The sequence below is a fragment of the Nannobrachium achirus genome, assembly GCF_963921795.1.
Source record: "Nannobrachium achirus genome assembly, chromosome: 9".
Classification (NCBI taxonomy): Eukaryota; Metazoa; Chordata; class Actinopteri; order Myctophiformes; family Myctophidae; genus Nannobrachium; species Nannobrachium achirus.
The window spans coordinates 64375367-64434829 of record NC_137818.1 but is presented as its reverse complement, the minus strand read 5'-3'; the positions used below and the strand labels follow the sequence as shown (position 1 = coordinate 64434829).

The 59463-nt window shown below is 42.4% G+C and overlaps 1 protein-coding gene across 1 annotated transcript; it reads right to left on the bottom strand.

Moving 5' to 3' along the window:
- Positions 1 to 5965: 5965 nt before the first annotated feature.
- On the bottom strand, positions 5966 to 10151 carry LOC308291065 (ras-related protein Rab-7L1-like; the record flags this gene model as incomplete). Its single annotated transcript, XM_080732978.1, has 5 exons — positions 5966 to 6098; positions 7455 to 7576; positions 8307 to 8488; positions 9271 to 9342; positions 10034 to 10151. The coding sequence occupies 5 exons, from the start codon at positions 10149 to 10151 to the stop codon at positions 5966 to 5968; spliced, it is 627 nt and encodes a 208-aa protein (XP_080589104.1).
- Between the last annotated feature and the right edge of the window lie 49312 nt (positions 10152 to 59463).

Here is a 59463-nt window from a genome sequence, read left to right as displayed (position 1 = left end):
TAATTATTTATTTATTTATTGAAGGAAGGAAGGAAGGAAGGAAGGAAGGAAGGAAGGAAGGAAGGAAAGAAAGAAAGAAAGAAAGAAAGAAAGAAAGAATTTGCCTAAATTTACGCGGTTCTTAACAAGGAGGCAATTAATTAATTAATTAATTAATTAATTAATGAATTAATTAATTAATTGAGGCACACACGCACGCACGCACGCACGCACGCACGCACGCACCACGCCCACACGCCCACACGCCCACACGCATTTCCAAACCATGCCCTGCCCCCCCCATTTGCATAAGTCGGCTTAATTTACATAATTAATGCGTGCGACGCCCACAAAACTCATTACATTAGGCCCACTCGTTAAGTCAGACTCCTCCCTCTTGTTGAAACCACGCCCACTCGTTAATAGCAGATCTACAAGCTCACAACGCGTCTTGATGCGACGCGTTGTGAGCTTGTAGTTGAAACCACGCCCACTCGTTAAGTTCGACTCCACCCCTTGTATTTGCGTGTAATTAGCACGTCAGCGCGGTGACGAGAACGCTTGTCATGCGGCCTCATTTACAGGAAGGAAGGAAGGAAGGAAGGAAGGAAGGAAGGAAGGAAGGAAGGAAAGAAAGAAAGAAAGAAAGAAAGAAAGAAAGAAAGAAAGAAAGAAAGAAAGAATTTGCCTAAATGTGTGGGGTTCTTAACGAGGAGGCAGTAATTACGCACGCACGCACGCATGCATGCATGCATGCATGCATGCATGCACACACACTTTCTTTTTTTATTTCTTTTTTTATTTATTCATGTGTTCGTTCATTCATTATTTATTTATTTATTTATTTATTTATTTATTTAAATAAATACTCTGTTGCTAGTATCCACAACTTTCAAACATCCCATAATGCATTGCGCAGAAGTTGGATGGAGCTTCCGTGAGCTTGTATGTGTTATTTAATACCAGTAACACGAGAAGCCAGACAGCGAGTTTGGAGACGGTAGCACGCTGCAAAGCGGAGTTATGGCTCTTTAAAGCCCAGCCGATCGATAGGCAGACGCCTGGGGGGGGGGGGGGCGGAGTCCAGGGGCGGAAATAAATAAATAATTAATTACATAAATAATCAGTCTCGGAAACAGTCGGGAAATAAATAAATAAATAATCAGTCTCGGAAACATAGTCGGGAAGTAAATAAATAAATAGATAAATAAATAATTAAACCAGTAAGACTCCCTAATATATACTGACTGCGTAGCGATTTGCGTGATTTTAGGGCAAAATCTGTAGGAGTAGTGTCCAAAAATGGGTTTTAAAAAATCGGCCTGAAGGTGGCGCTAAATGGGACAGATCCATGTTGATGACATGAGTGTAGAGCAAGTGTGTACCGATTTGTGTGATTTTAGGCCAAGATTTGTAGGAGCAGTGTCCAGAAAGAGTTTCGGCCTCATGGTGGCGCTAGAAGAGGAGGGCCATGTGAGAATCGATGGGTGGAGGGCAAGGACTGTCTGTGCAAAATTTGGCACGGATCGGGTCAGCGCTTGCGGAGATATGAGCAGGGCAAAAGTGTGACGGACAGACAGACCTGGTCGAGGTTTCGATAGTAACTGCGACCTGACGGTCGCAATTTATCAGTCAGTGGCGGCGCAGTTGGGCCTGGTGTGGAGACAGGGAAATAATTCATTCAATAAATGAATAAAGCTCCTTTTAGTTGAGCTTGTACCAGTGAACTGTACTGTCATGAAACTTGTCATAAAGTCTTCAATCAATCACTCGATAAAGGGATCAATACTGCATTAGATAAATAACCCACATTTACCCAAAACGGCTGATCCACAAGCCCACATGCAGCCTTGTAGATCGGCTGTTTTTATTGTTTTAGTTTTTAAATTGTTTCCCCCTTTTTTCCCCCTGACTTAGTCTTTTCTAGGATCACCTTTTAGTTGAGCTTGTACCAGTGAACTGTACTGTCAATGACACTGTATACCTATGACAGTCCTATATCAATAATTAGTTCATTCGTGAATGACTTCCCTGTGGAAATAAGCCAAAAACATTACTAGGATCTCCTTTTAGTTGAGCTTGTACCAAATCATGTTTATTACGTATCTATCTATCTATCTTCCTAAGTCACATGCATTCACATTGCACTGAACGAACGCACGCACGCTGCGCAGGTCAGCTCAGCAGCTGGCTTTTTTTTTTGTTTGTTTTTTTTGTAAAGCTCCAGCCAGAGTCAGGCGCCGAGGTGGGGGGACGGCACCAAGCCGGACTTGCGAGCCCCCCCCCCCAACCCCCTGGAAGTGCGGTAGACTGCATGCCTCTAGAACCGTACAGTAGGTCCCCATCCATAGACGGCGCTGTAGCCAAGGAATTCTCCCCCAGTCACTCACCTGACACACCAGGAAGTGCAGTGCACCAGTCTGTGTTGGAGATTGAGAAGCAACATGCATGTTGCACTGCTGCTGCTGCCTCGAGGTAGGAATGGAATCACTCATCTATATACAGTATGTGTGTTCACTATCAGGGTTAAACTGCTCCACGTTGTCACAGTAATCATTGCTATAGAGTGTTTGTTCAGTAACAGTGTTAAACGGCTCTATATTGTGACAGGAATCGTTCCCACGAGTCTTTGTTCACTAACAGTGTTACAGTGTGATATGAAAGAATCCACATGAGGGCAGTGTTTCCATTCTCAACTCACTGAGTTGAACAGAGGGCGGAACCCAATGCAATAACAAGTCCTATTATTTAGAAAGGAGTCACGTCAATGTCAGCATTTTTTTTCCCTCTCTTTTTGCCAACATTTTTTAAATCATTTTTTTAAATCATTTCACAATGTAAAAACAAAAATCCTTTTGAGAAAAATGTAATGACCTATACACAGTATCTATAGGCTGTGTCTGTGTATATTCTGAGTGTATTATGTATTTTCAAAGCAAACGTTTGTAACTCAAATTTTGCTTCTGGGGGGTCCCTGGAACTAAATATTTTGAGATGGGGGTCCGTGGCCAAATAAATATCATTTTGGGGGTCCTTCACATGAAAAGGTTTGAGAGCCACTGACATAGTAGTCTCTCAAGAACAGACTAACTGAGCTCCAGTTAAGTGAAAAGGACCTTTTCTTTGACGATGGCTGGCCAGATTGCTCACATAGAAACATAGGTTTTTCAAAAAACCTTAGAAGGATTCAAGACACTTATAGAATCGGGTCAAAATTCTAATTTTCACGATTTTTCAAAAATAGCAGATCTACAAGCTCGCAGCGCGGCACTCGGTGCCGCGCTGTGAGCTTGTATATCTGCTATTTTTCAAAAGTTAAAGCATAAAATCATGGTTGAAGTGGTTAAAATCTAACGCGACTCGGGCGCGTTCCAGGTATTTGAGAGTTAAGGAGCAGTAAAGCTGTGTACACACTACAGATATATAGTTGAACGTTTAGCTTGGTAATTCAATGTAATCTCAATGGAAACTAAAGCTTTAAAGCTTTCAAAGCTTCGTTCTTTGTGTGTCCTGCATCTTTAAAGCTGGTTTCCATTGAGATTACATTGAATTACCAAGCAAAACGTTCAACTATATATCTGTAGTGTGAATGAGGCATAAGTACTGTATTATGTAAATTACATTGTAAGTAGCTTCTCCTCACAAACTCTTACCTGGGGTAAGACGAGAGGCCATCAGTGCCACAAACAAAGGCTTGTTCCATTGTCCATTTCATTGGTTGTCATTCAACTTACAGAAACATGAATGAATGTTGAGGTGTTTTTACTTTAATAAATCACATTTTCAGTACTTTAATTCATACTTCTCCTCCACTAGGCTACATCTCAGAAGTAAATATTGTAGACTAAGTTTTTACTACATTTTGTTTTATCCTTCCTTGGGTTTAACCTTGCTTTCGAATCAACCTCCTGGAACACTGTAGCCTCTATTCAGTTCACCAACTCTGGCCCAGCTAAAATGCAATCATTTAACCACTCACCATTTATATGTTGGTCATCTACAAGCTCACCAGCGCATCACTTTGTGCTGCGCCTCAAGCTTGTGCAAAATTTGAGCTTGTAGATCGTCTATTTTTGCTTCTTTTGAATTGGAATCCTAAAATGTAACATTTTGATTTAATTTCAAACACATTTAGTTATATACTCATGTTAACTTTATGAATCTAAATAAATTGGACATTAAATTGGCTACTAATATAGACTGAAGGAATTTAAAGCAGGTCATGTTTGGAATTGTAACAGCTGAAATCAGTAATATATCAGTATTCTGGTATTAACCTGCGGGCCGCATTGCGTGAAGGTGGGGGCCGCATGTGGCCCCCGGGCCGCCAGTTGCCCATGTATGCTGTACATACATACAAAGCCAGATGTAGGAGCGGTTAGCACTGCTCAAAAACACTTCAGACCAATACACTTTGGCCATTTTAAAATAGATCTACAAGCTCACGACTACAAGCTCACAATAATGATTTTCTAGGGAAAATCTGAGAAAATCTTGAATCCATAGAATGAGCCTAGGATTAAACCTATTCAATTTCAATTCAAAGGAGCTTTATTGGCATGAGAAAACATGTTAGCCAAAGCAAGTGTCAAAATATAATAAAAACTGAAAATGGGGAACACAATATAGTTGGAGGTCACCAGTGCCCAAAGTGCCATCAGTTTTCCAACCAGCAGATGGTGTTACACACACACCAGTTGAAACAGAGAATATGCACCCTACCCTCCCCTGCCCCTTCTTTGTATATACTTACTGTTTGTTTAGAGTTAGACTTACTGTTTTCTTTTCTTTTTTGTTCTTTCATTTTCTTTTCTTTACATATCTACTGCATGGTACTGTGTTCTATTCGTCTGTCATTCAATGTTATATGAGATACTTAAATGGTTTCCTGTGGAAATAAGCTTAGTCTTTTCTAGGAGCTCCTTTTAGTAGACCTTGTACCAGTGAACTGTACCGTCATGAAACTGTACCTTTTCCTATGCAAACTTCTAATAAAGTCTTCAATCAAAACACAAAAGCTCCATGAGGTTCCAGGGTATTTAAAAGGTGACTCTGCCAGAGAGTATAGTGGTAACATTTTATTGGATTTATAGTTTACAAACGCCATTCCCCAAAGGAATGGCGTTTAAGAATAAGGATATTCCATGGCATGTTATGTTGTAAGTAAGTGTGGGATTGAATTAAATTAAGTGTCTAGGACAGGTGGTGCATCTAAGACTAAGACACACTTTGCAGCTTTCATAAATCATTCCAAAATGTGCATTATGTAATGTTCATGTCTGGAATGTTCTGGTTAGGGTGGTTAGTCATACACAGGACAGGTCACAGACATGTTATTATGGATTCCACCTACGTTATAGGATAGACCAGCCATACCTGTGTCTTATTGGCTCCCTGGCAGGCATAGTTTTACTGAAGTTAGGGTTAGGTTTAGGCATACGGCATAGTTTTACTGAGGTTAGGGTTAGGATTAAGGGGGGAAATCTCGCTATTTCGACGTCTCAATTGTTCGACGGCCTGAATCTTGGACGCGCCAATATTTCGACTATGGGATCGCAAAATTTCAGCTCCGGGTTTAGGCATAGTTTGGTTAGGGATTAGCTTAGATCTTTAGACATAGTTGCAAAAAGTAAACACTTGGAAGGAAGAACTGTCAATAACGGCGACTACTGGCTCCATAAACATCCATAAACCATCCATAAACACACGTCACAGACAATCATTGAGACAATCATTGTCTCACACCTGTGTTTCACACAGAAGGGGTGATATGTATATGTATAAGATTATGATGGGATTATTTCTGTAAAACACTCTTGGTGAAGGTCCAGGGGGACCGAATGTTAGTGTTTAAATAAAACTGATGCTGTGCTGAGCAAGAGCAGTGTGTATTTCCTCATGACATTCGTCATTCTTTAAACACACACTAAAATCAACAAACACAATCTCCGTGAGATTGTGAAGTCGTTCAAGGTGTTCAAAGGCTCTAGCCTGTGCAGCAACCTGCAGTGTCCACTGAACCGTTGAGCTCAACCGAGTCCAACTGAAAACCCATGCTGTCTGGTGGTGGCGCCGGGCTCACAATGGACTGAGCAGACAGAATCTCCTCCACCAAGCGTCTGAAACACCAAGGTGTACAGGTTAGTGCAAGAGACAATACATCAGTGTTGATTTCGTCGACTAAAAGTACGTTTGTCATAAAGATGTTTGTCATAAAAAATAAAAACTAGACTAAAACGTTAGGGAGGGACTAGTGGAGAAGAGAGTCATTTTATGTATGGTTGCTCTCATGTGTTGCGTGCTGAAAATAGCAGATCTACAAGCTCACAACGTGTCGCGCTGCGACACGTTGTGAGCTTGTTTTCAGCTATTTTTTCAGCACGCAACCAAGTGTAAAATCAGTCATTACGATGCCATCAAGGCCTGCCAAAATACATTTTAGTTGACTAAATCAACTGTATATTTAGTCGCCTGAAATCTTATGATATTTAGTCGACTAAAATTAGACTAAAACTAATACTTTTCAGGTGACTAAATTATGACTAAAACTAAATGACATTTTATTCAAAAGACTACGACTAAAACTAAATCAAAATTTGCTGTCAAAACCAACACTGCATTAAAGGGATTCTTCACCCCCATGAAAATGTACCCATTACTTACTGTGAAGCCGTGAAGTCATGGATAATTTGTGCTTTTGTCACATTTTCACAGTGAATGTAGAATGTTTTTTTTTATATGCACTTGATGAATTGAAGAAAACGGGGGGCTATAGGATAAATAACAAACAGCAAAACTATATTTTAAAGATGTGTTTATAAACTCCAACACAAACAGGGATAAACTGCCTTGTGCGAACGTCATTCACCATGAAGGAATCAGGCAAAAACAAAAATCATCCAAGAATTCAAGGCTTCAGGGGGGGAGTTATTAATAGATACTAGGGCATTAACGACTTGTGATTGTTGCAAGTCGACTCGACTCAGTAAAAAGTTGACTTTATCGTTTGATGACGTCATCACATCACACACAACCCCCCAATCATTGTGGGGGGGGGGGGGGGGGGGGTCCCCAGATGATTAACTTAATGTGAAACATTGTTTTCTCACTCAACTGTAAACAAACCAACATTTAAAGTTTAAGTGTGTAGACTGTAGAGGGTATCTTCACATTTCTAAAGTGCCAATTTAAGGACTTTTTAATACCTCTAAAATGGCAAATTAAACATTGTCCAAATTGTCAAATGTATAGAGGCAGAAATTGTGAAAATTGCCGATCTACATGCTCACAACGCCTCGCATCGCGAGGCGTTGTGAGCATGTAGATCTGCTGTAGATCTGGGAGTCGACTTGTGTAATGAAGTCGACTTTTTTGTTAATGCCCACATACAAAGACATTTTGGAGGTGAAGTATTCCTTTTAGTATCATGCATTATCAGGAAGTATATACTGCACTGTGTTTCCTCTACCGTATACCTCATGGCCTCGTTGACGTTCCTGTTATCTTTAACTGAAGTGTCCATCCAGCATGTGAAGCCACAGTCCTGACTGAACCTCTGTATGCTCTCCACCGACACCACTCGCTCCGTCAGGTCACACTGGAGAGACAGAGAAACAGGAGGAGGGAATGAGAGACCGGTATTTTACCAACTACTTTAAATGTTCTGTTCTCAGGGGCGTCACAAGGGGTGGGGGGAAGTGGGACTGAGTTACTAGGGCCCAAGGTGGAGGGGCCTTCATTATTCTATACTTTAGCTATTGAAAAATAGCAGATATACAAGCTCACAGCTTGGCACCGAGGGCCGCGCTGCGAGCTTGTAGATCTGCTATTTTTGAAAAGTCGTGAAAATGTGTGCAAATCTTTGAATATATGTATTTGTTTGAATATTGAACTTTTGTAACTCAAATTTTGCTTCTGGGGGGTCCCTGGAACAAAAAAAAAAATTGAGATGGGGTTCCGTGGCCAAATACACATCATTTTGGGGGTCCTTCACATGAAAAAGTTTGAGCACGACATAGAAACATAGATTTTTCAGGGTTAGGGTTAAATGTTCATGATTTTTCAAGCTTGTGAGCTTGTAATATCTGCTATTTTTCAATAGTTAAAGCACAAAAGAATGCGTAATAATGCGTTCCCAGTCTAAATGGGTTAAACCCTCTCCCCCTATGAAGAACATTCATGGGGAGCCCGCAGTGAATCCTTGTACCCAGGGCCCATAATTTGGGGGTCCGCTCTCCATTCAGACATGTTGACATTCAGACATTGACTTCCAATTGTCTGAGTGGCAACACTTCCATAGAGGTTAAGGTTAGCGTAGCTTCATTCACCTTATTGGCCAGCAGGATGCAGGGGAGAGGCTGCCCATTGGACAACATGCTCTTGTCATCCAGGTCTTGTTTCCAGTGGCGGCAGCTTTGGAAGCTGGCCGAGTTGCTGACGTCGAACATCACCACACAACCTGAAGCTCCTTTATAATAGATCCTGTTCATAGAGATGAAACGCTCCTGACCTGAGGAGAGGCAACACAGTTATACTGTATACACACTAGGGCATTAACGACTTGTGATTTTTGCAAGTCGACTCGACTCAGTAAAAAGTTGAGTTGAAGTTGACTTTATCGTTTGATGACATCACATCACACACGACCCCCCAATTATTTTGGGGGGTCCCCAGATCAGATGATTAACTTAATGTGAAACATTGTTTTCTCACTCAACTGTAAACAAACCAACATAAAGTTTTAAGTGTATAGATAAATGTATACACATTTCTAAAGTGCCAAATTAAGGACCTCTAAAATGACAAATTAAACATTGGCCAAATTGTCAAATATATAGAGGCAGAAATTGTGAAAATAGCAGATCACAACGACTCGCAACACGAGGCGTTGTGAGCATGTAGATCTGCTATTTTCACAATAGAACTTTTTTTTTTTTTTTTTTTACTTCTACTTTCGACTTTCTCTGGTGGGAGTCGACTTGTGTAATGAAGTCGACTGAGTCGAATTGTCGACTTTTTCGTTAATGCCCTAATAAACACATGCATGCAGAGAACCCTGGCGTAGAACCTAGTAGTCATGAATTAAATACAGAGGGCTTCCAACATAAAAAAGGCAGTAAAAAGTCTTATTTGGGATGATCCTTTTAGGCAGGACGATTAACTGTACTTGTACTGTACTACATTTCAATTGTATTGACTATACTAATACCTGTACTGTTCTGAATTTTTTGTCTAATAAAATAATCAATCAATCAATCAATCAATCAATCAATCAATCAATCAATCATGTACCTGCAATGTCCCAAAGCTGGAGTCTGACTTTCTCTGTGTCTGTCCAGAGCAGCAACTTCATAGTAAACTCCGCTAGAGAGAGAGATTTAGAGTTAGAGTTAGAGGGTTTAATTGTCCATCTTAATGACTGTAATCATTGCTTTTAGGTTTTCTTTATTTTATTCATTTGTATCTTATGTTTTTAATCTATTAACCTCTCACGCTGTCATTTCCTACACTCGTTAGTGCAACTATTTTTGAGCGGTGCCTCAGTGCTCCAACAAGTGACCTGATGTGTACTGTAGGTATGTACTGTATATACATACTGTACCTACAGTACAGTATATCGTCGTTGTCGCAAAGCAAAGCCCTGCTTCATCATACAAGGCCGTCGCACAAAAGTAGTGAAAACAGCAGATCTACAAGCACACAACGCCTCAAGGTGCGAGGCTTTGTGTGCTTGTAGATCGTCTGTTTTCACTAGTTTAAATCATTTTTAAAATGATAAATGCAAAACGAAGGGCTTTGGACATACAGGGTTTTCACCCGACAACAACGATATACTGTTTATGAGTATGGAGTGACCGTGTTTTTGTATGAGCATTGATTTGTTTGTACGTGGGAACACAACACGGTTTGCACTCAACGTAGGCCTAAAGGTTTTAGATAAATACATTAATCTTCAATTCAATATTGCTGCAAATAAACATTTATACACATACACCAGAGAAGCTTCATATAGCAGCAAACTTAGTCTTTACTGATAGGCTATACAAAGTATTACCTCCCATTGTCATCTTGTAATTCTTGTTGAACTGTCCGTTGACAAAGCGGTGCACAAAGGAGGATTTCCCAACGTTTCCATCTCCTATGATCAGTATTTTGAACTGGTGCTCCGTCATACTCTCTCCCACTCAGCTCAACGTGGTTGAACACAACAGCATAGAGAAAAGGTTCCTCAAAGTTAGACGGAATACATCAACGACGACGCTTGCAAAGCCTCATGTTCAAGATTCAAAAGCCACCAAGATTTCCCGATGCACTGTACAGTACATGTCAGTTCTTCACAGTAGCCTGCTGCAAAGTTTGTTTTTCCTTTAGTTTAAACAAGGAAGCTGTTACTGAAATCTCTGGCTGACCTTATCAGCTGTTTTTCTTGCCTGACCCCAAGTGTTGTACCCCAAGTACTACCCTGCCCTAACTCAAGCCCAATGTATCTCTTTCGCCATCCTAAAAGATTTTAAAATGATGTCTTTGCGTTCAGAATAATCGCATTGGCTGCTTTTAAGTGGTGCTCTGCTGCTGCCAGTTTTGCTTTCAGGAAACAAACGCATGCCATGCATATCTCGAGCCACACCTTGGTGAAACACAGAAACTGCTGCAGTCATGGACATAAATGCGTAGAGACACTGCATCGCTCCACTGAACAGCAGCTGCCAAGCAGGCTCTTTTCAACTGCAAAAGATTAACACAGAACTTTCCATGAACTGAAACCTTCCAGAACCTGTGAAGGTCTGTGAGGTCGGTTTTTATGTTTTACATTTACATTATAGCAAGAATCACGATAAGGGGTAGGTGGGTGTGTGTGTGTGTGTGTGTGTGTGTGTGTGTGTGTGTGTGTGTGTGTGTGTGTGTGTGTGTGTGTGTGTGTGTGTGTGTGTGTGTGTGTGTGTGTGTGTGTGTGTGTGTGTGTGTGTGTGTGTGTTTTGCAATAATAATCAAAATCTATGTAAGCCATTTACCATGAGTGGGAGTGGGCCTGCGGCTTGTGGCACAACCCTGAAACAGTGGTAAATCAGCCAACAACCCACGACCTCGAATGGTAAATTGCTTTTCTACCACTTTTTCCATATAAATGAAAGAAAACACAGTTGTAACTTGCAAGGATCTTTAGTTACAATCATTAATTGTTTCAGTGGGCGAGGTCCATGAGCCAACTCCAAGGTTGTTGGCCTATTTACCACTGTTTTAAACCAATCAGAATCCAGTATTTGAACATGTGACTAGAAAAAGTGGTAGAAAAACTAACTAGTAATAAAGTGACCAAGTAATTGTAGTGGAGTAAAAGTATATTTAGCCTCTAGTTCTGGTTTTCCCAGAACTATTACTACCTCCTGAGCAGGGCCCAAATTAAGTCCAGAGAACCTTATCTGATACTGAGACGTAGCATATCGTCGTTGTCGGGTGGAAACCTTGTATCTCCAAGTTTCAAATGTGTATGTTTTTTCGCAAAGCAAAGCCCTGCTTCATCATACAAGGCCGTCGCACAAAAGTAGTGAAAACAGCAGATCTACAAGCACACAACGCCTCGCGGTGCGAGGCGTTGTGTGCTTGTAGATCGGCTGTTTTCACTAAATCCTTTTTAAAATGAAAAATAAACAAACAGTTTTGGACATACAAGGTTTCCACCCGACAACGATATTATGGAAACAAATCCATAACCTGTGAAATACAGTACAAAGCACGGCACGGTTCGCTTGGTTTGTGTAGTCCAAAATAGCCACAAGTCACTGCACTATATAGCGTTCCTCAAATTATTAGTATTTGAAACATGTGCTCACTCATTGCAACCCAACACATTACCCAAGGGTATTACGAAAATGCCCTTCAAGTAATATACATCCAAAGTGGATGATTTCATGTGGAAATATCCAGTCTGTGTCTGTGGATGAGAGAAACCATCACTAGCAAGGGTGTCGAAATGAGTTAATGTCAGTCCTTTGAGAGTGTAAAAATGGAACCAAATTGTACAGATTTATATAAATATTGAGGATATTACTGTGGCAGTAACATACTGTAGGCCTATCTAGAGTGGTGTGGTACAACATTTCTGATATCAAAATGGAATCCTCTTACCTGCCTCTTCACTGTCGTACATAATGTACCAATAATGTCACACTAATAATAGGCTTGGCAAATTATTGACAATGTCATCTTTTCCTTGTGTTGTACGCAGTATACAAAGAATTGGTTTCAAAATACTACTGTTGGTCTAAAGCAGTGGTTCTCAACATGTGGGTCAGGACCCCCAGGTCCCTAGATTGGCTCAATGTGAAACATTGTTTTCTCACTCAACAATAAACAACCCGACATAAAGTTTACGTGTATGGAGGGTACATGCACATTTCTAAAGTGAAAATTTAAGGACTATTTAATACCTCTAAAATGACAAATGAAACATTGGCCAAATTGTCAAATATTAGAGGCAGAAATTGTGAAAATAGCCGATCTACATGCTCATAACTCCTCGCAACGTGATCTGCTATTTTCACAATAGAACCGTGTTATACAAAATGTAATGCGTCAACTCTTAGTGCTCGTCAGGGTGGGGGGTCCCCAGTTCAAATATGATTATTTTGGGGGTCGCGGCCTGAAAAGGTTGAGAACCACTGGTCTAAAGCAATGGTTCCCAAAATGTTTTCGAGACCCAAAAGAGAGATTAGACTTTTGCTTGGGACCCAAACTAGTGAAAACAAGAGATCTACAAGCTCAAGCGGTGTGGCTTCGTACCGCATTGTGAGCTTGTAGAACGGCTATTTTCACTACTTCTTAAACATTTTTGTTTTCTAAATATATATATTTTTTGCAAATCTTTGAATATATCTTTTTAAAAGCGAACATTTGTAACTCAAATATTTGCTTCTGGGTGGTCCCTGGAACAACATATTTTGAGATGGGGGTCCGTGGCCAAACGCATGTAATTTTGGGGGTCCTTGATGTGAAAAAGTTTGAGAACCACTGATTTAGAAGAAGGATTTAGAAGACATTTATAGAATCGGGTCAAAATACTGGCTTTGATTTAAAAAAAAATATATACCAGATCTACAAGCTCGCAGTGCGGCACTCGGTGCCGTGCTGTGAGCTTTTATATCTGCTCTTTTTCACTAGTTAAAGCATAATCTAACGTGACACCAATGCGTTCCAGGTAACACAAGCCCTTTCTGTTTGCCACTGCCTTTGATTGAGTTATTAGTGGCCAAGGCTACGAAGTGGCAAATGGCCACTCATTGATATTGGACTTCATCATTATTCCGCCACTTTTTCACTTGTGGCTAGACCGTGCAGTCGCTTTTTACGAAACTCGGCAGTATGGCAGAGGACTATGCCAAACGGCTAAAACGCGAAGCTCGCAACAATCGGCCAAAGGGTGGCGCTGTAGGAAGCCTTTGAAAAATGCCAACTTTGAACTGGTGTAGCTCATGCCCTGTTTCAGGTACAGCAATGAAACCTGTATACACTTATGCGTCTCCTCATGCCGAACAACTTTTACGCTCTGACTTTTGACCTCTGACCTTTACTTCTCCCACAATTTTGAATTATATGAAAAACAGTCAAAATCTATCTCCTCCTGGGATTTTCGCGTAACGTGCGCGAAACTTTTTTTACATGAACTTTGGACCAATGCGGTCAGATCTGTCTCGGCAGATTTCTTTTAAAGCGAAACATTATTTTTTAATAATTCACTCAATGTTGCAGTTTTATGCAAATTATTCTTCTGCCTCTAAATCATACATGCAAAGTGACACGTTCATGGCATTTGGCAAATATGTCGAGGGTTAGTCCAAATATCACTGAAAGCAATCTTACTCCAATTGGCCAAAGGGGGGCGCTATACGAAGCGTTTGAAAACTCAAACTTTAAAGGGGCATAAGTCATGCCTCGTTTCGTTTGAAGACATGCAACTTGCTTACACGCGTGCCTTGACTCAAGCGGAAGACATCTGTGTCTTTTTTAAGTAAGCTCCGCCCTTAGATTTTCCGCAATGTTGAGCAGTTTGTAAAACACTTAAACCCGCTTTTATTCCGGAACTTTCGCGTCACGTGCACGGAACTTTTTTTACATGAACCTTGGACCAATATCTAAAGATATGTCAGATCGGATTTTTTTTAAAATTGAAACATGCTTTTTTAATAATTCAATTCATATTGCGGTTTTATGCAAATTATTCTTCTGCCTCTAAAACAAACATTCAAAGTAATATTTTCTCACTGTGCAGAGCTGTGCATAGTTCACATGGTAAAGCCTTTGTCTATCATTCCAGAAGTCTCCTGTTCAAGCCTTACCTCATGCATTTAAAATACATTTTACAACATTTTGCCGTGAAAACCCTGGTATTGCAACTAAACATGGCAACCCGACCAAACATGGCAACCTTCTTAAGCAAGAGTATAAATAGTGGTTGAGTTGAAGCCACTCCCCCCCTCTCAGATTGTTTGGAAGCTGCATGGTGCTGCTGGTTGCTGCTACTCACTGCTACATTATGCAGCAGCTGCAGGTCTGTACACTGTTCATTATTCCAACAACTATTCCAATTTCTAACAGTTTTATTCATTATACTTACCCATACTATAATTTGGCTTTTAGATTTACCTCACCTGACCATACCTACCCGATCCACTCGATACACTGGCTGTGTGTGATGGAGGAACAATGTGACTTGGTAAGCTAACCATGTGCTCTGAAATGTTATGTTGTTTTTGGTTTTGGGATCTAAATGTTAAACGATTTCTTTTGGAATGTAATGCTTGTATGTTAGCTGCAACGTTGATTATTGAATTGATGTATTTTGAGTTTAATGCCAATGGCTAGTTGGGCAGATTAATGGAATTATTTTGTTTCAAGCCTGTAGTGCAGCAGATTATTTGAATTTTTGTTTTTCTATTCATTTGGCCTTTTTCTTTGATCCAGGCCAGGTTTATTGCCTAGAACTGAATCTGAAAGATGGCGAGCCTGCAGAAAGACTGACACAATCCTGTCTGACCTATGGTTATGGGTAGGAAAAAGCAGCCGCAGTGACACTTATTCCTAGTTTCATTTTATTTTTAAATGGAATGTTTTCTTCATTTCCACATGCAATGTTTTGGTCCCGGTCAGGGGCGTCACACCAAATTCTGGGCCCTGGGTACAAGGATTCACAGCGGGCCCCCCATGAATGTTAACTATTGAAAAATAGCAGATATACAAGCTCACAGCGCGGCACCGAGTGCCACGCTGCGAGCTTGTAGATCTGCTATTTTTGAAAAAAATGTGAAAATGTGTGCAAGAAACATATGTTTCCATGTCAGTGATGCTCAAACTTTTTCATGTGAAGGACCCCCAAAATTATATGTATTTAGCCACGGACCCCCATCTCAAAATATTTAGTTCCAGGGACACCCCAGAAGCAAAATTTTAGTTACAAATGTTCGCTTAAAAAAACACATATATTCAAAGATTTGCACACATTTTCACGACTTTTCAAAAATAGCAGATATACAAGCTCGCAGCGCGGCACCGACGCGCTGTTAGCTTGTATATCTGCTATTTTTCAATAGCTAAAGTTACTAGGGCCCCTCCAACTTGGGCCCTAGTAACTCAGTCCCACTTTCCTACCCCTTGTGACGCCCCTGGTCCCGGTCCCCAAGTCACAATCAGTCACACAGCTGCGCAGCAATTGACAATCATCACCACACCCAGTATAAAACCGTCAGTCTGCAGTTTGCTCAGTGAGGTGCATGCACATCACTGGAGCTGCTGCAGATCTGTACTGTTCATTATTTCAACAACTATTCCTATTTCTAACAGTTTTAATTCATTCATTCAGTTTAATTCATTCACCTCAGCTCACCTCACCTGGCTGGAAGATAAATTGGTAAGTGAACATGTGGCTCAGAAATGTTTGTTTCTGGTTTTGGGATTGGAATGTAAAAAGATTCATTTCGGGAATGTAATTATTGCTTGTAGATAAGCTGCTAAGTTGATTATTGATGTGTTTTGAGTTCAATGGCAAGCTTGTAGATCAGCAGATTTGTCGACTTTATTTTGTTTTAAGCTTGTAGATCGGCTGATTAGTTTTTTTTTATTAGTTTATATTGTCAGGAGTGTTTAGTTGTGGATGATTGCCTGTGTCCACTATTGTTTGGGGTGTGGCCTCATCTCTTTCTTTAATGTAAGCATTTAACTAAAGAGATGTGAGTATTATTGCGACTGTTAGGTCGCAGTTACTATCGAAACCTCCACCGGCTGTCACTCTGTCCGTGTGACATCATACTTTTGCCCTATTCATATCTCCGCTACCATTGCCCCTATCCATGCCAAACTTTGCACACACTCCTTGGCTGCCTGATTTCTCATATGGCCCTCCAGCGCCACCATGAGGCCGATTCTTGCAAAACATTTTTCAACACTGCTCCTACAGATTTTGGCCTAAAATCACGCAAATTGGATGGCAAATCACAACCTCCAAATCAGCAGATCTGTTGACTTTATTTTGTTTTAACCTTGTAGATCGGCTGATTAGTTGATATCTTTTTTTTATCCAGGCCCTGTTTTTTGCATGTGAACTGAATCTAACTGATGGCTTTGTTTGGTTTTCAGAAAAACTACATTTCCCAGAATGCAGCAGCTAAGATGGCTGCTTGTTGCAATCAGTTTGATTTGTCAGCACCTGGCCGCAACACAGCTTCTCCGAGTCAGGCAATCCAAATGTTTTTGCTCTTAACCACCGAGCTCTGCTTCACTGTGTAGCTGGCTCTCGAAGGGACTCTTCCAGCGAGCAGTAAGCAAAACTCCACTGTTCATTTGCTCTGTATTTTGCCACATTGCTAATGGTGGTTCTATCTGTTCCCATTGTAGGCAAATTAGGAGCTGCATCTGAATCTTGGAAGAGAAATGGCATGTGTTAATGGAAGCAACGGCATACTGTGAAACATGTGTTTCGAATGTAACCCCTGTTTGTTAAGTTCTGGAAAGAAGCATATTTTGAGTTAAAAGCCCCGGTTTTGGGAAGAACTTTATTTCATGTTTTAGGGGAACGCCCCATTGAATAAAACAACGCTTATTGCGTTTTCACCTTGAGAACTGTTTCCGTGTGCTGGTTTGGGTTCAGACTTCACAATACTTAATGTTTAAAAACTTTATTTGAAGACGTGTTAAAAGCCCCGGTTTTGGGAAGAACTTTATTTCATGTTTTAGGGGAACGCCCCATTGAATAAAACAACGCTTATTGCGTTTTCACCTTGAGAACTGTTTCCGTGTGCTGGTTTGGGTTCAGACTTCACAATACTTAATGTTTAAAAACTTTATTTGAAGACGTTTACTACTTGAATTATTTGAAAACATTGTGATTTAAAAGACATGCCTGATGGCTAGGTTGTTAACCCTCTGTTTTGAAGGTTTACAACCTGATGACCAACTCTTCAACAAAGACAACTAATGAAAAAGTTGGAAAATAAAGATATTGAGTTAAAACCTTGAGTTCTTTGGAACTATTTTATGTCTGTTGCATATAGTCTTTTGCATACATGTTGTGTAGAGGTCAATTTGTGCTTTCACCAATAACTATGCCGATTAGTGTAAAATCGGCAGAGTGTCATTTATAGCGCCACCAGAAGGCCGAAAACGCATTCTTCGATATTACTCCTTCAGATTTTATCCGATAATCACACAAATGGGCACACAGTATCTCTACAGTGATGTAATCATGATGGATTTGTCCAATATCATATTCTATCTAATTGGCTAACATTGAATTCCAAGGTTTGCAGGATTGCTCCTTTTTGAACAAAATGTCTCAAACGCAGCCTGCTATTGGTGTGAGATTTTGCACGCACATTCCCACTAGGCCAAGGAACAGATGCCACCCTTCTCACATTGGCCTGTTATAGCGCCACCAGCGGGTCAATTTTTGCAAAACCCATTTTTGGAACAAAATGCCTCAAATCCCGCATGCAGCGTCCGATTGCCGTGAAAGGCCAAAGAACACGTGGTACCCTTTTGACTTTGGCCTATTATAGTCACCACTAGGCCAAAAAAAAAACACCTGACCTGCCGGAGACCTGTTCGGAAGAACACTGCTTCCAGTTTTTCTTTGATTTCTTCTTTGCTTTCCCTTGATGCTTTTTTGCTTTCCTACTTTTTCTACCTTGGCCACTTTATCGCTGCTTGCAGCTATATTTTTCTATTATAATGTATCTTTTCTCCTCTGCTCTGTAACTATCTATTCATTTTGACTTATTTTGTTTTATGGATCCTAATGTCATTTTATAACTGTATTATTGTGTTTCCTTAGTGTTTTGTGTAAAGCACATTGATTTGCGTATTTGTTGAATATCGTCGTTGTCGGGTGAAAACCTTGTATGTCCAAAACATTTTAAAATGATTTAAACTAGTGAAAACAGCCGATCTACAAGCACACAACGCCTCGCACCGCGAGGCGTTGTGTGCTTGTAGATCTGCTGTTTTCACTACTTTTGTGCGACGGCAGGGCTTTACTTTGTGCGAAGCAGGGCTTTACTTTGCGAAAGAACATACAAATTTGAAACTTGGAGATACGAGGTTTTCACCCGACAACAACGATATGCTATACAAATAAAATGACCTTGCCTTTGCTCTGGGCAATAAAACAATCTCGATTGAGGATTGTGATACTTAGTGATGTCGATAACAATTACAAAGTGTGGAGCCCTGTCAGCTAGTCAGACTGCATTTTTGGCTTGCATGTCAATGCACACACACCCATTTTCTACAGTGACACAGGGAAATGGATGTAAAAGCACGGGTGTAAGTGAACTTGTTTCATCCTCCTACTGTATGTGAGGAAATATTGTTGACAAAAACGTAACACTACACTACATCCATGCAACACAAAGTGGTTTGGATGTCTCGGCATCTTATATTTACATTTGGCTTAAGGCCGCAGCCCACTTTGTCACAGGGCACAGGACACAGGGCAGCCCACAGTCAACGGACACAGGACAGTCAACGGACTTTGAGACACGCCCACACTCGAGCATAGGCACAGGGCACAGGGCAGTCCACAGTCAACGGACTTCACAGAGAGAGACGCACACTTTGGGGGGGGGGGGGAAATGCACAGAGAGAGACGCACACATCACCAATACGTTTTATTTCTTATTTTTTTCAAAACTTTTTTTAATCCTAATTTTTTTTTCTCAAAAAAAAATTTTTCTCAAAATTTTTTTTTTCTCAAAAATTTTTTTTTCTCAAAAATTTTTTTTTCTCAAATTTTTTTTTCTCAAAACATTTTTTTTTCTCAAAAAACTTTTTTTCTCAAAATTTATTTTTTCTCAAAAAAAATTTTTTCTCAAATTTTTTTTTTCTCAAACATTTTTTTTTCTCAAAAATTTTTTTTTTCTCTTTTTTTTTTTTTTTTTTACTTTTTTTTTTTTTTTTTTTAAACTAGATGTGAGCGGGCCGAAGGCCCGCAAACCTCTAGTGGTAAAACAACCAGCTAAATGAAACACCTACCGCTCATCCAAAGGGGAATCCCCTCCTTGACCAACACATCGTCGTTGTCGGGTGGAAACCTTGTATGTCCAAAACCGTTCGTTTTGTATTTATCATTTTAAAAATGATCTTAACTAGTGAAAACAGCCGATCTACAAGCAACCGCGAGGCGTTGCACCGCGAGGCGTTGTGTGTGCTTGTAGATCGGCTGTTTTCACTACCTTTGTGCGACGGCCTTGATGATGAAGCAGGGCTTTACTTTGTGAAAAAACAAACAAATTTGAAACTTGGAGATACAAGGTTCTGCCTGACAGTGACGATATCCGGCTTCCGGGCTTTGGGCAGGGCTGCTCTGATACATTCACCAACGTGTGTGGTCCCAAATGCATGCATCTCATTTCTGGTTTAAGGATGCAGCCTGGGAAAAGAGTGTGTGTGCTATTATGCATTCCCATATCCAATGTTAACAGCTTTAAAACTGGTGTCACTTTTTCAGCCATGTGAATTCAAAAACTGTCAAGATGTGACATGTTGTGAGCTTATAGATTTGCTATTTTTGACAATGTTGAATAGGGCGTACCGTAAGTGGTTAACCTCCTCCATTGCATTGGCCCTTGAACTCTGACTCTACTTTCCAATTCCTTCATTCCATATTTACAGTAATTATTGTTCAATTAAAGCCCATCATATTTTTTCATTATCTGAATGCTAATACACTATTGGCCCATTTGTCCTAGTACATACATTTCATAATTATGATTGTGTGCATGATAGATCTTTTCAGTTCAGCTGGTCTATAACGAGGTTATAATTTTCATAAGCCTGAAATTCTGATATTTTAATTTATATCATCCAAGTTCACATCTTCTGACTATAGCTTGATCTATTGCACATGCATAGTGTTTGTTGCTTAATCAAGACAGATTTCAATAAGCAATGGTGTTGGGGGAAAAACAGAACATAAAAATCATACAGCCATAGAGATTTTTATTTCTGTGAATGTCAAGGAGAACAGCATGCAACACTCAGCATGAAATGACAGAACAGGATATCGATCAATACAAACAAAACAGCCAAAAATACGTAGACAACAATATATTACTGTAATAACAGGCTATCGAGTACAGAACATCAAGATCAAAGGTCAGGTATAAGGAAAGAAAAACTAAATCAAAGTCCCCCAAAAATATAAAACTTCAGCGATGGATTGGAATGTCAAACTGCTTGAATTGGTTCAAAGTATTACGGGCTGGCTTCAGTCACAGTCTGCTCACAGTCGGGGCAGCGCTCACTCTCTGTTGCCCCCTCACCTTCACTCATAACATAGACATGGCCTTTAGGGCATCTATACCAATGGCCAGGTGTCATCTGTATGGCTGGGACAATCGCCTTCCTCTCGTGAATCATATCCTCCAGACATTTCAATGCCTGTTTCACTTGGTCTTGCTCAGTAAAAGGACCAGGCGTTGCACCTTCTTTGACTAACAGGTTGCAACGGATGTCGTGGTCAGCAAAGAGGATCAGCCTCTTCAGCTCACGCTGTAGATCCGAGACCTGCTGGCCAGTGAATTTCTGCTTCAGGTCGAGTAGCCACATCACAAATCTCTTGATTTCCCCCTCAAAGAGTCCTTGTTCACCAGACATGTGCTTCTTTTGGATCGTTTTGAGCTTTTCAACTTTCTCGAGGAAGGCCATCTTGTTTTCAAGGATACACAGGTCCTTCATGGTGAGATGACGAGGGTTCAGTTCAGCTGTGATGTTCATGTAGCCAGCGATCTGAAGCCCGCTCATCTTCCATCGCTTCGTCAGAGTCTTCTTCTTCTTTGCGATATCTGTTTGCCCCACGCTGAGCTTCATCTTGACTTTCTCAATCTCGATCAGAATGCTCTTGATTTGGGTTCCATAGCGGAGGTTGTTTCGGATGGGAGTTTGACATTCAGGGCAGTCTTTCAGTCTTATGGCCACCTGCTCCCCTTCATTAGACTGCTGTATGTCACCCATCCCCATGTATGAGTCGATAGCTGTTGATTCAACGATGTGTCCACAGTCTTCAAGTTGAACGTACAACGCGGTCCTGTCGGCGTCCTCGGTGCCAAAGACATTTGCATCACAGATGCGGCATCTCTTGGGACATTTCTCTCCACAGAGGCCTATGCAGGGATGGCCACAGTCCAGGATCTTGTCACAGGGCTGGACGCAAGGTGGGCGGTCGCATGGCTCATGACAACGCTTACTGCACCTCTGGTGAGGGCACTGCCAAGCACAGGGCTCTGTGCAAGGTGTGCACGGATGTCCACACGGGTGCGTGCGATTACCGTGGACGCAGCGGTTCTCGCAAGGCCTGCGACAGGCAGAGCAATCAGGAGCGCAAATTTCCTGGCACTTGTGGGAGCAGATCAGAAGACGTTCGCACCGTTGGGCACAAGCGAAGTGGTAGCGTCCCTGGTGGCAACTGTAGCAAGTACCGGTGCAAGCATGGCCACATTTGAGCATCTTCTGGCACGGCTCCTGACATGCAAGCGTCTCTGGGTCCTGGTGGCAAGGGACCATCTGATTGTGCCCACATTGGAGCATCTTCTGACAGGGCTCCCAACAGGCAAACGTCTTTGGGTCCTGGTGGCAAGGAACCATCTGTTTGTGCTGGCACTCTGGTATGGTCTTCTCAACCATTACCATGCACTCAGGGCATGGTTCATGGCACCGGAGTGGGCACCCGTGCTTCAAATCACAGAGAAATCTTGCACATTCCTCAGGGCACTGGTACTTCTTATGCTCAGGGTCACGAGGATGGCAGTACAATGCGCAAGGGTGGCCACATTCCAAACTGAACTCACAACGTAGTTTGCAGCCTCCGTCGGGAGCCTGTTCAAAATCTTCAGCACAGGAGGCCTCGACCTCACGGTCTGGGTGGTTGTGACAGCGGAGGGTGAGAGCTGTGCCGATCTCGCCCTTCTCCCGCAAGGTACCGAAGATGCCTGCCCACAGCTCGACTCCGCCCAGCATTTCGCTGTTGCAGATGCAGTAGAGAGCTTTCTTGGCTCGCGACAAGGCCACACAAACGCGGTTGGAGATCCTCAAGAAGCCGACCTTACCCTCTGCATTGCTGCGGACCAGAGATAACAGGATGATATCATTCTCTTCCCCTTGGTACTTGTCCACCGTGTGCACTTTGACCCCGGCAAAGGACTTCTCGGTTTTCATGAGTCTTCCCAGGCAGAGAAGCTGGGCGGTGTAGGTGGTCAGGATGGTAATCTGCTCTGGTTCGTAGTCCTGTAAGAGAAGGTAGCGGCACAGGGCAACTACAAACGTGGCCTCATGCTGGTTCTGGTGACTCTTTCCATCTCTCATGTGTTCTTCGTGGTGATTGTGCTCCAAAAAGAATAGATTGGTTTTAAGGCCCTGCAAGGCAATCATTTGTATGATAAATATCATTTGTAAGATATGTATTTGTCATATTCATGGTATAGAATGATCTGATAAACAGAATATAATTTAAATGGGGGAAAGGTTAATTTGTCATATTTCAAAGATGATAATAGTTATGAGATAATATTTCAATTAGAAAGACATGATTTTGAAAGGATCCCTGGCTAATACGACAAATATGCCTTAATACATTATAATTGTCCTCTATAACTATGTAAAATTAAAAACACCTTTAATATTTAATTTCTTCTAGAAATAGATAATCTTTCACTCAATAGGAGAAATGCCTGTCGCAAGTTCATGATGTCATGAAACCATGTGTGGTCTATCCCTATGGAATTTATGGCATGCATGTGCAAAAAACACACATTTGAAATAATGATTTGATGCTCATATTAACCATAGGAAGTATGAAATTTGTTTTTATTTCACATGCATGCCATAAATTCCATAGGGATAGACCACACATGGTTTTATGACATCATCAACTTGCGACAGGCATTTCCCCTAAAAATTAGCTATTTCTAGAAGAAATAAAATATTTAAGGTGTTTTTAATTTTACATTGTAGTTATAGATGACAATTATAATGTATTAACCCATTTAGGCCTAACCTATAGGACTAAATCAGAAATGAGCCTACAAAACAAATATGTTGCTACATACTGTACATGTACTGTAAGCCCCTCCCAAACAGCAAAATGTGTTCCCGGCCTGAATGGGTTAAGGCATATTTGTCGTATTAGCCAGGGATCGCTTTAATAATACATTATAATCTCCATCTATTAACCAAGCCTAACTAAACAACAAAATTCCTACAGTTAATATGGGCATCAAATTTGATTTATATATATATACTGTAATACTATGTTGTTTTGTAATTTTGTGTTTTCTTTTAGCACATGCATTCCATACATTCCATAGGGCTAGACCAGGGGTTCCCAAACTTTTTTGTCTCAGGGCACCCCATTAACATGTTTTAATCCGAGGCACCCCTACATTATAATTTTCACTCCCAGCACCTTATATTTATAGCATATCGTCGTTGTCTGGTGGAAACCTTGTATGTCCAAAACCGTTCGTTTTGTATTTATCATCTATAAAATGTAATAAACTAGTGAAAACAGCAGATCTACAAGCACACAACGCCTCGCATCGCTTGTAGATCGGCTGTTTTCACTAGTTTTGTGCGACAGTCTTGTATGCTGAAGCAGGGCTTTGCTTTACCAAAAGACGTACACATTTGAAACTTGGAGATACAAGGTTTCTGCCCGACAGTGATGATATTTCAGCGATTATGTTGCGAGGAAAACGTTGAGATAATAGCCATTTTGGTTAGAACTGACTGAAAATAACTTTGTACTTCAAGTTTAAAATGATACTAAATATTTTTTCAAGTGTCCAAATAAATTAAAAATATTAAATTATCTCACGGCACCCCTGGACTGCCGCCACGGCACCCCAGGGTGCCCCGTCACCCACTTTGAAAACCCCTGGGCTAGACCACACATGGACAGTAGTGGAGATGAAAATGAAACACACCATGATGTCTTCGTGGGCCATGACAGAGGGGTGGTTCTCCAGCTCAGCATAGATGTGTGGGGTCAGAAGAGAGGCAATGTTTGGCTTCATGCGATGCTGTAGACCAACATGAACACATACTGTACTGTACTGTACTGTACACACACACATTGCACAAACACGGCACAACTCTAAAGCAGTGGTTCTCAACTTGTGGGTCGGGACCCCCAGGGGGGTCTCCAAATTATTTTGGGGGGTCCCCAGATGATTACCGTAATGTGCAACATTGTTTTCTCACTCAACAGTAAACAAACAAACATAAAGTTTAAGTGTATAGAGGGTATATGCATATTTCTAAAGTGAAAATTTAAGGACTTTTTAATGCCTCTAAAATGACAAATTAAACATTAGCCAAATTGTCTCATATTAGGGGCACAAATTGGGAAAATAGCAGATCTACATGCTCACAACGCCTCGCAATTTGCGAGGCGTTGTGAGCATGTAGATCTGCTATTTTCACAATAGAACTGTGTACAAAATGTAATGCCTCAACTCTTAGTGCTTGTCAGGGTGGGGGGGTCCCTGGGTAAAAAATATAATTATTTTGGAGGTCGCGGCCTGGAAAGGTTGAGAACCACTGCTCTAAAGTAAAACATGCAGTGAAGGCATAAGTGCAGTTACACTTATGCCTTCAAATGCATGATAGAAAGATTCCCTATATTAAATTCATTGATTGTTATGGTATTCATGCGTAAATTAACATGACAGCTTGACAGCTGACAGTTTTGCTGATGTGTGAAAAGAAGCACAAACCTGGCTGTTGAGTCTAACAAAGGGTAAGTTCATTTTGATCAGCCTCTCGAACATGGACACCTCCAGGTCGTATTTCCTTGCCAGATCATATACTGTAGCACTGGGCCGCAACTGAGAAGACATCATAGAGATCACTGTTAAGTTACATGCACACAGCAACCGCTGCCATTTCTATTATATTAAAAACTACAGCAATGGCTATGTAGGTCTAAAAAAAGGATCTTACACCAGTAAGACTCCCTAATCGGGAGATAAGCGACCGTCAGGTCGCAGCGTGATTTTAGGGCAAAATCTGTAGGAGCAGTGTCCAAAAATGTGTTTGAAAAAATCGGCCTGATGGTGGCGCTATATGGGACAGATCCATGTTGATGACATGAGTGTAGACATACTGTGTACCGATTTGCATGATTTTAGGGCAAAATCTGTAGGAGCAGTGTCCATAAATGTGTTTTGCAAGAATTGGCCTCATGGTGGCGCTAGAAGAGGGTCATGTGAGAATTTATGGGTGGAGGTTGTGGTTTGGCAGACAAGAAGTGTGTATGCAAAATTTGGCATGGATCGGGGCAACGGTTGCGGAGATATGAGCAGGGCAAAAGTGTGACGTGTGACAGACAGACTGACGGACTGACGGGCAGACTGACGGACAGCTGGTCGAGGAATCTTACATAATCTGATGCCTCACTGCAGCCATGCCCCTCATTCTATATTTATGTGCTTAATTATGCAGGGGGAGGGGCATGCCATGGCAGTTAAAACCATTTGAAATGAAACAAACTCCAGCGGGCAAGCCCTCTTGTGCCCAAAATAAGATTTAAACATATTAAACAATACGTTTAAATCTTATGCTATTCATGCGTAAACTTAACTGTGCGAAGTGAGCGGTGCAAACACGACACGTGTGCATATCTACGTTTTGTCCATGACATCAGTTACTTTATGTATATGAGCACGGATATCCATACAAATACAATTGGCTAATACACACAACGCTCAAACAACTATTTAGATGGATGGCTGTCTACATGCATACTCAACAGGTGATAAGACATTCAACCAAGCCACACTCACAACACTCATGTAGAGAGCAGAATGATACTGACACATTTAAAGAAAATATCTAAATGTAAATGTTGGCATAGAAGTCGGGATTACTTCTTCATTTGTATTCTTGCAATGAAATGGTTTTTCATTATCTATAATTTCCACAATGCCCCTAAGCTTTGATATAAGGACAATATACCATGGTTATTGGTAAGTACTAGGGCATTCACCAAATATTAGAATATTCGAATATCAAAGTCACTATTCAACGTTGTTCACCGAAGTCGAATATTCGCTTATTTAAAAAAAAAATCAATGCCCCTGGTAGATGAATTTGTTAATGCTCTATACCAGGGGTTCTCAAACCTTTTTAGGCTGTGACACCCAAAATAAACATATTTGAACTGGGGACCCCCACCCTGACAAGCACTTGGAATTGTAGGTATTACATTTAATGTGACTCGGCTCCACAGATAAAATTATAGTGAAAATAGCAGATATACATGCTCACAACGCCTCGCGTGAGCATGTAGATCTGCTATTTTCACAATGTTCGCCTCTTGCTTTCTTAATATTTGACAGTTTGGACAGTCCTGTCGAATATTCGACTATTCGAATACTTTGAGGTCGAATAATTCGAATACTAAAAATCACTATTCGTGAATGCCCTAGTAAGTACTGTGTGTGACATTGCCATGTGGGATTCACAGACAGACAGTGAGTGGTGCTTCCTGACCTGCTGGTGGTCTCCGATGAGGACGAGGTGCTCACAGGCTTCCGCCAGCGCAGTAATAATGTGGGCCTCCAATACCTGCGCCGCCTCTTCTACAATCACCAGCCGCGGCTGCAATTCCTGGATCAACTCACGGGACTTGGCTGCTCCGGTCGTTGTCATGCCAATGACCTGAGGGGCAGATTTTCCATTTTAACTCTGAACCTAAAATAAACAATATTACATATAGTACATACTGTAGTACATTGCATATCGTCACTGTCGGGCAGAGACCTCGTATCTCCAAGTTTCAGATTTGTATGACGAAGCCCTGCTTCATCATACAAGGCCGTTGCACAGAAGTAGTGAAAACAGCTGCTCTACAAGCACACAACGCCTCGCACCGCGAGGCGCTGTGTGCTTGTAGATCGGCTGTTTTCACTAGTTTAAGTAATTTTTTAAAATGATAAATGCTAAAAGAACGGTTTTGGACATACAAGGTTTCCACCCGACAACGACGATATATTTCTACTGGTATTACTGTACCTTGGCCTTCCTCAAGACACACAGACGGTCACTGCGTTGTACGTCAGCTAGTCGATCCACCACGTGCTGATAGGCCTCTGCAGGCCGCAAGGCTTCGCTACGCAGTGCCATCCTGTAGCGCGCAACCCACAACCTACAGACAATTTACAATTTAGGCATTTAGCGGACGCTCTCATCCAGAGCAAGGTCACAAACATAAAATGCAGAGAGAGTGTAGTGCCTCAGTAAACTAGGATCACAGGCAATCCAATAACCTAGCATGTCAGCCAACAAAAATAATAACCTGTACATTGAAATAATAGGATACCAGGTAAACAATGAGCCTAGCATCTGTCTAATAACATGCTAGAGTACATTGTGGTCAAGAAGACAAAAAACCTAACCTATAATCAAACCAGCAGAAGGTGGCAGGACACAGACAGTAGATAGATGATTGTTAGTCAAACCATAATATGACAGCATAAAGCAGGGGTCTTCAACAGGGGGTCCGGGACCCCTAGGGGGTCCTCAGAGTTACTACAGGGGGTCCTCCAAATCTTTGTGTGATAGAAACTTTTTCCTGCTTTTTTCTATTAACCACTTGAATCCTAGCGTCAGTCCATATTCTGATAATTTTAGCCAAAAATAGCCGATCTACAAGCTCACAACGCCTCGCAGCGCGAGGCGTTGTGAGTTTGTAGACCAAAGATGTTTGGTGTAGAGGGGGAAAAAGAGCAGACTAAGTACCATGTCAAGTTAAGTATTGACGGTTCAAGAAGTTAAATACGTATCTGAAAACACAAATTGACATATACTGATGATTGTGCTGTCAAACCATGAAACTATATGGAATCTATATGAAAAAGGTTGTGGGGGTCCCTGCTTCATCTCTCTCTCAACTAAGGGGTCCTTGGCCTGAAAACGTTGAAGACCCCTGGCATAAAGCACCTCAAAGATGGAGAATTGGACAAGGACTAATAGCCTGAAAAAAATTGTATTTGTTGATGGCATGTATTGTTGTGTAATTTTTACGCTAGGTTGAGAAAGTATATGTTTTTAGAGTATCCAGTGCAGTACCAGCGGGCATACCGTACGGGTGCACGCCTACTCGAGAACGATGAAGGTTAGGGTTAAGGTTAAAAAGGCAGCCGTACCGATAGAGTCTCCATCTGTCTGGCAGACTGAGAAGCCAAACATCCAGAACTTCTTTCTCCTCCGCTTCAGTCATGTCTGAGCTCAGGTCCAGCTCCTTCCTGATTCTGTCCCTGAGCTTTCTCCTCTGCTGTCGTTGCATCTTTGGAAACAAACAGACAGGTGCAAGGCAAGGTTTGAACCCACATTAATGTTTTTTTAATCATTAATGATCATGTTGTTGTGTTGGGTGCCCCAAACCTAGGTGTTGGACAACAATGTTTTTTTCTGAATCATTTGAATATTGAATATTTATTCTGCACTTTCATTGAAATGTCTTATTTTACACCGTGCTAAAGCCATAATCTTACCTGATTGACCACGTACACCTCAGTGTGTACTTTAAACATTTTAATCACTATGCATAATCTAAAAAAATAAAGCTGTTATTGGTCAAATGAGCTATTTATGTAGGGCATATGGCACAGCTTGTTTTCTCTCACCTCCCAGCCCTCATCGCTTGGGTCTGCCTGTCGTTCAGTATCGTCAATGTTCAAAGCCAGCATTTGCTCCTCGAGTCCTGCCACGCCTGTGTCCATCTCCTCGTCCCGGTCGAATCTGGGATGGAAGTCTTCAAGGATCCGTTCAGCCTGGATCCAACCGGCCTGCTCCATGATTCCAAGCATCTCCTCATCCTCCGCTGTAGCTCCCTCTGCAGCAGAAAATAATAATGACATAACTTAAACTAAAGATTACACTTCAAATTCAAATCTGTTTTCTAGCTTGTGTGCAGGGATATGCCTTTACAGTGTATTTCAAATAGCTTGCCAGTAGCTTAACCCATTTAGGCCTGAACACGTTATGACGCAATATTTTATGCTTTAACTATTGAAAAATAGCAGATATACAAGCTCACAGCACGGCACCGAGTGCCGCGCTGCGAGCTTGTAGATCTGCTATTTTTGAAAAATCGTGAAAATTAGATTTTTTGACCCGATTACATAAGTGTCTTTTGAATCCTTCTAAGATTTTTTGAAAAACCGATGTTTGTATGTCAACAATCTGGCCAGCCATCGTCAAAGAAAAGGTCCTTTTCACTTAACTGGAGCTCAGTTAGTCTGTCCTTGAGAGACTACTATGTCAGTGGTGCTCAAACCTTTTCATGTGAAGGACCCCCAAAATGATATTTATTTGGCCACGGACCCCCATCTCAAAATATTTAGTTCCAGGGACCCCCCAGAAGCAAAATTTGAGTTACAAACGTTCGCTTTGAAAATACATAATACACTCAGAATATACACAATATACACAGACACAGCCTATAGATACTGTGTATAGGTCATTACATTTTTCTCAAAAGGATTTTTGTTTTTACATTGTGAAATGATTTTAAAAAATGATTTAAAAAATGTTGGCAAAAAGAGAGGGAAAAAAAATGCTGACATTGACGTGACTCCTTTCTAAATAATAGGACTTGTTATTGCATTGGGTTCCGCCCTCTGTTCAACTCAGTGAGTTGAGAATGGAAACACTGCCCTCATGTGGATTCTTTCATATCACACTGTAACACTGTTAGTGAACAAAGACTCGGTGGGAACGATTCCTGTCACAATATAGAGCCGTTTAACACTGTTACTGAACAAACACTCTATAGCAATGATTACTGTGACAACGTGGAGCAGTTTAACCCTAAGATGAGTGATTCCATTCCTACCTCGAGGCAGCAGCAGCAGTGCAACATGCATGTTGCTTCTCAATCTCCAACACAGACTGGTGCACTGCACTTCCTGGTGTGTCAGGTGAGTGACTGGGGGAGAATTCCTTGGCTACAGCGCCGTCTATGGATGGGGACCTACTGTACGGTTCTAGAGGCATGCAGTCTACCGCACTTCCAGGGGGTTGGGGGGGGGGCAGCGGCCTTCGGCCGCTGCCTGGGCTCGCAAGTCCGGCTTGGTGCCGTCCCCCCACCTCGGCGCCTGACTCTGGCTGGAGCTTTACAAAAAAAAAAAACAAAAAAAAAAGCCAGCTGCTGAGCTGACCTGCGCAGCGTGCGTGCGTTCGTTCAGTGCAATGTGAATGCATGTGACTTAGGAAGATAGATAGATAGATACGTAATAAACATGATTTGGTACAAGCTCAACTAAAAGGAGATCCTAGTAATGTTTTTGGCTTATTTCCACAGGGAAGTCATTCACGAATGAACTAATTATTGATATAGGACTGTCATAGGTATACAGTGTCATTGACAGTACAGTTCACTGGTACAAGCTCAACTAAAAGGTGATCCTAGAAAAGACTAAGTCAGGGGGAAAAAAGGGGGAAACAATTTAAAAACTAAAACAATAAAAACAGCCGATCTACAAGGCTGCATGTGGGCTTGTGGATCAGCGTTTTTGGGTAAATGTGGGTTATTTATCTAATGCAGTATTGATCCCTTTATCGAGTGATTGATTGAAGACTTTATGACAAGTTTCATGACAGTACAGTTCACTGGTACAAGCTCAACTAAAAGGAGCTTTATTCATTTATTGAATGAATTATTTCCCTGTCTCCACACCAGGCCCAACTGCGCCGCCACTGACTGATAAATTGCGACCGTCAGGTCGCAGTTACTATCGAAACCTCGACCAGGTGTCTGTCTGTCCGTCACACTTTTGCCCTGCTCATATCTCCGCATATCTCCGACAGTCCTTGCCCTCCACCCATCGATTCTCACATGGCCCTCCTCTTCTAGCGCCACCATGAGGCCGAAACTCTTTCTGGACACTGCTCCTACAAATCTTGGCCTAAAATCACACAAATCGGTACACACTTGCTCTACACTCATGTCATCAACATGGATCTGTCCCATTTAGCGCCACCTTCAGGCCGATTTTTTAAAACCCATTTTTGGACACTACTCCTACAGATTTTGCCCTAAAATCACGCAAATCGCTACGCAGTCAGTATATATTAGGGAGGCTTACTGGTTTAATTATTTATTTATCTATTTATTTATTTACTTCCCGACTATGTTTCCGAGACTGATTATTTATTTATTTATTTCCCGACTGTTTCCGAGACTGATTATTTATGTAATTAATTATTTATTTATTTCCGCCCCTGGACTCCGCCCCCCCCCCCCCCCCCCCCCCCCCCCCCCCAGGCGTCTGCCTATCGATCGGCTGGGCTTTAAAGAGCCATAACTCCGCTTTGCAGCGTGCTACCGTCTCCAAACTCGCTGTCTGGCTTCTCGTGTTACTGGTATTAAATAACACATACAAGCTCACGGAAGCTCCATCCAACTTCTGCGCAATGCATTATGGGATGTTTGAAAGTTGTGGATACTAGCAACAGAGTATTTATTTAAATAAATAAATAAATAAATAAATAAATAATGAATGAACGAACACATGAATAAATAAATAAATAAATAAATAAAAAAAGAAAGTGTGTGTGCATGCATGCATGCATGCGTGCGTGCGTGCGTAATTACTGCCTCCTCGTTAAGAACCCCACACATTTAGGCAAATTCTTTCTTTCTGACACGCATGACAAGCGTTCTCGTCACCGCGCTGACGTGCTAATTACACGCAAATACAAGGGATGGAGTCGAACTTAACGAGTGGGCGTGGTTTCAACTACAAGCTCACAACGCGTCGCATCAAGACGCGTTGTGAGCTTGTAGATCTGCTATTAACGAGTGGGCGTGGTTTCAACAAGAGGGAGGAGTCTGACTTAACGAGTGGGCCTAACGTAATGAGTTTTGTGGGCGTCGCACGCATTAATTATGTAAATTAAGCCGACTTATGCAAATGGGGGGGCAGGGCATGGTTTGGAAATGCGTGTGGGCGTGTGGGCGTGGTGCGTGCGTGCGTGCGTGCGTGCGTGCCTCAATTAATTAATTCATTCATTCATTCATTCATTAATTAATTAATTAATTAATTGCCTCCTTGTTAAGAACCGCGTAAATTTAGGCAAATTCTTTCTTTCTTTCTTTCTTTCTTTCTTTCTTTCTTTCCTTCCTTCCTTCCTTCCTTCCTTCCTTCCTTCCTTCCTTCCTTCAATAAATAAATAAATAATTATGTTAATGAGGTTGGGGGCGTGGTCTGCGTTAATTATGTTAATGAGACTGCACAACATGCATTTGACGTGCGCGTCTTGTTGCTAATTACACACGAATGCAGGGGGCGGAGCTAATTAGCCTAATTATTCAAAGTGGGGGGCGTGGTCTGCATTAATTATGCAAATGAGGTTGGGGCGTGGTCTGCATTAATTATGTAAATGAGACTGCACAACATGCATTTGACGCGCGCGTCTTGTTGCTAATTACACACAAATGCAGGGGGCGGAGCTAATTAGCCTAATTATTCAAAGTGGGGGGCGTGGTCTGCATTAATTATGCAAATGAGGTTGGGGCGTGGTCTGCATTAATTATGTAAATGAGACTGCACAACATGCATTTGACGCGCGCGTCTTGTTGCTAATGCAGACGACCGTATGTAAATGAAGGGGAGGAGCTTAGTCGACGTATGCAAATTGGGGGCGGGGCATGGTTTGGAAATGCGTGTGGGCGTGGTTTGCATACATTATGCTCGCATACATTATGCTAATGAGGGCGTTAAGGTGGGTTTTCCAGCGCGTAAAAAATGCAGACGACCGTATGTAAATGAAGGGGAGGAGCTTAGTCGACGTATGAAAATTGGGGGCGGTGCATGGTTTGGAAATGTGTGTGGGTGTGGTTCGCATAAATTATGCTAATGAGGCTGTTAAGTGGCGTTTCCCAGCGCGTAAAAAATGCAGACGACCGTATGTAAATGAAGGGGAGGAGCTTAGTTGACGTATGCAAATTGGGGGCGGGGCATGGTTTGGAAATGCGTGTGGGCGTGGTTTGCATACATTATGCTCGCATACATTTTGCTAATGAGGGCGTTAAGGTGGGTTTTCCAGCGCGTAAAAAATGCAGACGACTGTATGTAAATGAAGGGGAGGAGCTTAGTCGACATATGCAAATTGGGGGCGGGGCATGGTTTGGAAATGCGTGTGGGCGTGGTTTGCATACATTATGCTCGCATACATTATGCTAATGAGGGCATTAAGGTGGGTTTTCCAGCGCGTAAAAAATGCAGACGACCGTATGTAAATGAAGGGGAGGAGCTTAGTCGACGTATGCAAATTGGGGGCGGTGCATGGTTTGGAAATGTGTGTGGGTGTGGTTCGCATAAATTATGCTAATGAGGCTGTTAAGTGGCGTTTCCCAGCGCGTAAAAAATGCAGACGACCGTATGTAAATGAAGGGGAGGAGCTTAGTCGACATATGCAAATTGGGGGCGGGGCATGGTTTGGAAATGCGTGTGGGCGTGGTTTGCATACATTATGCTCGCATACATTATGCTAATGAGGGCGTTAAGGTGGGTTTTCCAGCGCGTAAAAAATGCAGACGACCGTATGTAAATGAAGGGGAGGAGCTTAATCGACGTATGCAAATTGGGGGCGGGGCATGGTTTGGAAATGCGTGTGGGCGTGGTTTGCATACATTATGCTCGCATACATTATGCTAATGAGGGCGTTAAGGTGGGTTTTCCAGCGCGTAAAAAATGCAGGCGACCGTATGTAAATGAAGGGGAGGAGCTTAGTCGACGTATGAAAATTGGGGGCGGTGCATGGTTTGGAAATGTGTGTGGGTGTGGTTCGCATAAATTATGCTAATGAGGCTGTTAAGTGGCGTTTCCCAGCGCGTAAAAAATGCAGACGACCGTATGTAAATGAAGGGGAGGAGCTTAGTTGACGTATGCAAATTGGGGGCGGGGCATGGTTTGGAAATGCGTGTGGGCGTGGTTTGCATACATTATGCTCGCATACATTATGCTAATGAGGGCGTTAAGGTGGGTTTTCCAGCGCGTAAAAAATGCAGACGACCGTATGTAAATGAAGGGGAGGAGCTTAGTCGACATATGCAAATTGGGGGCGGGGCATGGTTTGGAAATGCGTGTGGGCGTGGTTTGCATACATTATGCTGGCATACATTATGCTAATGAGGGCGTTAAGGTGGGTTTTCCAGCGCGTAAAAAATGCAGACGACCGTATGTAAATGAAGGGGAGGAGCTTAATCGACGTATGCAAATTGGGGGCGGGGCATGGTTTGGAAATGCGTGTGGGCGTGGTTTGCATACATTATGCTCGCATACATTATGCTAATGAGGGCGTTAAGGTGGGTTTTCCAGCGCGTAAAAAATGCAGACGACCGTATGTAAATGAAGGGGAGGAGCTTAGTCGACGTATGAAAATTGGGGGCGGTGCATGGTTTGGAAATGTGTGTGGGTGTGGTTCGCATAAATTATGCTAATGAGGCTGTTAAGTGGCGTTTCCCAGCGCGTAAAAAATGCAGACGACCGTATGTAAATGAAGGGGAGGAGCTTAGTTGACGTATGCAAATTGGGGGCGGGGCATGGTTTGGAAATGCGTGTGGGCGTGGTTTGCATACATTATGCTCGCATACATTATGCTAATGAGGGCGTTAAGGTGGGTTTTCCAGCGCGTAAAAAATGCAGACGACCGTATGTAAATGAAGGGGAGGAGCTTAGTCGACATATGCAAATTGGGGGGCGGGGCATGGTTTGGAAATGCGTGTGGGCGTGGTTTGCATACATTATGCTCGCATACATTATGCTAATGAGGGCGTTAAGGTGGGTTTTCCAGGGCGTAAAAAATGCAGACGACCGTATGTAAATGAAGGGGAGGAGCTTAGTCGACGTATGCAAATTGGGGGCGGGGCATGGTTTGGAAATGCGTGTGGGCGTGGTTTGCATACATTATGCTCGCATACATTATGCTAATGAGGGCGTTAAGGTGGGTTTTCCAGCGCGTAAAAAATGCAGACGACCGTATGTAAATGAAGGGGAGGAGCTTAGTCGACGTATGCAAATTGGGGGCGGGGCATGGTTTGGAAATGCGTGTGGGCGTGGTTTGCATACATTATGCTCGCATACATTATGCTAATGAGGGCGTTAAGGTGGGTTTTCCAGCGCGTAAAACATGCAGACGACCGTATGTAAATGAAGGGGAGGAGCTTAGTCGACGTATGCAAATTGGGGGCGGGGCATGGTTTGGAAATGCGTGTGGGCGTGGTTTGCATACATTATGCTCGCATACATTATGCTAATGAGGGCGTTAAGGTGGGTTTTCCAGCGCGTAAAAAATGCAGACGACCGTATGTAAATGAAGGGGAGGAGCTTAGTCGACGTATGCAAATTGGGGGCGGGGCATGGTTTGGAAATGCGTGTGGGCGTGGTTTGCATACATTATGCTCGCATACATTATGCTAATGAGGGCGTTAAGGTGGGTTTTCCAGCGCGTAAAAAATGCAGACGACCGTATGTAAATGAAGGGGAGGAGCTTAGTCGACGTATGCAAATTGGGGGCGGGGCATGGTTTGGAAATGCGTGTGGGCGTGGTTTGCATACATTATGCTCGCATACATTATGCTAATGAGGGCGTTAAGGTGGGTTTTCCAGCGCGTAAAAAATGCAGACGACCGTATGTAAATGAAGGGGAGGAGCTTAGTCGACGTATGCAAATTGGGGGCGGGGCATGGTTTGGAAATGCGTGTGGGCGTGGTTTGCATACATTATGCTCGCATACATTATGCTAATGAGGGCGTTAAGGTGGGTTTTCCAGCGCGTAAAAAATGCAGACGACCGTATGTAAATGAAGGGGAGGAGCTTAGTCGACGTATGCAAATTGGGGGCGGGGCATGGTTTGGAAATGCGTGTGGGCGTGGTTTGCATACATTATGCTCGCATACATTATGCTAATGAGGGCGTTAAGGTGGGTTTTCCAGCGCGTAAAAAATGCAGACGACCGTATGTAAATGAAGGGGAGGAGCTTAGTCGACGTATGCAAATTGGGGGCGGGGCATGGTTTGGAAATGCGTGTGGGCGTGGTTTGCATACATTATGCTCGCATACATTATGCTAATGAGGGCGTTAAGGTGGGTTTTCCAGCGCGTAAAAAATGCAGACGACCGTATGTAAATGAAGGGGAGGAGCTTAGTCGACGTATGCAAATTGGGGGCGGGGCATGGTTTGGAAATGCGTGTGGGCGTGGTTTGCATACATTATGCTCGCATACATTATGCTAATGAGGGCGTTAAGGTGGGTTTTCCAGCGCGTAAAAAATGCAGACGACCGTATGTAAATGAAGGGGAGGAGCTTAGTCGACGTATGCAAATTGGGGGCGGGGCATGGTTTGGAAATGCGTGTGGGCGTGGTTTGCATACATTATGCTCGCATACATTATGCTAATGAGGGCGTTAAGGTGGGTTTTCCAGCGCGTAAAAAATGCAGACGACCGTATGTAAATGAAGGGGAGGAGCTTAGTCGACGTATGCAAATTGGGGGCGGGGCATGGTTTGGAAATGCGTGTGGGCGTGGTTTGCATACATTATGCTCGCATACATTATGCTAATGAGGGCGTTAAGGTGGGTTTTCCAGCGCGTAAAAAATGCAGACGACCGTATGTAAATGAAGGGGAGGAGCTTAGTCGACGTATGCAAATTGGGGGCGGGGCATGGTTTGGAAATGCGTGTGGGCGTGGTTTGCATACATTATGCTCGCATACATTATGCTAATGAGGGCATTAAGGTGGGTTTTCCAGCGCGTAAAAAATGCAGACGACCGTATGTAAATGAAGGGGAGGAGCTTAGTCGACGTATGCAAATTGGGGGCGGGGCATGGTTTGGAAATGCGTGTGGGCGTGGTTTGCACACACAGTGAAATGGATGCTAAAGCACGGGTGCAAGTGAACTCGTTTCATCCTCCTACGGTATGTGAGGAAATTGTTGACAAAAACGTTACACGACACTACCGATGTCTCTGGTTGACATTGGCACATTTCACTCAGGTTTTTTCATCTCACTCATGTCAATTTGTCTGCTGACCTCACTCAGCAACAAAATACAAATAAAAGAAACAAAAATTAAAATAGCCTCACAGGAGGCAAGAAGTGATCACCCCATGATGTGTACTGCAATGTAGTTTCAAATGCACTACATTGCAGATGCTTTTCTGAGAGTAAAAAACTAAAAAAGAAGACATGCATGACATGCATGATCTGGGCAGATTGCCCCAGGAAATGTGCTAATGTGAACCAGAGACATCGGTACATCCATGCAACACAAAGTGGTTTGGATGTCTCGGCATAGTAAAACAACCAGCTAAATTAAACACCTACCGCTCATCCAAAGGGGAGTCCCCTCCTTGACCAACACATCGTCGTTGTCGGGTGGAAACCTTGTATGTCCAAAACCGTTCGTTTTGTATTTATCATTTTAAAAACGATCTAAACTAGTGAAAACAGCCTATCTACAAGCACACAACGCCTCGCACTGCGAGGCGTTGTGTGCTTGTAGATCTGCTGTTTTCACTGCCTTTGTGCGACAGCCTTGTATGATGAAGCAGGGCTTTACTTTGTGGAAAAACGTACAAATTTGAAACTTGGAGATACAAGGTTTCTGCCTGATAGTGACGATCTCCGGATTCCGGGCTTTGCGCAGGGCTGCTCTGATACATTCACCAACGTGTGTGGTCCCAAATGCACGCATCTCATTTCTGGTTTAAGGATGCAGCCTGGGAAAAGAGTGTGTGTGCTATTATGCATTCCCATATCCAATGTTAACAGCTTTAAAACTGGTGTCACTTTTTCAGGCATGTGAATTTAAAAACTGTCAAGATGTGGCATGTTGTGAGCTTGTAGATTTGCTATTTTTGACAATGTTGAATAGGGCGTACCGTAAGTGGTTAACCTCCTCCATTGCATTGGCCATTGAACTCTGACTCTACTTTCCAATTCCTTAATTCCATATATACAGTAATTATTGTTCAATTAAAGCCCATCATATTTTTCATTATCTGAATGCTAATACACTATTGGCCCATTTGTCCTAGTACATACATTTCATAATTATGATTGTGTGCATGATAGATTTTTTCAGTTCAGCTGGTCAATAACAAGGTTATAATTTTCATAAGCCTGAAATTCTGATATTTTAATTTATATCATCCAAGTTCACATCTTCTGACTATAGCTTGATATATTGCACATGCATAGTGTTTGTTGCTTAATCAAGACAGATTTCAATAAGCAATGGTGTTTGTGGAAAAACAGAACATAAAAAATAATACAGCCATAGAAATTTTTATTTCTGTGAATGTCAAGGAGAACAGTATGCAACACTCAGCATGAAATGACAGAACAGGATATCGATCAATACAAACAAAACAGCCAAAAATACGTAGACAACAATATATTACTGTAATAACAGGCAGTATCGAGTACAGAACATCAAGATCAAAGGTCAGGTAAAAGGAAAGAAAAACTAAATCAAAGTCCCCCAAAAATATAAAACTTCAGCGATGGATTGGAATGTCAAACTGCTTGAATTGGTTCAAAGTATTACGGGCTGGCTTCAGTCACAGTCAGCTCACAGTCGGGGCAGCGCTCACTCTCTGTTGCCCCCTCACCTTCACTCATAACATAGACATGGCCTTTAGGGCATCTATACCAATGGCCAGGTGTCATCTGTATGGCTGGGACAATCGCCTTCCTCTCATGAATCATATCCTCCAGACATTTCAATGCCTGTTTCACTTGGTCTTGCTCAGTAAAAGGACCAGGCGTTGCACCTTCTTTGACTAACAGGTTGCAACGGATGTCGTGGTCAGCAAAGAGGATCAGCCTCTTCAGCTCACGCTGTAGATCCGAGACCTGCTGGCCAGTGAATTTCTGCTTCAGGTCGAGTATCCACATCACAAATCTCTGGATTTCCCCCTCAAAGAGTCCTTGTTCACCAGACATGTGCTTCTTTTGGATCCTTTTGAGCTTTTCAACTTTCTCGAGGAAGGCCATCTTGTTTTCAAGGACACACAGGTCCTTCATGGTGAGATGACGAGGGTTCAGTTCAGCTGTGATGTTCATGTAGCCAGCGATCTGAAGCCCGCTCATCTTCCATCGCTTCGTCAGAGTCTTCTTCTTCTTTGCGATATCTGTTTGCCCCACGCTGAGCTTCACCTTGACTTTCTCAATCTCGGTCAGAATGCTCTTGATTTGGGTTCCATAGCGGAGGTTGTTTCGGATGGGAGTTTGACACTCAGGGCAGTCTTTCAGTCTTATGGCCCCCTGCTCCCCTTCATTAGACTGCTGTATGTCACCCATCCCCATGTATGAGTCGATAGCTGTTGATTCAACGATGTGTCCACAGTCTTCAAGTTGGACGTACAAAGCGGTCCTGTCGGCGTCCTCGGTGCCAAAGACATTTGCATCACAGATGCGGCATCTCTTGGGACATTTCTCTCCACAGAGGCCTATGCAGGGATGGCCACAGTCCAGGATCTTGTCACAGGGCTGGACGCAAGGTGGGCGGTCGCATGGCTCATGACAACGCTTACTGCACCTCTGGTGAGGGCACTGCCAAGCACAGGGCTCTGTGCAAGGTGTGCACGGATGTCCACACGGGTGCTTGCAATTACCGTGGACGCAGCGGTTCTCACAAGGCCTGCGACAGGCAGAGCAATCAGGAGCGCAAATTTCCTGGCACTTATGGGAGCAGATCAGAAGATGTTCGCACCGTTGGGCACAAGCAAAGTGGTAGCGTCCCTGGTGGCAACTGTAGCAAGTACCGGTGCAAGCATGGCCACATTTGAGCATCTCCTGGCACGGCTCCTGACATGCAAGCGTCTCTGGGTCCTGGTGGCAAGGGACCATCTGATTGTGCCCACATTGGAGCTTCTTCTGACAGGGCTCCCAACAGGCAAACGTCTTTGGGTCCTGGTGGCAAGGAACCATCTGTTTGTGCTGGCACTCTGGTATGGTCTTCTCAACCATTACCATGCACTCAGGGCATGGTTCATGGCACCGGAGTGGGCACCCGTGCTTCAAATCACAGAGAAATCTTGCACATTCCTCAGGGCACTGGTACTTCTTATGCTCAGGGTCACGAGGATGGCAGTACAATGTGCAAGGGTGGCCACATTCCAAACTGAACTCACAACGTCGTGTGCAGCCTCCGTCGGGAGCCTGTTCAAAATCTTCAGCACAGGAGGCCTCGACCTCACGGTCTGGGTGGTTGTGACAGCGGAGGGTGAGAGCTGTCCCGATCTCGCCCTTCTCCCGCAAGGTACCGAAGATGCCTGCCCACAGCTCGACTCCGCCCAGCATTTCACAGTTGCAGATGCAGTAGAGAGCTTTCTTAGCACGCGACAACGCCACACAAACGCGGTTGGGGATTCTCAAGAAGCCGACCTTACCCTCTGCATTGCTGCGGACCAGAGATAACAGGATGATATCATTCTCTTCCCCTTGGTACTTGTCCACCGTGTGCACTTTGACCCCGGCAAAGGACTTCTCGGTTTTCATGAGTCTTCCCAGACAGAGAAGCTGGGCGGTGTAGGTGGTCAGGATGGTAATCTGCTCTGGTTCGTAGTCCTGTAAGAGAAGGTAGCGGCACAGGGCAACTACAAACGTGGCCTCATGCTGGTTCTGATGACTCTTTCCATCTCTCATGTGTTCTTCGTGGTGATTGTGCTCCAAAAAGAATAGATTGGTTTTAAGGCCCTGCAAGGCAATCATTTGTATGATAAATATCATTTGTAAGATATGTATTTGTCATATTCATGGTATAGAATGATCTGATAAACAGAATATAATTTAAATGGGGGAAAGGTTAATTTGTCATATTTCAAAGATGATAATAGTTATGAGATAATATTTCAATTAGAAAGACATGATTTTGAAAGGATCCCTGGCTAATACGACAAATATGCCTTAATACATTATAATTGTCCTCTATAACTATGTAAAATTAAAAACACCTTTAATATTTAATTTCTTCTAGAAATAGATAATCTTTCACTCAATAGGAGAAATGCCTGTCGCAAGTTCATGATGTCATGAAACCATGTGTGGTCTATCCCTATGGAATTTATGGCATGCATGTGCAAAAAACACACATTTGAAATAATGATTTGATGCTCATATTAACCATAGGAAGTATGAAATTTGTTTTTATTTCACATGCATGCCATAAATTCCATAGGGATAGACCACACATGGTTTTATGACATCATCAACTTGCGACAGGCATTTCCCCTAAAAATTAGCTATTTCTAGAAGAAATAAAATATTTAAGGTGTTTTTAATTTTACATTGTAGTTACAGATGACAATTATAATGTATTAACCCATTTAGGCCTAACCTATAGGGCTAAATCAGAAATGAGCCTACAACACAAATATGTTGCTACATACTGTACATGTACTGTAAGCCCCTCCCAAACAGCAAAATGTGTTCCCGGCCTGAATGGGTTAAGGCATATTTGTCGTATTAGCCAGGGATCGCTTTAATAATACATTATAATCTCCATCTATTAACCAAGCCTAACTAAACAACAAAATTCCTACAGTTAATATGGGCATCAAATTTGATTTATTTATTTGATTGTCTGGTGGAAACTTTGTATGTCCAAAACCGTTCGTTTTGTATTTATCATCTATAAAATGTAATAAACTAGTGAAAACAGCAGATCTACAAGCACACAACGCCTCGCATCGCTTGTAGATCGGCTGTTTTCACTAGTTTTGTGCGACAGTCTTGTATGCTGAAGCAGGGCTTTGCTTTACCAAAAGACGTACACATTTGAAACTTGGAGATACAAGGTTTCTGCCCGACAGTGATGATATTTCAGCGATTATGTTGCGAGGAAAACGTTGAGATAATAGCCATTTTGGTTAGAACTGACTGAAAATAACTTTGTACTTCAAGTTTAAAATGATACTAAATATTTTTTCAAGTGTCCAAATAAATTAAAAATATTAAATTATCTCGCGGCACCCCTGGACTGCCGCCACGGCACCCCAGGGTGCCCCGTCACCCACTTTGAAAAACCCCTGGGCTAGACCACACATGGACAGTAGTGGAGATGAAAATGAAACACACCATGATGTCTTCGTGGGCCATGACAGAGGGGTGGTTCTCCAGCTCAGCATAGATGTGTGGGGTCAGAAGAGAGGCAATGTTTGGCTTCATGCGATGCTGTAGACCAACATGAACACATACTGTACTGTACTGTACTGTACACACACACATTGCACAAACACGGCACAACTCTAAAGCAGTGGTTCTCAACTTGTGGGTCGGGACCCCCAGGGGGGTCTCCAAATTATTTTGGGGGGTCCCCAGATGATTACCGTAATGTGCAACATTGTTTTCTCACTCAACAGTAAACAAACAAACATAAAGTTTAAGTGTATAGAGGGTATATGCATATTTCTAAAGTGACAATTTAAGGACTTTTTAATGCCTCTAAAATGACAAATTAAACATTAGCCAAATTGTCTCATATTAGGGGCACAAATTGGGAAAATAGCAGATCTACATGCTCACAACGCCTCGCAATTTGCGAGGCGTTGTGAGCATGTAGATCTGCTATTTTCACAGTAGAACCGTGTACAAAATGTAATGCCTCAACTCTTAGTGCTTGTCAGGGTGGGGGGGTCCCTGGGTAAAAAATATAATTATTTTGGAGGTCGCGGCCTGGAAAGGTTGAGAACCACTGCTCTAAAGTAAAACATGCAGTGAAGGCATAAGTGCAGTTACACTTATGCCTTCAAATGCATGATAGAAAGATTCCCTATATTAAATTCATTGATTGTTATGGTATTCATGCGTAAATTAACATGACAGCTTGACAGCTGACAATTTTGCTGATGTGTGAAAAGAAGCACAAACCTGGCTGTTGAGTCTAACAAAGGGTAAGTTCATTTTGATCAGCCTCTCGAACATGGACACCTCCAGGTCGTATTTCCTTGCCAGATCATATACTGTAGCACTGGGCCGCAACTGAGAAGACATCATAGAGATCACTGTTAAGTTACATGCACACAGCAACCGCTGCCATTTCTATTATATTAAAAACTACAGCAATGGCTATGTAGGTCTAAAAAAAGGATCTTACACCAGTAAGACTCCCTAATCGGGAGATAAGCGACCGTCAGGTGGCAGCGTGATTTTAGGGCAAAATCTGTAGGAGCAGTGTCCAAAAATGTGTTTGAAAAAATCGGCCTGATGGTGGCGCTATATGGGACAGATCCATGTTGATGACATGAGTGTAGACATACTGTGTACCGATTTGCATGATTTTAGGGCAAAATCTGTAGGAGCAGTGTCCATAAATGTGTTTTGCAAGAATTGGCCTCATGGTGGCGCTAGAAGAGGGTCATGTGAGAATTTATGGGTGGAGGTTGTGGTTTGGCAGACAAGAAGTGTGTATGCAAAATTTGGCATGGATCGGGGCAACGGTTGCGGAGATATGAGCAGGGCAAAAGTGTGACGTGTGACAGACAGACTGACGGACTGACGGGCAGACTGACGGACAGCTGGTCGAGGAATCTTACATAATCTGATGCCTCACTGCAGCCATGCCCCTCATTCTATATTTATGTGCTTAATTATGCAGGGGGAGGGGCATGCCATGGCAGTTAAAACCATTTGAAATGAAACAAACTCCAGCGGGCAAGCCCTCTTGTGCCCAAAATAAGATTTAAACATATTAAACAATACGTTTAAATCTTATGCTATTCATGCGTAAACTTAACTGTGCGAAGTGAGCGGTGCAAACACGACACGTGTGCATATCTACGTTTTGTCCATGACATCAGTTACTTTATGTATATGAGCACGGATATCCATACAAATACAATTGGCTAATACACACAACGCTCAAACAACTATTTAGATGGATGGCTGTCTACATGCATACTCAACAGGTGATAAGACATTCAACCAAGCCACACTCACAACACTCATGTTGAGAGCAGAATGATACTGACAAATTTAAAGAAAATATCTAAATGTAAATGTTGGCATAGAAGTCGGGATTACTTCTTCATTTGTATTCTTGCAATGAAATGGTTTTTCATTATCTATAATTTCCACAATGCCCCTAAGCTTTGATATAAGGACAATATACCATGGTTATTGGTAAGTACTAGGGCATTCACCAAATATTAGAATATTCGAATATCAAAGTCACTATTCAACGTTGTTCACCGAAGTCGAATATTCGCTTATTTAAAAAAAAATCAATGCCCCTGGTAGATGAATTTGTTAATGCTCTATACCAGGGGTTCTCAAACCTTTTTAGGCTGTGACACCCAAAATAAACATATTTGAACTGGGGACCCCCACCCTGACAAGCACTTGGAATTGTAGGTATTACATTTAATGTGACTCGGCTCCACAGATAAAATTATAGTGAAAATAGCAGATATACATGCTCACAACGCCTCGCGTGAGCATGTAGATCTGCTATTTTCACAATGTTCGCCTCTTGCTTTCTTAATATTTGACAGTTTGGACAGTCCTGTCGAATATTCGACTATTCGAATACTTTGAGGTCGAATAATTCGAATACTAAAAATCACTATTCGTGAATGCCCTAGTAAGTACTGTGTGTGACATTGCCATGTGGGATTCACAGACAGACAGTGAGTGGTGCTTCCTGACCTGCTGGTGGTCTCCGATGAGGATGAGGTGCTCACAGGCTTCCGCCAGCGCAGTAATAATGTGGGCCTCCAATACCTGCGCCGCCTCTTCTACAATCACCAGCCGCGGCTGCAATTCCTGGATCAACTCACGGGACTTGGCTGCTCCGGTCGTTGTCATGCCAATGACCTGAGGGGCAGATTTTCCATTTTAACTCTGAACCTAAAATAAACAATATTACATATAGTACATACTGTAGTACATTGCATATCGTCACTGTCGGGCAGAGACCTCGTATCTCCAAGTTTCAGATTTGTATGACGAAGCCCTGCTTCATCATACAAGGCCGTTGCACAGAAGTAGTGAAAACAGCTGCTCTACAAGCACACAACGCCTCGCACCGCGAGGCGCTGTGTGCTTGTAGATCGGCTGTTTTCACTAGTTTAAGTAATTTTTTAAAATGATAAATGCTAAAAGAACGGTTTTGGACATACAAGGTTTCCACCCGACAACGACGATATATTTCTACTGGTATTACTGTACCTTGGCCTTCCTCAAGACACACAGACGGTCACTGCGTTGTACGTCAGCTAGTCGATCCACCACGTGCTGATAGGCCTCTGCAGGCCGCAGGGCTTCGCTACGCAGTGCCATCCTGTAGCGCGCAACCCACAACCTACAGACAATTTACAATTTAGGCATTTAGCGGAAACTCTCATCCAGAGCAAGGTCACAAACATAAAATGCAGAGAGAGTGTAGTGCCTCAGTAAACTAGGATCACAGGCAATCCAATAACCTAGCATGTCAGCCAACAAAAATAATAACCTGTACATTGAAATAATAGGATACCAGGTAAACAATGAGCCTAGCATCTGTCTAATAACATGCTAGAGTACATTGTGGTCAAGAAGACAACAAACCTAACCTATAATCAAACCAGCAGAAGGTGGCAGGACACAGACAGTAGATAGATGATTGTTAGTCAAACCATAATATGACAGCATAAAGCAGGGGTCTTCAACAGGGGGTCCGGGACCCCTAGGGGGTCCTCAGAGTTACTACAGGGGGTCCTCCAAATCTTTGTGTGATAGAAACTTTTTCCTGCTTTTTTCTATTAACCACTTGAATCCTAGCGTCAGTCCATATTCTGATAATTTTAGCCAAAAATAGCCGATCTACAAGCTCACAACGCCTCGCAGCGCGAGGCGTTGTGAGTTTGTAGACCAAAGATGTTTGGTGTAGAGGGGGAAAAAGAGCAGACTAAGTACCATGTCAAGTTAAGTATTGACGGTTCAAGAAGTTAAATACGTATCTGAAAACACAAATTGACATATACTGATGATTGTGCTGTCAAACCATGAAACTATATGGAATCTATATGAAAAAGGTTGTGGGGGTCCCTGCTTCATCTCTCTCTCAACTAAGGGGTCCTTGTGGCCTGAAAACGTTGAAGACCCCTGGCATAAAGCACCTCAAAGATGGAGAATTGGACAAGGACTAATAGCCTGAAAAAAATTGTATTTGTTGATGGCATGTATTGTTGTGTAATTTTTACGCTAGGTTGAGAAAGTATATGTTTTTAGAGTATCCAGTGCAGTACCAGCGGGCATACCGTACGGGTGCACGCCTACTCGAGAACGATGAAGGTTAGGGTTAAGGTTAAAAAGGCAGCCGTACCGATAGATTCTCCATCTGTCTGGCAGACTGAGAAGCCAAACATCCAGAACTTCTTTCTCCTCCGCTTCAGTCATGTCTGAGCTCAGGTCCAGCTCCTTCCTGATTCTGTCCCTGATCTTTCTCCTCTGCTGTCGTTGCATCTATGGAAACAAACAAACAGGTGCATGGCAAGGTTTGAACCCACATAATCATTAATGATCATGTTGTTGTGTTGGGTGCCCCAAACCTAGGTGTTGGACAATAATGTTTTTCTGAATCGTTTGAATATTGAATATTTATTCTGCACTTTCATTGAAATGTCTTATTTTACACCATGCTAAAGCCATAATCTTACCTGATTGACCACGTACACCTCAGTGTGTACTTTAAACATTTGAATCACTATGCATAATCTAAAAAAATAAAGCTGTTATTGGTCAAATGAGCTATTTATGTAGGGCATATGTAGGCACAGCTTGTTTTCTCTCACCTCCCAGCCCTCATCGCTTGGGTCTGCCTGTCGTTCAGTATCGTCAATGTTCAAAGCCAGCATTTGCTCCTCGAGTCCTGCCACGCCTGTGTCCATCTCCTCGTCCCGGTCGAATCTGGGATGGAAGTCTTCAAGGATCCGCTCAGCCTGGATCCAACCGGCCTGCTCCATGATTCCAAGCATCTCCTCATCCTCCGCTGTAGCTCCCTCTGCAGCAGAAAATAATAATGACATAACTTAAACTAAAGATTACACTTCAAATTCAAATCTGTTTTCTAGCTTGTGTGCAGGGATATGCCTTTACAGTGTATTTCAAATAGCTTGCCAGTAGCTTAAAGGGAAACGTTGACTGTTCTTATCCCAGGAGTTTAGTTTACCATACAACATATCGTCACTGTCAGGCAGAAACCTTGTATCTCCAAGTTTCAAATTTGTATGTTTTCTCGTAAAGTAGCTTCATCATACAAGACTGTCGCACAAGACTAGTGAAAATAGCAGATCTACACCTCGCGGTGCGAGGCGTTGTGTGCTTGTAGATCGGCTATTTTCACTATTTTAAATCATTTTTAAAATGATAAATAAAAAACGACATACAAGGTTTCCACCCGACAACGACGATATTGTGGACTAGGCTCCACTTTAAAACCTCACCTCCATTTCCAATGGCCTCCTCTGTCGCCCTCCGCTGGAAGACAGTGGAATCGATGCCCAACCACTCCATTATGATCTTCTCACCACCGGCCTCAAACCCACCCTGATCCTAAGAAGGAGGGACATTACACAAACACTTAAAGGGGAATTTCGGTCAAAAACGACTTTCCTACCTTTCAAATGATGATTCAGGAAGCTTCTGGGTTGATCCAGGTGTCGTTTGACCCATAGCAGCATTTTGTTCCATTTTCCTCCCCTGCACCCCACGGCTCCAAACGTCACCTCTCGGGTCACTTTATAATCCGGTTATTATTCTCGCTCAAAACTCACTTTTCTCGCTCGGTCTCAGTCCCTCATACTGTTGTTAGCATATCCGAGCTACACCAGCTCCTGGTCGCCGCCATGTTTGTTTACAAAAAGCTCAACTCTGAACTCTCAGCCCAGCTAGAGAAACACTGGGAAATCCCGTTTTGTATCGCGTGACTCGTTCGGGAGTGAAATTCCCCTTTAATGGCAAGTTTACATCGCCTTCAAGGCCATCGGGCAAAGACGTGTTCAGGGGTGTCTCACCAAATTCGGGGCCCTGGGTACAAGGATTCACCCACATTTTCTGCTTTAACTATTGTTTTTTGAAAAACCAATGTTTCTATGTCACTGGTGCTCAAACCTTTTCATGTGAAGGACCCCCAAAATGATATGTACTTGGCCACAGACCCCCATCTCAAAATATTTCGTTCCAGGGACCCCCCAGAAGCAACATTTGAGTTACAAACGTTCGCTTTAAAAATACATATATATTCATAGATTTGCACACATTTTCACGACTTTTTCAAAAATAGCAGATCTACAAGCTCGCAGCGCGGCACTCGGTGCCGCGCTGTGAGCTTGTATATCTGCTATTTTTCAATAGTTAAAGCATTCAATAATTCTAGGCCTAAATGGGTTGATATCCCATAATAACCCGTTATGTTCTGCCAGCATTACTCACAGGTACAAGTGGGCGGTGCAGGCTGATCCGATGTTCCTTTAACATGAAGGTCTCTAGGAAAGACTCTTGGAGGATTCCTTTCAGGCTGCACCCCAGCTTCACCACCAGAGGCTTTATCTCCCTCTTCACCTCATCCAGGTCCCTGTAGATCTGAGAGAGACAATACAGAGACACACACAGTGCACTGAGGCAGTGAGAGAGACAATACAAAGACACACACAGTGCACTGAGGCAGTGAGAGAGACAATACAGAGACACACACAGTGCACTGAGGCAGTGAGAGAGACAATACAGAGACACACACAGTGCACTGAGGCAGTGAGAGAGACAATACAGAGACACACACAGAGCACTGAGGCAGTGAGAGAGACAATACAGAGACACACACAGTGCACTGAGGCAGTGAGAGAGACAATACAGAGACACACACAGTGCACTGAGGCAGTGAGAGAGACAATACAAAGACACACACAGTGCACTGAGGCAGTGAGAGAGACAATACAGAGACACACACAGTGCACTGAGGCAGTGAGAGAGACAATACAGAGACACACAGAGCACTGAGGCAGTGAGAGAGACAATACAGAGACACACACAGTGCACTGAGGCAGTGAGAGAGACAATACAGAGACACACACAGTGCACTGAGGCAGTGAGAGAGACAATACAGAGACACACACAGAGCACTGAGGCAGTGAGAGAGACAATACAGAGACACACACAGTGCACTGAGGCAGTGAGAGAGACAATACAGAGACACACACAGTGCACTGAGGCAGTGAGAGAGACAATACAGAGACACACACAGAGCACTGAGGCAGTGAGAGAGACAATACAGAGACACACACAGAGCACTGAGGCAGTGAGAGAGACAATACAAAGACACACACAGAGCACTGAGGCAGTGCTTCTCTAAGTGTCTCAAAATGTGTTAATATTAGGGATGGGACGATAAGCGATATTGTCTTTTATCGTGATAAAAAACACTCACGATAATCGTATCGTGGAGATTTAATATATCGTGATATCGTCCTCCGTCATGCACTGGGATCAATTCACCTTTTATTTGCCGAGCTGCCGGTACCACTTAAACCCTCTATAATTGGTAAAAGGTACTTATACTATATGTACCAGTACTTGATACTTGTCTTTTTTTCACTCTTTGCCAACAAATAGCAGATCTACAAGCTGTGTAGATCTGCTATTTTTTGGCAAATGTTCCGCCCCAGGATAATGGATATTGATTATCGCGATAATATCGTAAATCGCGATTTATTTTCCCTAGTTAATATAGCATCAAAATATGTTTGCCACTTTAACCGTATTTTATACTTCAGCTATTCAACAATAGCCGATCAACAAGCTCACAACGAGTCGCATCTTGACACGTTGTGAGCTTGTAGATTGGCTAATTTTTTCAAAGGTTTTTAATATCTTGAATATCTTGAGTCAGCCACAGAAAATACAAACATGTTTGTTGAATCTTGATGGGCAAGTGCAATACTGTACATCCAAGTACAATACATTTAGGAGCAAGTGCAACATTGGATACAGGAAGAGTGGGCAGTCTGGGCACCAAGGAAGAGTGGGCACCTCGATGACAATTCTTTCCTTAATGTAAAAAATAATAATAACTTGGAAAGTATTTTTCAGTAATGTACAGGATTTGAACATGCATCATCCTTATCAGACTTAAATTTACCCTTCAACTTCTTGTTTATGCCCAAAATGACATGGTTACACACAGGGTTTGTAGCAGTTTGTAGCAATTGTAAAATATTATGCCTTAATTGGCAAATGTTCAAGCATGTTCAAATCATGCACTGTATACTTACGTAAAAACATTTTCCAAATATTTGATAATTTATATTTTGGAAAGAAATGTGCCAATTTGGACACCACCATGCCACCTGTTGGAGCTCCTGTCTCTCAATGTTTCTGTGGTGAATAATTGGGCCATTCTCTCAAAATGCCACGGTAAACACATTGTTGTGTAGTTATGTTAATCATAATCAAATAGGTTTTAATTTTCTCATACCAGACCGACTCACCTCTCTTTTTGCAGAGCGGAGGTACCACGGCAGGTCATGGGTCAGCTCCCGAAGATTGAATTTCTTCAGTGCTTCACTGTTGCTCCGGCCTCCTACTCTGACGATGCCCTTTGGCAGAAACTTAAGGATACCTGTGTCACAGATAGAGGAGGTAATAGGTACACTTTATTTATATAGCGCCTTTCAAAACAAATGGTTTGTACAATAAACGGTGCTGTACAATAAATACAATAAAAATAAAAAACATCACATTGAAATAGAGTAACACAAGTTAAAGTGCTGGTGAAACAAGTGCATTTTTGGCAGCTTTTAAAAGGCATCGACTGACTCTGTATTTCCTAGAGAATAATAAGAAGGTCTTTGTCACAAGTAATCTCCTTGGGGACCAAAGAAATCGATTCTACAGTCAATTAGACAATTACAGGTGGTGAATTACAATAGTCCAAGCGGGAGGAAATAATAATATAGATGAGTTTTTCCAGGCCTTGAGGCGATAGTAAAGGCCTGATTTTGGCAACAATTGAAAGAAAGTTTGGAAAATGTTTTCTTTTTTTTTTTGTACATGTAGTTCAAATACAGAAATATGTACCATCTTATAAAGTGGATTAGAGAAGACAGATTATTTGAAGATAAGGTTGAAAACACGGGTGAAGTGTTCCTAAGGTGTTTTTCATTTTCAGTTGATTTGTCATAAACCAAATAGTGTTTTTTTAATGTGTACATGGTTAACCCTTCTAACATCCCAGCCCCAAAAGCTCAGGACATTGAATCAAAATAGAGAGAAAAGGGAACATTTTCTTCCGTAACAGCACTCCATCTGTGCTGTCAAAGTACAATTTAACTCATACTCTGCGATCCCCGTCGATCCCGGAGATTTCCCAATGTACCGCGCTGCTATGCCCGTCGATCCCGGAAATTTAATTAGCTTTAATCATTATGAAACAATTAAAAGTATGATCGCGGATTATGGCCGTATCGGAGACTTTAGGCCCGCCTCCTAACTGTATCCGGCCCTATTTCCGTTTTAGACCGGATCTATAGGTTTCCGTATCCTGTCTATGGACCAATCGTAGCTTCCATCCCATCGCTGTTTTTTTTATTTGTTAGCTGTTTAATTCCACTACCCGCCTGGCATATGATCTGTGCACATATCGTCTGCTACGTGCGCGAACGTGTCCACGTGTTACCATAGCGCACAGCTGGATGTTTCCAATGTTTTTTAATGTAAACAGTGGCGGATAAGCAGGGATACAGCCTCGCAACGCATATGTCCATTTCAATGGGGTTTTTTTTATTCGAAAGCTGTCACCGAGTCTACACGTCTACTAGATGAGTCGTGCACAGATTGTGCACGATGCGTGCGCGTGCCCACGTTAAAAGGTAAGGACAATTTGGCAGCTGCTTACTACAGCTATGTTTAAAATGGCAGCAAAATTGTTAATTGAGTTGCATTTCAGGACATGACCTCACTGACTGTGACACTGACTGTGACACTGACAAACATACCCTCAAGGAACTGATCCAGGGCGTGGTTAGTGAAACACACCACCAGCATTGGTGCACCACTGCTCCAAAGTCCCTCATTGGTCAACAGAGCCTGAGCAATCTTCAGGCCTGTATAGGTCTTTCCTGGAGACAAAAGGGTGTTAGGGATTTTAAGTAAAAGCTACAGAATTGATACATACGTTACATCAGAAATAGCCTACAAAAACAAATATGTTGCTACATTCTGTACATGTACTGTAAGCCCCTCCCAAACAGCAAAATGTGTTCCCGGCCTGAATGGGTTAATAAAATCTGAGAAGGGGGCTAAAGGGGCTAAATTGCTACACAAATGCAATCAAACACAGTTATAATGATACAGATATTTTGAAATAAATTGCTACTTGAGGTTCATTTTAAGTACTACTACTAGCATTTTAGTGAATTTCAATTATCTGCAAACAATGTTATTGTATTGACAGCCGTAGGCCTAACAATTCAGTCCATAGTTTGTTTTTATAGCATCCATCTGGATTTACATTATACATTGTTGTCAGCCATAACTGTCCAAAATCCAAAGCAATTTTTCAGGTAATGAAGTTTAAGGAGTTTCAGTTCCAATGGAGCCAATGTAGTTATTTAACAAAAGCTCTTGTTGGTACTTTTCATAGGTGAAATACATTAGTAATAAGAAACTACAGACAGACAGACTTGACCACTTTCAACCTGAGTAACATTGTCTAACATTTTCAAAAACTTTACAAGTTGCAAGTTTGAGCGTGTACGTACATTGTGTTTAATGACTTAAACCCTACTTGGTTGCACAATGCGAGTAAGGGAAAAAAGGGAAAAAAAGAAAAAAGAGAGATAGAAAAATAAACTGTTACATTTAGGCCTAGAATTATTGAATGCTTTAACCAGTGAAAAATAGCAGATATACAAGCTCACAGCGCGGCACTCGGTGCCGCGCTGCGAGCTTGTAGATCTGCTATTTTTGAAAAAGTCGTGAAAATGTGTGCAAATCTTTGAATATATGTATTTTCAAAGCGAACCTTTGTAACTCAAATTTTGTTTCTGAGGGGTCCTCCTGGGGTCCTTCACATGAAAAGGTTTGAGAACCACTGACATAGTAGTCTCTCAAGAACAAACTAACTGAGCTCCAGTTAAGTGAAAAGGACCTTTTCTTTGACGATGGCTGGCCAGATTGCTGACATAGAAACATAGGTTTTTCAAAACACCTTAGAAGGATTCAAAAGACACCTATAGAATCGGGTCAAAATTCTAATTTTCACGATTTTTCAAAAATAGCAGATCTACAAGCTTGCAGCGCGGCAAATAGTTAAAGCATAAAATAATGATACACAATAATGTGTACCCGTTCTAAATGGGTTTTTAAGAGAACACCCTGCCTTACCAGTTCCAGGAGGTCCCTGAATGATGGCCAGTTCGTTGGTGAGGGCCAGCTGGAGGGCTCTCATCTGAGACTCATCCAGTCCAAGCACCTCCTTTTTGGGCCAGGCCTCTGGCTTCAGACAGTGGAACGGCTGAATGCTGCTCCGGTGCTCAGGATGAACAATGGATGACATGTTGTATGTATCTCCTCTCTTCTTCAGATAGGCTGGGGGGAGCACATCAGTGTTGCAGTCCACGATGTACCTATGAAGCGTCGGAGGTGGGATTATATTCACCATAATTTCATTTGTCATGAAACAAGACAAGAATGATAATCATAGATTAGTTAAAAATATATACCGGTATATTCTTACTCAAGTGTATGCCAGAGGCCACACCAAAACTATAACGACAACGACAGTGGTGGATCATCAATATCATTGTTGGGATCATTTTAAGGGATTTGATGAATGATGGAAAGTATCTCAATTTAGGGTACCACGTTCAACATGTTTAAACAACGTTAGTGTGGCTGCATCATTATTGTTAGTTATCTATACTATAATTTTCCGAATGTCTGTCTGAGTGTCTGTCTGAGTGAGTGTCAGTCACAGCGTTTCTCCTCAGTGGCTGGAGCAATTGATCTGAAATCGCATCACCATTAGCATATGAACACACCTGACATAACTGTGAAGCCCGTTTGTCACTTTCACAAATCATATGCTGTATATTAGCATTTTTATGGTGTATCTACTATCTATTCTGCATCTAGCATGAGGCATATCTAATCTGCATCTAGCATGAGGCAACATGTTTAACCAGCTCTGTGTGTGTGTGTGTGTGTGTGTGTGTGTGTGTGTGTGTGTGTGTGTGTGTGTGTGTGTGTGTGTGTGTGTGTGTGTGTGTGTGTAGGCGGGGGGGGGGGGGGGGGGGGGGGTGTCTGGCCCTGTTACAGATGTTGTCCAAAATCATGCAGATCGGTACACAGTATCTCTGTAGCCATTAAACAAAACGGGTATTTCTTACATTGATGCTCCAACATATTATCATGCAAGCACCAGTTAAAGTTACTTTCCATCCCTCATATACTGTGTGCACAGTGCATCCCATAACCCACACACTGCACATCATTTCGGAGCTCATATCTTTGAACGGGTAAGGACTAGTCATTATAGTTATCATTCTTGGAGTGTACAGCCCTCACATTTAGATATTGCTCACCTGGTGCAGTCAAAGAATAACTATCCAGCACAGTGTTTTAATTTGCATGCAGGCTCTATAACAAAATAGTGTGGTATGTGACTGTGTCAGGGTGTGCCGACAATATTCCACTGGCAATGTTCAAGTTTGATAACGAATATGACAGCGATAACTGGTGAATTAGCCTCTTTTCCCTGAGAACTACATAGACTGTACAGAGCATACATGGATTTGGAAAAATAAAATGGAGCTGCAGTGCCCTCTATCAGTGCAGAGTATATATATTTACCCATATAAATAGGTGTTATAAATAGGTGTAAATCTTTTTGCTATCAAATGTTACTGACCCATTGAGTTTTGACAATGACCCCTAAAAAGAATAGTATGGAGCCACCGTACTTGTCCATTAATTTTTTGTGTTTAATTTCTTATTCTCAGTTAACGGTTAACCTAACATTAAGCCAATTAGATGTGACCCAATGAACTGCTTTGATGGCCACTATTTGTCCATCAACTGCCCTGTAGGCCAGGAACGCATGCTGGAATGCAGTACCTCTGGAAGGGCAGACAGGCCTCCTCTTGCTCCTGCAAGCCTTCTAGCACATGACGGTAGGCCTCAAAGAAGGCGGTGCTCTCCACCATCAGGAAGCGGTCTGCCTGTAGGATGAGGTCATTTTTGTTATTCTATAGTTCAGTGCTTCTCAAATTGGGGTCTGGGGACCCTCAGGGGTCCTTGGGGGGGTTCCAGGGGGTCCCCAGCAAAATGACTTAAGCCATTCAGAACGGGTACACATTATTGTGTATCATTATTTTATGCTTTAACTATTGAAAAATAGAAGATATACAAGCTCAGAGCGCGGCGCGAGCTTGTAGAGCTATTTTTGAAAAATCGTGAAAATTAGAATTTTGACCCGATTCTATAAGTGTCTTTTGAATCCTTCTAAGGATTTTTGAAAAACCTATGTTTCTGTGTCAGCAATCTGGCTATAGCCATCGTCAAAGAAAAGGTCCTTTTCACTAGAACTGGAGCTCAGTGTCTGTGGTTCTCAAACCTTTTCATGTGAAGGACCCCCAAAATGAGATTTATTTGGCCACGGACCCGCATCTCAAAATATTTAGTTCCAGGGACCCCCCAGAAGCAAAACTTGAGTTACAAACGTTCGCTTTGAAAATACATATATTCAAAGATTTGCCCAAATTCTCACGACTTTTTTCAAAAATAGCAGATCTACAAGCTTGTATATCTGCTATTTTTCATTAGCTAAAGCATTCAATAACTCTAGGCCTGAAGGCGTAGAACAGGAATAACGCAGTGGAGAACCCAGTGGAAGGGTTTTACCTAAGGCATGAAAGGAGGGAGGGCAAGGCCAGGAGTCAGTCTCAATCTTTGGCGTGGTGTCTGGGCTCGGAGCGTAAGCGGCAGGGAACTTAGCCGACTTGATGATGTCGTCAGCAGACTTGCTTTGGACGGGCATGGTGGCTGAGTCTGGATTAAAACAAGTGATTTAACATTGATTTAACGGTGACTGAATGGCTGTCACCCCATCAGAAACTTCTTTAGAGATACATTCTATCAAAAAATCAAACCTCGGTTCGAAGTGAAGCGGTGAACTTTTATTCTATGTGTTCTAGAGTTATGAACTCTGTGATCTATACATTCTTTATATTCTGAATGAATTAAGGATTTTATCTGGAGGGCCGAATTGTCATGTGAAGCTTGACCAATCCTCAAAGTATCCAATCATCAGACCGGGACGGACACTACACACATACGTACGGACGGACGGACGGACGGACGGACGGACGGACGGACGGACGGACGGACGGACAGGACAGGACAGGACAGGACAGGACAGATAAAACCTGTTCATTCTGGACTGATATGACCATATATGGACATGGGACACACATTTTGTTTTTGAAAAACCCTATTCATTCTGGACTGATATTCTGGACGTACGGGACAGATAAAACCTGTTCATTCTGGACTGGAATGACCATATATGGACATGAGGTGACAGACATTTTGTTTTTGATAAAACCTGTTCATTCTGGACTGGGATGACCATATATGGACATGAAACACACATTTTGTTTTTGAAAAAACCTGTTCATTCTGGACTGAAATGACCATATATGGGCGTGGGACACACAAAGCCACTCATTGGAAGCGGCTTTCACCGCTTCAAAAACATTTCACAACAACAAAGAAATTATAAACACATGTTTTTTGTTATTTATTTATTTTGAAGCGGTGAAAGCCGCTTCCAAGGTGTGGCTTTGTCTGTCCCATGTCTGTCCCGTACATGTCCCGTGCATGCAGAATTGAGGATTGGTCAAGCTTCACATGGCAATTTGGCCCTCCAGACAAAATCATTCATTCAGAATTCATGAAAATATAGAACTAAAGCACATAGAAAGTATAGATCTAGAAGATAGAATGTATCCACAAGTTTCCGCGGGAGTTTACTGGAGACTATCAGGACCAAACTTCCGGGTTTAACAGCAGACATACAAGCTCACGTCGCGTCGCAGATGCAACCCGTTGTGAGCTTGTAGATCGGCTATTTTTGGCAAAGAGGTTTGGTGTAGAAGGGAAAAAGAGAAGTACAGAGTGAAAGGTCAAGTTTATTAATTATTGACGGTTCAAGTGGTTAAATAACTGAAAAAACAAATTGACATGAATCCAAAATACACCGATGATTGTGCTGTCAAACAATGAAACTATATGGAATCTATGAACAGGTTGTGGGGGTCCCTGCTTCATCTCTCTCTCAGCTGAAAACCCCGGATTTTTAAATCAATGTAGTGAATGTAATAAATAGACAGGTCCACTAGAATATACAGCACAAGCAGCATTCCCCTAATGTAAAAAAAGAGAGGAAAAAACCAAATGCTGACAATGATGTGACTCCCTCTCAGTGAGTTGAGAATGGAAACACTGCCCTCGTGTGGATTCTTTCATATCACACTGTAACACTGTTACTGAACAAACACGCTATGGGAACGATTGATTCCTGTCACAATAGAGAGCCGTTTAACACTGTTACTGAACAAGCACTCTATAGCAATGATTACTGAGCAGTCTATCCTGTTAGTGAACACACACGTACTGTAGCCTATATAGATGAGTGATCTCGAGGCAGCAGCAGCAGTGCAGCATGCACGTTGCTTCTCCAACACAGACTGGTGCACTGCACTTCCTGGTGTGTCAGGTGAGTGAGTGGGGGAGAGCGACATCTGTTGATGGGGACCTACTGATAGGTTTTATTTCACTTGCCACCACCTAGCTCCAGTGGGTTGGAAGGGGCAGCGGCCTTCGGCCGCTGCCTGGGCTCGCAAGTCCGGCTTGGTGCCGTCCCCCCACCTCGGCGCCTGACTCTGGCTGGAGCTTTACAAAAGAAAAAAAGCCAGCTGCTGAGCTGACCTGCGCAGCGTGCGTGCGTGCGTGCGTGCGTTCAGTTTTTGATTGATTGAAGAATTTATTAGAAGTTTGCAATAGAAAAAAGTACAGTTTCATGACAGTACAAATCACTGGTACAAGGTCAACTAAAAGGAGATCCTAGAAAGCCGAGGCTTATTTCCACAGGAACCAAACTTTAAGTATCTCATATAACATTGAAAGACAGACGGTGCAATGTGAATGCATGTGACTTAGGAAGATAGATAGATACGTAATACACATGATATTTCCACAGGGAAGTCATTCACGAATGAACTAATTATTGATATAGGACTGTCATAGGGGTATACAGTGTCATTGACAGTACAGTTCACTGGTACAAGGTCAACTAAAAGGAGCTTTATTCATTTAATGAAACACAATTTCCCCCAAGAAGAGCCAGCTGTAATCTATGCAATACTTGTAATAATGACCTCAATCAATCAGTCAGTCAGTCAGTCAGATCGATCTACACTGTGAGCCAGCTTGTAGATCTGCTATTTCCACCATATCTATGTATTGATACTTTTACTCATGCCAATGAATGAATTACATATAATGGATTAAAGTGCCCCAATGAAATAATTACATAATGGATTATAATGAATGGATTCGTTCTAAATTAGGCCTACAGTCCTGGTACAAGCTCACCTAAAAGGAGCTTTATTTATTGAATGAATTATTTCCCTGTCTCCACACCAGGCCGAACTGCGCCGCCACTGACTGATACATTGCGACCGTCAGGTCGCAGTTACTATCGAAACCTCGACCGTCTGTCTGTCTGTCCGTCACACTTTTGCCCTGCTCATATCTCTGCAACCGCTGCCCCGATCTGTGCCAAATTTTGCACAGACAGTCCTTGCCCTCCACCCATCGATTCTCACCCTCCTCTTCTAGCGCCACTTTCAGGCCGATTTTTATTAACACATTTTTGGACACTACTCCTACAGA